Source organism: Amaranthus tricolor, chromosome 7, assembly GCF_026212465.1.
Source record: "Amaranthus tricolor cultivar Red isolate AtriRed21 chromosome 7, ASM2621246v1, whole genome shotgun sequence".
Lineage (NCBI taxonomy): Eukaryota > Viridiplantae > Streptophyta > Magnoliopsida > Caryophyllales > Amaranthaceae > Amaranthus > Amaranthus tricolor.
The window spans coordinates 11,422,563-11,494,651 of NC_080053.1; the positions used below are offsets into that span (position 1 = coordinate 11,422,563).

At 35.7% G+C, this 72,089-nt stretch overlaps 3 protein-coding genes and 1 long non-coding RNA gene across 5 annotated transcripts; 3 read left to right on the forward strand and 1 right to left on the reverse strand.

Moving 5' to 3' along the window:
- Positions 1–19,561: 19,561 nt before the first annotated feature.
- Positions 19,562–22,875, reverse strand: LOC130818726 (peroxidase 57-like). The gene is made up of 2 exons (XM_057684910.1): positions 22,568–22,875; positions 19,562–20,868 (listed from the first exon to the last, which is right to left on the reverse strand). Exons 1-2 carry the CDS (start codon positions 22,787–22,789, stop codon positions 20,125–20,127), a joined length of 966 nt encoding a protein of 321 aa, XP_057540893.1. The 5' UTR covers positions 22,790–22,875; the 3' UTR covers positions 19,562–20,124.
- Positions 22,876–32,748: 9,873 nt separating this feature from the next.
- On the forward strand, positions 32,749–33,628 carry LOC130818488 (uncharacterized). The gene is made up of 3 exons (XM_057684659.1): positions 32,749–32,793; positions 32,876–33,118; positions 33,239–33,628. Exons 1-3 carry the CDS (start codon positions 32,749–32,751, stop codon positions 33,626–33,628), a joined length of 678 nt encoding a protein of 225 aa, XP_057540642.1.
- Positions 33,629–43,416: 9,788 nt separating this feature from the next.
- Positions 43,417–47,072, forward strand: LOC130818489 (uncharacterized). Its single transcript, XM_057684660.1, has 3 exons — positions 43,417–43,423; positions 43,511–43,571; positions 46,520–47,072. The coding sequence occupies exons 1-3, from the start codon at positions 43,417–43,419 to the stop codon at positions 47,070–47,072; spliced, it is 621 nt and encodes a 206-aa protein (XP_057540643.1).
- Positions 47,073–61,624: 14,552 nt separating this feature from the next.
- LOC130818727 (uncharacterized) lies at positions 61,625–64,321 on the forward strand. 2 transcript variants are annotated; one of them, XR_009043975.1, is made up of 5 exons: positions 61,625–61,876; positions 62,722–62,790; positions 62,883–62,982; positions 63,108–63,853; positions 64,183–64,321. It is a non-coding gene; the product is annotated as an uncharacterized LOC130818727 (long non-coding RNA). The 2 variants fall into 2 exon arrangements; XR_009043973.1 differs by having other exon boundaries at positions 62,722–62,982.
- Positions 64,322–72,089: the final 7,768 nt, after the last annotated feature.

Here is a 72,089-nt window from a genome sequence, read left to right on the forward strand (position 1 = left end):
TTTATGTGGAAATGCTGAATTTTTTAGATGCTTTTTCATGTGAATAGTGCTTAATATTTTAAACGCTTTTATACGTCTAAATAAAAATAAACCCTTTAAAGCCCTTGATATCTAGATACATGCTTTAGACATTTACATGCGTTGAAAATGTATTTATTTTCCATAGTATATTAAATTCATCAAACATACATAATTACTAACGAATATCATACCAAATCAACCATATCTACAAAAGTATTAGCATTTGATATTCATATATGCACATACATTCGTTGATGTAGCTTTGACCTTAAGTTTTTGTAGCTTGGTCAAAAAAGTCCAAGCAACATAGGTGCCTAATTTGATCAATATTCACATACACGTATATATTCATCGATGTTTAGGAGAGCAAAATTTAAAAGTTAAAAGTTTGTCAAAAGTTGAAGGCCTGCTGAATTGTTTTCATTATGTTGCAATTTCCACTCTAGTGCCAAGAACTTCGCAAAAGATGATTTGTTGGTCATAATATGAACATCAGCTGCAAAAATCTACAACAAATCAAACAATATGCACAAACTTTAGCCAAAATACGTACCCCCCGTTTGTGATTCAAGGCCAACAATTATTTTCAAATATAGGATTACCTTAATTACCAAACTCCCCATGAATATAACAAACTTTATCTACTTCATCCAATTGCAAGCAAAATTGCACATAACATAAAAAAAACTAGAAACTACACTTCTACCATAAGCACTAAAAAGTAATATGAAAAAGATTCGATGGATGATAAAAATAATAATGATTCTTACTTGTCCTTTGATTTTATTGTAATTGATATATGACTAATGCTAGCTGAGTGAGAATTTTTTGATTTTGAGCCCTTAGTTCTTCGACTTCTTCATTTTTTTTCAAAAGTTGGGAAGTAGCCTCATTATTTCTTTTTTGTAATTGGGAAATAATCTCATCATTTTTTCTCATAACTTCATCATTTTTTCCCATAACCTCATCACTTTTTCTCTCAACAGACAATAGGTAGGATTTAAGCCCCATAACATCACTTGAAGTACCACCACCATCACCTATCTTGTTGTTTCGTAATTGAGCTTTAATACCAAACACGTGAGATCTACTAACCCCATAACCATAACCAACAACACGCTGATTAGGGGCAAACTTCCAAGTTTCAACTTCTAAACTTTTACTTGATTTTTATATTTCGCCGAATCTTTCCTTGTTCACAAATTCTTGTATGAGACGGTCTCACCGTGAGACGTGTCCCATACTTGGTTTAAATAGTCCAATAATAGAAACTTTTAGCATTATGCGCCTTTTGTATGGATTCGTCTCACGGTAAGACAGTTTCAAACAATAAAGTTTGTTCCTTATTTCCTTTATCTTAATATTCTAGACATTTCAACTGAAAATATCTAAAACATTCATCCAATAAATTTTTATATTTTTAATAGAAAAATTAATCACCCATGGTGTGTTTAGGATTTTGAGGAGACTAATCCATCATTGATGAACAGATTTCTTCTTTCATGCCCATGAAAGTTCTCAAATGCATCTCAATTTCATGCAATTTACAACTTAACCAATGCATCAAGGGAAAAATTGGCTAATGAAGTTTCTCTAAAAATTTGTATCTTCAAAATCCCACAACTCCATAAGATTAAAAAGAAACATTGGTCAATATATTACAAGGGCACTTCAATTAGCTTAAAAACCAATCATCATCATACTCGGTATATATATATACCGCTCATAGAAAAACTATGATTTACAAGTACTAAATAATCCTTATTGGGCATTCAAATTTAGTGACTTCTAAGCATTTGAAGTAAACATGAAACAATTTTCAAGAAAAAATCATTAAAACAACATAAATAGCAAAAAAGAAAACATTAGTTTGAGAACATCAACCAAATTAAAGTACTCAACAAGGAAAACCAAATAAGCCAAACTAAAAAAGACAATTTTTTCTTTGGAATTTAGAAAAATGAAAGTGGGTTAAAGGAGCAAAAACTTACAATATGATCAAGATGAGCATGAGTAATAAAGACAAAATTTTGATGAACAGCACGCAAAGGGCACCTCCCAATATCAAAAACACAGTTCAATTCAGGAACAATAACACAAGTTCCCTCTGATTGCATCACCATTAGCATTTGCATATTGATCATGAGTCCGGGCCTGCACCATATGAGGTCGGATGGTACCAAAAACCTGATTCAAATTAAACAAAAGATTGAGACTTTTGATATACCCATAAGCCAAAAGATCAAATTTTTTTATATTGAGCTAATTATTAAACAAAAGATCAAACAACAAAACCATACAAGTCCCCCCCCTTCTAATTGATTGATCATATTCACTAAAATGAACAATGATACACAATTTGTATCAAATATGCATATGAGCAACCCAAACAAATGACAGTAGCAAACAGTAATCATAACAGTAATCATATGAGCAACCCATGGGCATACCCCACACACTCAGCTCTAAACATTACTTGATTGCATCAACATTCAACAAGTGCGTTGTAGATTACCTTGAATTAAATCTAGGAGAAGAAGCAGGAAGAGCCGTAGAGCTAAAAGCTTGACCACCAACACGATTAGAAGATTTGGTAACTGAAGCATTACCAACTGAACCCAGAGTCAATACTCCAGCAACTAAATGTCACCATTGCTAGCTTTGCCAGCTTCTTCTCAAGACAAATCCAACTCCATGACACTCACAATTCCAAGTGTTTATAAAAAAAACACAAATGAAACACACACATATGGCCCATTTTTTTATAGAAAGTTCTTTATAGGTTGGCCCATTTTAATTTTTACAAAACGGAAAAAGTAGAGAAATAAAAAAATATGCCTTTACTCATATGGCCCTAATACTTTCTCCTTATTCATTACAAACCCATTCATCTTCCTAAATCTTCCTCGCAAGCTTTCTCATTGTTCTTCATTCTAACATTATTGTTCTCCAATTTTCTTCTACTTCATGATCACAGGTAATATACATTACCCCTTATTAACTTTTTATTTATTTTGTTTCGGTAATGAAACGAGGAAGTGGGATACACTTGAAATACCTGGAGATAAGTAGAAGTGTGATCAAGAGAAGCGACTCATGAGAGGAAGCGACCTGAATTCCTGCAACACAACACGTTAGCCTTGTCCGGGGGGTGATCTCCCGGAAAACCCCTCCGACGCTCAAGTTAGAATGTGGATATGAGAATATGGAGTAAGTGATTATAGAATGAATATAAAAAGATGCAGTGGGTGATATTATTGGAGTGTTGGTATGCTAATGAAGTGGAGTATAAGCAAGGATGCTTAAGAGGGTTATTTTTCAGATCCCCTCTCCTCTCTGATGGTTGTCCCTATTTATAATGTTGAAGGAGGAAGTTACTTCAGAGAGGAAAGGTGGAAGATCATGGGAGTAGTGGGAGTAATGGGAGGTGGACTGGTCATGGGAAGAATGGACAGTTATTCACCTTGAAACAAGGAGAGCCAAGCATGATTAAAGAGTGGAAGGTGGTGGGCAGTTATTCTCCTTAAAAGGAGGATGGCCAAAGAAGATAGATGACAGGGAAGTCAAGTATTCTGAAGGTAAAAAGCCCATGGGCCCTCCAAGGAAGACAGGAAGTCCAGCAGAAAGCCCATCGACCAAAAGTCAAAGTCAATCCGGAAAAGTCAAAGGGTATCTTAGTAACATGATGCTAATTAATTAATAAATAAAATAATTGAGTAAACAATACCATGACATTTAGCCCCACGCATGAAGGATGATGTGAAAAGAGAGCCACAACGACTGGAAACATCCTCCTTTATGCGGAAAAACAGGTGCCCGTCGGAGCTTGATTTAATGATCGTAGAGAACATTCGAAAGCCCCATGAGGTAAAACATATACCCAACCTGGCGAATCTCCTCATGGATTATGAAAATTGAGCTTGCAAGCTTCGAATCGACAGTTCATGTGCTGAATTCCGAGTTGTAATGAAAAAGATATGACCTTTTTGTCTGGTAAGAACGTACTGAATCCGGGTCAAACAGGCATATGAAGCCGCGGCTTGAAGTATGTCGCGGAGTAGCCCCAGACGTGTTATAACACAACAGCGAAGTAGTGAATGTGGGATCTTGATTCCGCGACATCATGTCTCGGCCCTTGCTTCACTGATATCGCAGAAATCCCCACACTTAAAATGTTTTCACAAAACACCAAAGGAGGGTCCGACTTATCTACTGTGCGGATTAGATCAACTGTCTGTTCTGAACTGATGCCGCGTAACGCCAAGGGTATTTACGAATCGAATCCCTAGTAAGGACGCGGCATAGCATTCTCCTCAAGATATTTCTACACCTATTGTTGAACTATGCCGCGAACTAATAGTTTGCGTCTTCACTCGCAAGTTCAGCACGAGAATCCCTCTTCAACACTTAGAATATTTTGAGAAAGGGAAGGACCACCTGGGGGTCCGACTTATCGACCACACGGATATCCTTGATATTTATGGAAAAATAAAAATGTTCAGTACTCCGTCACAGCAGCCCCCTTTATTCTAGCATGATACGGAATGAGCCCCATAACTCGCATCTTCGATCTCACGGACACACATGAGAGATTCTATACTTAGAATTTTTTCACCTGGACTAGGGTCATCTGGGGGTCCGACCTATCGACCACACGAATGAATATGGGAATCAGCCACTTTACTTTTCACTCCTCATCTTTTATGACGGGGAACCAGCTCGCAGACCCGTGTCTTCAATCATACAGAAATATGGGACTTCTCTCATACTTAGAATTTCTACATCATGACTGAGTGCACCAAGGAGTCCGACTTATTGACCACACGGATTTCCTTCGCCCTTGAGATATTTTCATATTTCCTTCCATCACATTTCATCCGCCGTGTCCATAAGTCGGATGGTTGAATGGGTAATCTCTATACTTGAAATGATTTTCCTTTCTGGAGGTTCAGTTTAGGGTCCGACTTATCGACTCTCCGGACATATTCGAGTGCTAAAGGACTTGAATAATTATCTGCTCCACCCCTCCCTGGGGGTCTGACTTGTCGACCCACCGGTTGGATGGCTTTGACACTCAAACAAATTTATGACGTTCCTCTCTAATTGGGGGTCCGACTTTTCGACCTTCCGGTTATATTCAAGAATTAACACTTAGAAAAATTTCGCAACATTACCCTTTCAGCTAGGGTCCGACTAATAGACTTCACGGTCATTACTAAACACTTAAGAAAAATCTGTCTTCCCCTTATTGGGAGTCCGACTTATCGACTTCCCAGCTTTCCTCCGGAATTCCACCCTTTCGTTCGAGTGCTCAAGCCCCAAGTGAAGCATTTATTGCTGCAATAAATAGGGTAGTTGGAATAGTTCCATTTCACCTAATCTTCATTAACTCCCTCAAATCTTCAAATTGCAAGAAAGAGAAAGTAGAGAGAAACGCTCGGACAATCTTCATCCCTCCTTCAAACTTCTGACAAATCCTTCGAAGATCTTCAAGGTTTCTGACAGATCTTCATCAAGTTTCTGACAAATCTTCAAATTTCTTTTTAAGGTATTCAAACTTTTCCCAGATTTTTCGAATTTCTTCAAGTTATTCTTCAAACTGTTCTTGAATGTTAGCCTAGAACTTTGAATTTGTTTATGAATTTAGTCTCTATTCTTTACAAGTTTCGACTACTACTTTATTATTAACATGGATGTCGCGACTACTCAAGAGACTATAGCTAACTCAGACACCAACCCTACTAACTTGCCGGAAACTCCTTTGATAGTACGTAGGCGTCTTAATAAAAAGGGGTTACCAATGAATGACTCGGATGAAAGTAGTTCGGTGAGAATTACCCCCCATTATGAACCGATAAAAGCTGGGGATGAGTCGTCTGTATCCCCTATATACCCTCCGGAGATTATGAAAACTGCTCCTTGGGAAGTGAGCATTGCTTTCTTTCCAAATTACTTGCCGCGAATAAATCCTGACCTAGAAGGGTTATTGTATGTAGATATGGAAAACCTTGAAGGATCAGCCGAGTCTTCTGGAAGGGAGAGTGCAGCGCCAGTTCCTCCTCCGTTCTACATTCCAAACGGCGGGCCCCTAAACTACTTCATTGATTTACAGACCAAAAGAGATCTAGACAACCGTCGGGAGGCCATCTCTCAAAAATGGGGTTTGAAGGACAATATAAACATTATTACCCCGGGGAATTATGACACTGTTAGGTTTCCTCCCCCACATTGTATAGCTGTATACTTTCCTTCTTTTGAATTAGGGCTTAGATTTCCTCTTCACCCGTTTTTTAGGGAGGTGTTAGAGTTTTTGAACATTTCAGTGCCCGAGTTATACCCAAACGCCTGGGGTTGTATGGTGGCCTTTTTGATCTTATGCAAAGTTTTGGCCGTGCCACCAACACTCACAGCTTTTAGATATATATTCAGAGCCCGCCTATGTAATTCGCAATCATACGGCTGTGGCTGGATTACTTTTACACACCGTCGAGGACTGAAGATAGTCCAAGACCTCCCCGATAACCAGAAGGGGTATAGGACGAAATTTGCATTTTTATATAACTCAGAGGGATGGAATATCAAGACCTCTTTTGACATTAAACCCAACCTCACGGGTTTTAATAATGGGATCCCGCAGTGTTCTTTTAGTGACGCGGTGATCATTGAATATGCAAAGATGGATGTTCAATTGGGAAGGAAACCAATGAACGTCCAACTTAATTGGATACCCGGTCGTCCTGAGTTGGAGAACGAGAACCTCCTCTCATCATTCGGCATCAGCTTGGCTATCGATCGGAGTAAGAGTTGCCGGGTTTCTTCCTTCTCTTTTCTATGACATGTTTAACTGTTTCTAACTCGCGGTTTTACAGGGATAGCCAAGGAGAATCTTCGAGCGAAGAATTCGGAGCTGATGAAGAAATTCAGCGTTCTGAGACTTGCTCAAGGGGCCATCCAGCGACCCGAGGATAAGCCTCTTCCCCTTCCTCCGAAGGTATAACTTCACAAAGTTCTTCGTTATGAAAGACTTCTGTTGATTCTTCCTAACTTTTTCTTTTGTAGGACTCGGCGACTGTAGAGAAGGGTCTGGAGGACGTGCCCTCAGAGCAAGAGGCTCTCCGACTTCTCGAGGAGAGAAAACAAATTCACATCCCCGATGAATCTGAGAGGGTGATTCCTCCACAGACGAGGGGGGTGAAAAAGAGTGGGAAGAAGAAGAGGAAGCGGGATTCTTCTTCCCACAAGGAGAGCTCGGCCAAGAGGCCCTCTGTGGGTACGATCCCTACGGCCGTACCTCTCCGCATAAGGTCGGTTGATGAGGAGGCGTCGCCCCCTTTGGACTCTCCACGGCCAGCTTCAAACAAGGGGAAGGAGAAGGTGGGGGAGTCTTCCGCGGCTCCCTCATCGCAGTTTGCTGAGGTTTATCGTCGTCGGGAAGTTTCCCCTTTTCGACACGAGACACCCTTTCCGGAGACGTCCAACTTAATCAGCAAGGTGGACGTCGACCTACTAGAGTCCATGCCTCCCCGTGATAGGGTGCGTCAGGCACAAGCTTCGGCGGCAGAGGTAATGACTTTTTATGCTTAGTGGTGTGATTACTTGGTTTCCGGATTTCTTTAGTAGCCGTTCTTTTGCAGGCGTTCATACGGTTGGCTTTTGAGCTCGACGCAAACCGTCAAAGTGCCGCAGACCATGAAACCATGGCCGCCCTTACCTCCCGCTGTGAGGAGCTGAATGACGAATTATCAAAATTGCCGGAGGACCTGCCAGGCCTAAAAGAGAAACTGGCCAAGTGTTCTGAGCTGAAAGAACGCTTGGTCAGGACCGAACAATGGCGGGAAAGGGCAAGGAAGCAGCTGGACCAGACCGTCGAGAACTTAGATGCTGCTTCCACCAGGTCTGCGAGCCTCGGCCATGAAGTCGGCTTGCTGATGGATACCCATGCCAAGCTCGTTCATCAGAACCAGCAACTTATGCAGCAAGTATCGACTGATTCTGCCCACTTCAAGATGATCCTATCCGCGGCTAAGGTGTATAAACTGTGCTTAACCAGGAAGGCCGGGATAGCTCGAGATTGGCTTCTTTCGGATGAGCCGGAAGCGTCGAAGTTTCTTGGAGATCTGACGGCGGAGATGGTGAAAGCCGGAACCCTGATCAGTGACGAAAAGTATCGTTTGGCTGCCGCAGAGTTGGGCATGGATTTTACCTCCCTTCAGCAAACTGCTGATCATAAGGGGAGTGAAGCCTTGTCCAACCTTGTTCCTGTCTTGGACGGGGAGTCGGCGGTACTGGTCGATGCTGTCTGGGATGCGGAAGAAAAGAGAGCCTGGTCCGAAAGGATGGATGCTGAGGCTGAGAGGGAGGCTTTATGTCTCGACTTGGATCAGCTGGCTCTCTCTTCTCCTCCGGCGTCAGATGTCCCGGAAAACTTGACGCTCTCCAACCTGGAGGTTTTGTGCCTTGATCTATCGAATCTTATTATTGACGAAGGTAGGAACCTCCAGGGCTTGTCCCGAGAGCTGTCCGAGATCGGGGTGGAGCCGTTTAACGTTGAAGATTATGTAAGCTTCACCCCCAGTCTTGAAGAGGGAAGGATCGGGTCTCCTCTGCCGCCGGATCAAGACGTCGAGGCTTTTTTGGAGAATGTATAGATTTACAATTTTGTAATTTGATTTTTGCAAACATTCAACTCTGTATTTTGAATATTTTGATGTATATATATTCCTGATTATGGAGTTTATTCGTGGTATCCATGCTTTTGTCCGTGGCTTCTCTCGTCTGAGGCCGCGGAATATTGCTTAATCGTATTAGCAGAGGGCGTGATTTGTCGATGTCACGCGCAGGCGACATCAAGGAGATTTTGTACTTAGAATATTTTCAGCCCTTAGACCCCAGTAAGGGGGTCCGACTTGTCGATGTCCCGGTTGGGGGGTATCTTAGTGGGAGATTTGGGATTTTTTGAACTCAGGGACCCCAAACTGAGGGTCTGACTTATCGATGTCCAGGTTGGGAAACATCATTGCGAGAAACTTAGAATATTTTGAACTCAGGGACCCCAAACTGGGGGTCCGACTTATCGATGTCCCGGTTGGAAAACATCATTGTGAAAAACTTAGAATATTTTTGGACTCTAGGGACCCCAAACTGGGGGTCTGACTTATCGATGTCCCGGTTGGGAAACATCATTGCGAGAAACTTAGAATATTTTGAACTCAGGGACCGCAAACTGGGGGTCCGACTTATAGGTATCACAAGTTCGTTAGTGACAGAATAATTTGATAATGGGACCCCTCTCAGGGGGTCCGACTTATGGATATTACTAAATTATAAAGATTTGCAAAAGAATTTTACTAAATATTTGCGAACATAAGAGCCGGATGATCTGAAAATAAAAACCTGTTTATTAATAATTGATAAGGATACAAGCGATGATTGAAGTAATTTTGAATTACAACGCAACTATGTTGCGGAATGACTGTAGTCGCGGATTGGTACTGATGAGTCTGTCACTGATGAGGCTGTTTATGCTGGTGCTTACCGATTGCCCCTTGCAAATTTTATTAAATGAAGAATTTTTTCAAATGGTCTCCATTCCATGGTCGGGGTAGTTTCTTTCCTTTCATGTCTTCTAGTTCGAAAGTTCCTGGTTTGATGACGTGGGTGACTTTGAAAGGTCCGTCCCAGTTGGCCCCTAACTTTCCTTTCTCCACAATCTTTCCCGTAGCTTCTATTTTTCGGAGGACCAAATCACCAATTTGAATGCGTCTGGTTTTGACGTGGCGATTGAAGCTACGGATCATCTTTTGTTTTTGTGCTATTGATCTCAGCATTGCGTTTCCTCTTGTCTCTGGCAGCAGATCTAAGTTTGCTCTTTTTCCTTCCTCATTTTCGTCGTGCGAGTAGTAGGTGACCCTTGTAGAGGGTACGCCTATTTCAACTGGGAGCACGGCTTCAGATCCGTATACTAAAGAGAAAGGTGTATGCCCCGTTGCGTCTTTGATGGTTGTTCGACTTGCCCATAAGATGCCTGGTAGTTCTTCATCCCAATTACCTTTGACCCCTCTATCTTCTTCTTAATGCCATTCAGGATCTCTTTGTTCGCGGACTCTACTTGACCATTAGTTTGCGGCCTGGACACTGAACTGAATCTGATTTGGATTTTAAACTTGTCGCAGTACTCGATGGTGTTCTTGCTGACGAACTGCCTTCCATTATCTGTTATGATCACCCGGGGGATGCCGTACCTTGTGATGATATTCCGCCATATAAACTGACAGACTTGTTTGTCCGTGATTGAGCTAAGGGCTTCCGCCTCTACATATTTTGTGAAATAATCAATGGCCACAATGATGAATTTGCGTTGCCCTTTTGCCGGAGGGAAGGGGCCAAGGAGGTCCATGCCCCACTTGTCGAAAGGCAGGACGACGTGCATGGCGGTCAAGTAATTAGATGGCTTCCTTCCTATCTTTGAGTGGTACTGACATTCAGGACATCTTTTGATCAAATACTCCGCGTCTTCTCGGAGTGAGGGCCAATAATATCCACTTCTAAGGACTTTCCCAATGACAGTTCGTACTCCTTGGTGTATACCGCATCCACCTTCGTGTATTTCGCGGAGGATATAGTTTCCTTCTTCAGGGGATACGCATTTCAGGAGGGGGTGTGTATATGACTTCTTGTAGAGCGTTCCTTCGTGGAGTTCGAACCATCTGGCTTTCTTCCGGAGCATTTTGGCTTGACATTCATCTTGGGGAAGCGTCTAATTCCGCAAATATTCGATGTATGGCTCCATCCATGTTTCTGATATGTCGATGGTATCGACCATGAAGTTGATGCTGGGGTTAGGAAGCACTTCCCAGATTATGTCTCAAGCCGCGGATGTTTCTGCTGAGCTGGCAAGCTTTGCTAGGGAATCAGCCTGGGCATTCTGGGATCTTGGAATGTGCTCCAACGTGAACTTGTCGAATTTTTGAACAAATTCCTTTACTTGCTGCAGGTACATTTTCATGCTGTCATCTTTAGCTTCGAATTCCCCGTTCACTTGTCCAACAATCAATTGGGAGTCAGAGAAGGCGGACAATTTTTTGGCTCCCGTTTCGTAGCAAATTCTCAGTCCCATCAATAATGCTTCATATTCGGCCTCGTTGTTGGATGCTGCGAACTCGAACCTGACCGCCCTTTTCATACGGACCCCGGCGGAAGACACAATGAGGAGTCCAGCCCCACTTGCTGATTGGGTAGAGGACCCATCTACATACAACTTCCATTCCTGATTGGGTTCAGGATGATAGGGGAGAGTGCTTTCAGCAATGAAGTCAGCCAGAGCTTGGGCTTTGATTGCTGTTCGAGGCTCATATTCGATGCCGAAATCCGCCAGCTGGTTTGCCCAATCTGTGACGCGGCTTGACTTGTTTTTCCCTTCCAGAATCTTTTTCAAAGGTTGATCAGTCCGGACGATGATCTGGTGGGATTGAAAGTAGGGCTTCAATTTCCTGCTTGCCATGACGATTGCGAATATGACTTTTTCGACTTCACCGTAGTTTCCCTCCGAGCCACGGAATGCATGACTTACATAGTATATAGGAAGCTGTTTCTTTTCCCTTTCCGCAACCAGTACTCCGGATAACGAGTATTCGGAGACAGAGACATATAGGACTAGCTTCTCCCCTTTGATGGGCGAAACTATTTTTGGCAAGGTGGACAGGTGCTCTTTAAGTTGGCGGAAGGACTCTTCTGCTTCTGCTGTCCACTCGAACTTCTGTTGTTTTATTGTTTTAAAGAAGGGTGAACATTTATCCGCGGACTTGGAAAGGAATCTTCCAAGAGCAGCCACGCACCCCGTGAGCTTTTGTACTTCTTTTACTGAGGTGGGGGATCTCATGTTCTGTATAGCCCGGATCTTATCAGGATTTGCTTCAATGCCTCGCTCGTCTACCAGGAAGCCGAGGCACTTCCCTCCGGTAACTCCAAACACACACTTGTCAGGATTGAGTTTCATTTGGTGCTTTCGAAGGGTAAGGAACGTCTCTCGTAAGTCTGCGGCGTGCTGGCTTGCTTGTTTGCTTTTTGTGATCATGTCATCTACATATACTTCTAAATTCCGTCCAATCTGAGATTGGAAGACCTTGTTGACCATCCTTTGATAAGTTGCCCCCGCGTTTTTTAATCCGAAGGGCATAACCTTGTAGCAATAGACTCCCATGCTGGTAATGAAGGCCGTGTGAGGTTGGTCTTCAATTGCCAACGGAATCTGATGATAGCCGGCATTGGCATCCATGAAGCTTAATAATGCATGGCCTGCTGTAGAATCCACCAGATGATCTATCTTTGGAAGTGGGTAATCGTCTTTAGGGCACGCCTTATTCAGGTCCGTGAAGTCGACGCACATCCTCCACTTGCCATTCGGTTTTTTCACCAAGACAACGTTGGATAGCCACTCAGAGTATTTGCATTCTTTAATAAATCTGGCTCTCAACAACTTCTCGACTTCCTCCTTGGCGGCCTCAGTCCGGTCTCTTCCTTGATGTCGTAGCTTTTGTTTTATGGGTTTATAGCCTGGTTTGATGTCAAGTTTATGACACGCGACACTGGTAGGGATGCCAGGCATTTCTTCCGTGCAAAAAGCAAAGACGTCGCGGAACTCAGCAATGGTGGCCACTATGTCCTGTTTGACCGTGCTAGGAAGATCTTTCCCTACCTTGATTTGTTTCCCCTCGAACATGTCTACTTCCTCGTATCGTTCTATGGGGCGAGGCCTTTCATGCGTGCTGGGATTTTCCTTGTACACGCTCATGACAGCTGGGACATTGTCTTCCCTTTTTCTTTTTGCAGGTGTCTCGGAAGACCCGCGCTTCAGGGTGTTGACGAGGCATTGGCGAGCCGTCACTTGGTCTCCCTTGAGAATGCCAACTTGTCCATTATCTGTCTCGAATTGCAGCAAGAGTTGATGGGGAAAGATTGCTGCCTTGATCTTATTAATGAGTGGGAGCCCCATGATAGCATTGTAGGGGAAGTTGAGATCTACCACTGTGAACCGTATGGGCATGGTCCGGCTTTCACTTCTCTCCCCTACCCGTACGGGGAGAATGATCGTGCCCAACGGAATGACCTGACTCCCTCCAAACCCAATCAGTGGTTTGTCTAGGGGTTGTAAGTTCTTTTCCTCGAACTTCATCTTTCTCAAGCACTCCATTGTAATAAGATCAGCCGTGCTTCTCGTATCTACCAGCACCCGTCTGACTTTCATTTGCCCGATTTTAAGAGTGACCACCAGAGGGTCGGTATGGGGTTGTTGCAGCGGTTGGGAGGTCGTGGCATCGAACTTCATGACCGGTCCCTTAGATGCGGCCATGGGAGGTCCTTTCAGCAAAGTGTGGACGCTGTTTTTTGCAGCGCGGATAGTGGGATATTCCTCAGTGTATCCCCCAAAAATCATGTTGATAGTTCCTTGAGTGTCGGAACTTTCGCGTCTGGCTTCGTTCCTCTTGGGGGATCGGCGTTTCTGTTGCCATGGCCTCCTTTCCCCTTCTCTTCCAGCATCATAATCCCTCCTGTTGAGGAACCTGGACAGTTTTCCCTCGTCAGCCAACTGATGCAAGATACGCTTTAGTTCGCGGCATTGTGCCAGAGTATGGCCGTGCTCTTTGTGGTAATCACACCACAGATTATAGTTGCGCCTATCAGAGGGGGTGGTAACTGGAGGTGGAGCTGGCAATTGATCTCGAACAGCGAAGAAAATGTCCCTCCTGTTTCGATTGAATATGGGGTCGTTTCCTCCATCTCCCAGATTCCGCGTCCTAGTTTCTCCTTCTGTAACATACACGTGTCGGGTTCGTGGAGGTCCCATATCAGATGGCGGTGTAGGACGACGCGGCATGTAATTCTTCTCTCTCCTCGAAGAATGCTCCTCCCTGTTTCGTGAGGATTGATGGGGGGGCCCGACATCTTTTTTCTCAAATTTTCGCCTTTTCGGATCATGTGCTTGACATATCTCTGAGGCCGTGACATAACTTTGGCATTGTTTCATGGCCTCTGCGTACGTCTTTACTTGACATTCAACCAACTGGAACTTCAGCCGTTGGGCCTTCATTCCATTGATTAGGGCGTTTAGGGCAACCGACTCCTCCAAATTAGTCACTTCCAGCACTGCCTCATGGAACTTCTTAAGATATGAGGATATGGACTCTCCTTCCAATTGAGTGACACTAAGCAGGTGGAAGTTTGATTTCTCCTGCCTTCTTGAGGCTATAAAGTGGCCCAAGAACTTGCCCTCTAGTTGGGCAAAGTTGTGGATGCTTCCTCCGGGAAGGGAGGTGTACCACGTCAAAGCTACTCCTGTAAGAGTAGTTGGAAAGAACTTACACCATAACGATGAGTTGGTGGTGTACAACAACATAAGATTCTTATACGCCGTCAGGTGCTCCTGCGGGCATGACGTGCCATCGAAAGCAGCCATGTTCGGTACCTTTATTTTCCCGGGATTGGGAGTATTCAGTATCTCCATGGCCAGGGGAGAGACTAATGATATGGGCTCTTCAGGAAGGACACTCTTGTCGGCCTCATTCCGCGGTATGGAGGTGGGAGTGAGGGGACGGCTAGACCCCGCGAGTTGCGCCTTCTTCCTTTCCTCCCTTCTTTTATCTACCAGGGATTGGACGCTCTCAGACGTCTTTCGCTTTTTGCTCTCTAGGAAGGTTCGGGCATCTGGAGTGGCGGTTTTGGATTCGCCATCTCGTGTATCTGTCTTGCTATGGTGTGGGTAAGTTCTGGACCTTTCCCGCCTATTTTTATTGCGTCTACTGGAATGGGAAGTCCTCGAGTTCCCATCTTGAGATTCATGAGATTTTGGTATCTCTTGACGGGGCTCGATTCGTTCCTCTAAGTTCTTTATTTGGTTCGCCATGTCTTCCAGTACTCGTTGTTGAGTAGGGGTATTGTTTATGACGGCGCGGAGTTGTTCAGAGAACGCGGCCGTGAGATTTCGCGCTAGCATGTCCAGATCACGGCGAGTCACGGCTTGATTATTAGCGTGACCCGCTGAAGTGTCTGTATCTGTGCTATGCACGGTGGCGGTTTGAGTCGGGTTCTTCTTGGGAGCCATGACTTCTTGTACTATCCCCACAGACGGCGCCAAACTGTTTTGGTAATGAAACGAGGAAGTGGGATACACTTGAAATACCTGGAGATAAGTAGAAGTGTGATCAAGAGAAGCGACTTATGAGAGGAAGCGACCTGAATTCCTGCAACACAACACGTTAGCCTTGTCCGGGGGGTGATCTCCCGGAAAACCCCTCCGACGCTCAAGTTAGAACGTGGATATGAGAATATGGAGTAAGTGATTATAGAATGAATATAAAAAGATGCAGTGGGTGATATTATTGGAGTGTTGGTATGCTAATGAAGTGGAGTATGAGCAAGGATGCTTAAGAGGGTTATTTTTCAGATCCCCTCTCCTCTCTGATGGTTGTCCCTATTTATAATGTTGAAGGAGGAAGTTACTTCAGAGAGGAAAGGTGGAAGATCATGGGAGTAGTGGGAGTAATGGGAGGTGGACTGGTCATGGGAAGAATGGACAGTTATTCACCTTGAAACAAGGAGAGCCAAGCATGATTAAAGAGTGGAAGGTGGTGGGCAGTTATTCTCCTTAAAAGGAGGATGGCCAAAGAAGATAGATGACAGGGAAGTCAAGTATTCTGAAGGTAAAAAGCCCATGGGCCCTCCAAGGAAGACAGGAAGTCCAGCAGAAAGCCCATCGACCAAAAGTCAAAGTCAATCCGGAAAAGTCAAAGGGTATCTTAGTAACATGATGCTAATTAATTAATAAATAAAATAATTGAGTAAACAATACCATGACATATTTAATTTTCTATTTAAAAATTTTAGGGATTTTTGTTCGTCATTTTTTCTTGAATTTTGTTATTTTAAGGTTTGGTGTTCAATAATTTTGTATTATTTATAGTCATGGTGTAACATCCGTCTCTTTTTTTTTTAAAAAAAATAATAATAATAAATAAATAAATAAATAAATTTCAGAAATTTAAAAAAAAATATATAGAACTCCCCATTAACAAATAACTTCCCACTTTTCTCTTTAAATCTTATAACTAACCTCATTTACCTATTATAAATTAAACTAATTACCCTTAATTCATTCACATTATTACTCACACTTTCTTTTTCTCCTATAAACTACTTTCTCCATCCTCCAATTGCTTAAAATTTAATCAAGAAAAGACAAGATTTTGATATTAAAGGTATGTAATTTCATCTGTTTATAATATTGTTCTACCAATTTCAATCCAAATTACACATTTTGTATTTGATAAAAAAAAAGTCTTTTAATTTATTGATTTCGATGGGTTGATCGGGGTATTAAATTGAAATATATTATTTTCTCGTGTAAAAAAGCGGATTCGTAGACAGAGATTATTAAGAGCGTACGTTGTCTAGGATCGCGTGACAAGGTGATTCTCAATGAACATCTAATTAGAACTATCCTGTTAGTATTATTTGCTAAGTGATAATTAATGAGTTTAATAGGATGCATGCTTTTATATGACATTATTTTATATGATGTTATGTTTTATATATTCTCAAATTATATTTACTATTATATTTATCAAACTTGAATTTATAATTACTATTTTAATGAAATTTATATTATTATTTTGATAACGAAATTTGATACAATTTAGTTGAAAGAGAAATATTTATAATATTATTTTGATGAGAGTTATATTATTATTTTAATAATGATTTTAAATGCGATTGAATTTGGGAGAAATATATTATGATATTAATATTGCAATTGAATATTCTTGAGATATATTTTTCTTGGGAAAACTTATGATCATAAAATAAAATGTATAATGTATGTTTGATTATATGTTTGTGTGCTCGCGAATAATTATTAAAATATATTAAATCACGTAAAGTGTAACACGAGCGAAATGAAGCTCTTATATTTGTTGTGATCCAAGTATGAGGGTGATAAACAGGTTGTCCTGTTTGGTTAGTATAGCTGCCGACAGGTATTATTATTTCTGATACTTGATACAATGTTTGGTCTTCCTTCTATTTGTTGTGATCCAAGTAGAAGGGGTGTGCACACTAGGGTTACCTGAAACTACACTGCTGGCCTTGAATTATTTCCTGTTGATGAAGTAGGTATAGGGGTAAAGCCTCTGCCTACTAGCGTTCTCATTCTCTCAAATTAAAAATTGATTATGTGTTTTTCATTATTAAATATCAAATTAATAAATTGGTTTATGTGATATTATATATATTATTTTCTAAAATTATTTTCAATTTAATTATATATTATTTTCTTAAACTATTTTCAAACTTAATCGTTTTACGGGATGTAGTTGGAATTACTCAATTTTCTGATTTTGGAAGTTTTTCTTTTGTGTTTCTTGCATTCTTATGTTGCAGGTTATTGATTGCGTGGGAATCGTAGAGTGAGGATCACCTAGAAACATAGCTTTTATTAGAGTCGTATTTCAGTTTGAATTTTACCTTAAGTTGTTTAAATTTTATATGGACATAGATTGCGTTCAGTCTTTTCTTATATTGCTGTTGGATTTAAAGTTATTAAGTTATTTCTTAATCGTTAAGCCTTACATTTATTTTATTAGAAATAGATGTAGCGGTAACACTCCCATGAGTAGGTTTTGGCTCATGTTTTCCATTAACGGTGTTTTCAAAAGTTCGACCTATTATGAGGGGGTTACACATGGATTCTTCTTAGAAGAAGAGTTTAATAGGTGATGATGAACCTCTGTCATTGGTATTATTTATGGTTTATTTATTGTGTGCTTTCAAAGTTGGATTTAGGGTTTCTCAAGAAGACACTTAGGATACATCAAATAGGTATTTAGAATACCTCAAGTTGGAGTTTCACAGATTCTCAAGCAGGGTTTTTCAGCATATCCAATAGGGTTTTACACCATGTTAAGTTGGCGTTTAGAGTATAATAAGTTTTTTAGGTGATATCAAGTAGGGTTTTTAACTCAAGTAGGGGTTTAATTAACTCAAATAGGGGTTTAGGGAGTGTTAGTTAGGGGTTTAGAGTACCTCAAGTAAGGATTTTCCGTAGCTCAAGTAGTGATTAAATGTATATAAAGTATGGATTAAGAGTATATCAAGGTGCCTAGTAGGGATTTACAATATGCTAAGTTGGAGTTTAGATTATACGAAGATGGTGTTTAGGGAACCTTAAGTAAGGGTTAAGGTCCCAACGTATATTTCACTATTGCATTTGTAAATTATTAATCATGTTATAGAATTTCTTTACTTCGTATTCTAAAGTCTATTAGCTGCATTGGCGAAGCATTATGCAATTGCGTATAGGATGTAGATTTGACTCCTACATAGACTATTATTGGCAGGTCATGAGTTTGAATAATTACATTTTTAGTGACAAGATTATCCTTCCCCTACTTAAGGTATCTTAAATCTCTACTTAACGTATCCTAAATGTCTACTTGAGTTATCCTAAACATCTAATATCCTAAAACCCTATTTGAGATATCTTAAATGTTTACTGGAGGTTTGCTAAATTCCTACTTGAGGTATCTTAAACTCTTACTTGAGGTATCCTAAATGCCTACTTGAGATTTATTAAATATCTTCTTGACATACTATAAACACATACTTGATTTATCCTATATGTCTACTTAAGGTATCCTAAAACACTACTTGAATAAGCATGCAATTACACAAATTGATTATCATATTTTTTAATTAAGCTTTAACGGGATGGACCTCCAAAGCAATGTTATTAGGATTGAGATTCTACTTAGGATCGAGATTCTACTTAGGATCATAGAGAGGGTAGGATCAAAATCGGTAGAAACGAATCGTAGGATCGTGTAATCCTACAAAATATGCATTAATGTGCTGTAGGATTACTAATTATCAATTATATTTGTTCTCTTTTTAAGTTCGTACATATAGAAAATTAAATGGACAACTAAACGTTCATTGCACAAGGTAATATATACGGGCAACAATGTAATTCGTTGCACTAGATAGTTCTATGAGCATCGACTATTTTCGTTGCACTAAATGCCTTTTTAATGAGCAACGCTCAAGTTTTTTGCCCTTGGTAATTTCCTTAGACAACAACAAGTTTTGTTGCTCTACAGCATTTCAATGGGCAACAATCAAATTTGTTGCTCAAGACATTCTTTAGATGTTGCTCAAAAGTAACGACAAATAATTCACAACTTGTTGCCCATAATCTTGTGCAACGACCCTTAAGCAACGACTTCACAATGAATATTTTTTCGTTGCACAATACTTCGAGTAACGAAAAAATAATTTTGCGCAACAAATTTTTTTGTCGCCCAAAAGCTTTTTTCTTGTAGTGGATTGGTAGCAGTGGGGGAGGGGGTTGGTGTCAGTAGAGAAGCAGAGTGGCAGTCATAATAAGGAAGGGGAAGAATGGTGGTGTTGGGTTGGTGGTAATAGGATATTAAGGAGGCTGCTTTGTTTTCTTTTTGTTTTTTTATATTTTTTTCAAATTACCTCCAATGGTAGGTTAATTTACCTGTTTAGATGTTAAGAAAAATATCTTTCTTAATTCGTGTAATTCATAATTGATTAAAAAGTTAGGGGAACTGTATGACAATCAGAAAAAATTAGATTATTCTCAGTAATTTATCGGAAATAACACACCATTAAAAAAAACAACTTGTAATACACTATAATCTTGCTGTCTTCCGACAAAAATAACGCACAAGTTTAGATAAGAATAAACCAAACAATCTCGTGATTACAATACAGTACGTATCTTCTTAATTACAATTACAGATAATGAAATAATTAATTACGTACAAGAATTATTTCAAACAAAGATGGTAATACAAAACTTGAATACACAATTCGGATAGGGACAATTAACAAACATGGGCAATAATTAACAATAATAAACAATGAAAACAAAGGCATACCAAATTTTTTATTCCAATGATTGACCCTCTCCTTATCTTCTTTTAATAAGGATATGACCTTCCATCTTTCAACTCTCTTTCGAATCTTGATCTTAAGTCATAACTTCTATGAACGGGACATATTAAATATGAGTATTAATTTTTAAATTAATTAATTTTTTCTCCTACAATTAATCCTAATTTCTCCACTTGTAGCTTGAATATTCCCCATTTTAATCATAGCATTAGCAAAACTTTGTCTAAAAAGATTATTATTTGCAGCAAGGTTTGCAACAGTGGAAGAACTCAAGGAATCAACTGCAAGTTCTTGATCAATTTGCAAAATCCCTCTATTTTTTCTTATTTGATTGTAAAACTCATTATCAAACACAAATGAAGTATTTTGATCCAAGAAAGTACTTGGATTATTTTGGTTGGACCCGCATAATGTTCTTAGGGTACTCGCTAGAGACGGGCTCATTGTCGGGTCTGGGGACCCGGTTCCTTGGAAATTGGTTACCCTATCTTGAAAGAAATTGCAATGGGCAACTCCAATTGTATGAGCACCCAATAGAACCACCATATCATTTAGGTTTAAACCACGGTTACTAAATGCTTGTCGGGCCTGAGCAACAGTGAATGTTGGGCCGGGTAGGTTAACTTCACTCGACCGAGATATAAGTCCATCAACCCTGCCCGTTGGGATATTATACCTAGTTCCACCTGATAGGGCGACTGCATCTCTAGTAGCAAGTGCTATAATGTCCGCACAAGAGACTGTTTGTGGACATGCTCGTTCAAGAGCAGTTTTGATTTGGTCGATTAGCTCATACTCTCTAACAGTTCCGTTTGCTCCTGCATCTTTTTCTGCTTGATTGTTGCTCGTTGTATCTATTAATATTGATGCGTCACAACCCTAAAGAAAAACACATTTAATTTTGATTATTAGTATATCAAATTTTTTTTTTATCCTGTATCATCTTTAAAATCTTTACTATTTATATACAATGTTTTAATTCGCCTCAAGTACACATGTTAGTATGTTTCTCCCTCATTAATTTTTCTATTTAAATTTTTATAGGTAAAATAGATATTTGTATATACTAATATAATAATATTTTATTTCAATGAAAAATCGACATCAAATATTTATTTCCGTTTGTATTAATTAAAATACGTTTTTCATAATAAATATAAATATGTTTTCAATCATAATTATATGTTCAAATATAATATTCAAAGATACATATATTTTAATTTTTGAAAATATATTCAAAGATATAAATACAGAACATTAATTAAATCAATTTAATTTTATTATAACAAGCGAAAATAATAATAATAATAATAATAATAATAATAATAATAATAATAATAATAATAATAATAATAATAATAATATACACTTGCATGCAAAGTTAAGCTAATTACTCAACTCAGTCGTTAAAGTGCCACTTAACTACTTATCAGCTTTATTTGCTACACGAAAAGACAAATTAAGCATTAGAAAATTTGTAATGGAAATCAAAAGAAATCGTCGTACGTCTAATTATGCTACCAACTAAGTTCCATCAATATTATCTAAACAATTTCTTACAATAAACAGTTTCGGTCTAAAAATTTTCCACACCAAGTCGGATCAGACCATTCTTTAATTTATTCCACTAAAATAGTTTAAACATATTTGAATAATAATAATAATAATAATAATAATAATAATAATAATAATAATAGTAATAATAATAATAATTTACTGTGTTTATTCTTGTCCATTTACTACAACCAATACAACTTTTAACGGCAACGTACTAAGGTAAGGACTAACGACCTAAATGTTGTTCAAACATACTGAAAATGTTAGATTAATTAGAACATATTATATGTGGATATCATTTGTATATAATAGACAAAAGTTAAATGATATACACATAATATACAAATTATGGTTATCAAATACTCATTAAACTAATATTTTAATCCCTATTCTTAATAAATTGCAATAGTTATATATTTCACAAAGATTAAAAAATTATGGACAAATTTCTATGAATAATATTAATAGATATTCTTAGCTATATTAATTAATTATAAGATCATAAAATAAAACCGTACATTTGTAACAACTAAAGTAAAAGAGAGGAAAAAAAATCCTCAAATTTAAAGGTCATATGCTTTGCATGTTTACGTTTTTGTTATTCATAAATCATAATAATAATTATTGAAAATTTAGACGATCCAATAATAAATTATTTTATAAAATTCATGATATTAACATTTAGATTATAGATGTACATTTACTATGACATAAGTATCACCCAGGTAATAAAAAGTTTATATATATATATATATATATAAAAAAAAAAAAATAACACTATTACTAAGAGTATTTTAAGTCCGAGTCATCCTAAGTGATGACTCAAATCTTAATTAAATATAATGATTATTAAATTAGTTCATTTAAGTGAATGAGCTTTTACACACACTTTATTGAATTCGCTTAAAAATGGGTTTGACACGAATAACATAAATAAAGAAAGCTACTATGTGTTTGAATGCATGGCATATTATATACAGATTAGAATAAGAACAGAGTTAATTTAAAAGTAAAGACATACTCTAACAAAACAATCATGAAAATGCATACGGAGCAACGCCGCAGCGACAGACTTATCAGCTGCGAACCGCTGTTGAACGATCTGTCTAACAATAGTTTCAGCGTTCGGACATGTTTTACTGTAAAAATTAATTTGAAGGGCTAGAGTTTGAGGAACATATACGTGTAATATTAATAACATAAATAATATTATTTTGAAATAATATTTTCCAAAACCCTCCATTCTAGTTTATTAGTTGTGTATTATATCACAAGTATTGATATATGGAGTATTAATAATTACAAAAATTATAGTAATTATTATGGGATGATTTTTCGAAGACGTAAAAAGATTAGTATTTATAGAATGAGAAGGTGAGCTGGATAATAGTTGAAAAGTCAACACTGATGACGACGCGTAATTTTTTAAAAGTTTAGTAACACGTTATATTCAGTGTTCGGTGATAGAATAACAGAGTGCTGGCAATATCCAAACGTTAAATAATTCACAAATTCTATTTTTGTTGTAATTGTTTATTTTTTGATAGAGATGTTTCAGGTTGATTCAAAATTATTGAGTCTTGTTTTCATATTTATTTTTACATAGTTGTAAATACATTTTTAAGTCTGGTTAAATCAAGTTTAGTTACAAAGTCGTGTAAATATTGGATTATTTGCTCAATTTTATACACATCTACATATTATGTTAAAGTTATCACTCATAATTTTAAAGTAATCACTTATAAATTTAAGTTGATCGCTTTTTATAGTTTTAAAATTATTACTTATACCGTTAAAATAATTAATAAAAAATAAAGTAATAATTATATTAATTATTAATTAATCTAAGAACACCGTTTCCTAAATCCTACAAGACATGCAGTAAATTATTTTTAAAAGATGCATGGCGGCTGTAATTTGGGCGTTTCTATAGACGTTGACGAATGACGATAATATTCCCATGCATTATCACCTTTTTGGGTTTTTTTTTATAATGGTAATAAACAAAATGACAGGGCCACTAATAATAATAATTGAATGGCATCTCCTCTCCACCTTCATTTTAATCGTCTTCATATGGATAATATATATATATATATATATATATATATATATATATATATATATATATATATATATATATATATATATATATATATATATATATATATATATATATATATATTTTTTTTTTTTTTTTTTTCATAAACCAATTTTAACATTGTCAAGTTGCAATAAAATTAATTTATTTTTATAAGTTACAAGTAGCAAGGTGCAACTCTAAATAATCACTTATTTTTATAATTTTAACACTGTATTTTTGCAAAAAAATCACTAAAAAAAGGCATAATTTCAACTAAAAGTTTCCGACTAACCGAAACAGTTGGAAATTTTCGACTGATAGGCGTTAGTAAGAATTTCTGACTAAATTATTACTGAATTACTTTTTAGTCGTAATTTTAAATTAAAAAAAAAATTTATCATTATTTTTTTTTCCGACTAATTTCTGACTATATCTTAGTCAATAAATTACCGACTAAATTTCGGTGGGAATTTAGTCGGTAAAAAAATGCGATACTGAACGCTGCATTATTTTGAGTTGAACAATGAACATCACATGTTGATAGTTTTAATTCTACCAAATAAAACGCAGCCATGAATATGAGAAATTGCTATACACTGTTGAAAGTAAAAGCATAATTTTATACGTATACAATTTTTTTGAAATAAAATCTTTTTGTTCATTCACGGTAAAGAGAATTTATAATACGTATTTAGAGATATAGAGACTTAATATTTACGTATAAAACACATGCAAAAAGTAAAGCGAACAAATAAAAAGAAATATAAAGAGTATTTATTATGGGAATAATGGTATAGAAATGCACAAGATAGCACAGCATTTTCCTTGGTTCTTCGAATTGGAAATAATAATAATAATAATAATAATAATAATAATAATAATAATAATAATAATAATAATAATAAATAAAAATAATAATAATAATAACAATAATAATAATAATAATAATAATAATAATAATAATAATAATAATAATAATAATAATAATAATAATATATTATTATTATTATTAACAATATATTAATATGACTACTTATATACTAATAAACTAATAATAGACTAATACTAATATCACTAATAAAATACTAATACAACTAATTACGTACTAATAATATATTAGTACTACACTAATACGACTAATAATGCACTAATACGACTAAAAAACTAATAAATTACTAACAATGCACTAATACGAGTAGTAATATACTTATACAACTAATAATAATATAATAATAAACAAATACAACTAATACAAGTAATAATATATTATACCAACTAATAATATATTAGTACAACTAATAATAGTACTAATACTACTCTACTACGACTAATAGTACACTAATACAACTAATAATAAATTAATACTAATACGACTAATATTATGCTTATACAACTAATATTATACTAATGATACGCTAAAACAGGTTATACGAATGATATAGTAATACAACTAATATTAAACTAATAATGCACCAATACGTAATAATAATAATAATAATAATAATAATAATAATAATACTAATAATAATAATAATAATAATAATAATAATAATAATAATAATAATAATAATACACTAAGTAGTAGGAGCGTTATGTTATAAGTTCAATAACATAGCTTAGAGTATTACTAATCAACAGTTGACCTATTAGTTAGAGCATGGATGTAATATCAATGAGGTTTTGGGTTCGAAATTTCTCCAAGGCATTTGCGTATAAAGCAGGTAGTCGAAATCTGGTCGGAAATTTTTAAAAAACTTTTTTCTTGTCATTTTGGAATAAATTCTGAAATAGTGTTTTCCAACTAATTTCCGACTAACTTGGTAGTCGGAATTTTCGACTAATTTTTCGACTAACCATGGTTAGTCGGAAATTCCGACTGTTTTCCTACTAAAATGAATTTCCAACCATTCTAATCCGACTACCCAAAACAGTCGGTATGGAGCGACTAATTTTCGACTGTTTTGGGTTGTCGAAAATTTGTCTTTTTTTATAGTGAATAAATCACAGAAAAGGTGAAGTGTATAAATAAATATGATAAAAAAATAATATAACATGTTTGATTGTAACACCTCGAGATTTTAATGACATAATTATTTAATATTTTAATAGTTTTTAAAGATTTTACAATTATTTAATTATTTCTGAATTAGTTTTAATAAATTTCTTGCATACATTAATAATATATATATATATATATATATATATATATATATATATATATTAAAAATATAGTTACGATTTCTTAAATAAAGAGGTTCGAATGAAAATGATTATTTTATGAAAATACGTGAGCCCACGAAGGTCTGTCTCTTAGTTGGGTCTCGCAAGAAAATGAATCGAGATAAAAATAAATAAATAAATAAACCTAATAATAAATGAACATAATAATAATAATAATAATAATAATAATAATAATAATAATAATAATAATAATAATAATAATAATAATAATAATGATAATAGTAATAACAAGTATAAAAACCCATAAAAACCCTAAATGCTCAAGCAAGCCGTCACTCCCATCCCCTCTCTTCTCTTCTCTCTTTCTCTCACTCCCTCCTCCCTCACTGTGAGCAGCCGGCAGCCTCCATGAGCAGCACTAGCAGGCGTGCCTCCCCTCCACGAGTAGCTGCCGGCAGCACCGACCCATTTCCCCTCCCACGAGCAGCAGCCTTGACCTTCTCCTACCCCTACACGCCAGCAGCACCACCACAAGGGCTGTGCCGCCTCTGTGCACACCCTAGCTGTGCAAACCACCACCACAAGTCCCTTGCTTTCGCTCCCCTTCTCTAACTCTATAATTGTGAGCCACTTGTTCTTTGATTTCTAAGTATTTCTTCGTTAAATTGATGTTTACTTGATTATTGAGTTACTACTTTGAATAGTTGAAATGGGTATTGGTTAAAAATGTCATCTTTATCATGTCTAGGGCTCGAGTTGGAGATGAAATTACTTATGGTGTGTGTGTATGCTACTTTGGTAGTGAGATGGTTGATTGAAAAACTTTATAAATTGTTTTAAGGCTTAGTTTGGTTATCTATTGTTGTGATAAGTGATAGTTGGTAACGGTATGCTTGTAGTTGACTATGGAAGTGGTCCTGGTTCGTAATTGGGAGTAATAGTTGTTAATTAGTAGTAATAGTTGTTAATTAGTGTTGTTTGATTGTTGTTAATCACAAGTACTTTTGTTAGGTTGTTATTATAGCTACTTCATGAGTATAGTGTCAACTTATCATTGAAGGTTGCTAAAATTACTTGTTACGTTGTTTGATTATAGTTCTTTCTAACCTTGGAGAATGTAATAAATGATATTGCGATGTGATAAATTTAAGATTTGTCATTATCATCATATTAGCACTATATTAACATCGTAAGATTCAAGTTTGATTTTTTTATTTTTTTTGGTAACGTGAATCAATATAATTCAAATATGGTTGATGTAAAGGAACGATTTACATAATCGTTTTATTCTTAAATTGATGGAAAGACTTATGTTATTGTTGAGTCAATGATTATGATTGGTGTTGAATGAGATATGTGTGTTTGAGCAATTGGAAACTTATCTCAAGCGGATGATGGTGTTTACTTGGGCATTTAGTTGGTATGACAAAGTAGTTAAGAGAACTTATAAGTTCTATTCCTAACTTGTATAGGTTCCCAGTTTATATAAGGAAAGTAGACCCTTAGTTGGGTGATTTTTGTAACTTGTGGTCGTGCAGTGACACTTGCAGGTACGTAAACGCAGTAATTAAATATTATATTCATCGTTTCAAAGTATTATCAATATTACATGATTATATGCATTGTATTAGAATTATAGAATGCCAGAAAGTAAGCCATGCTAGTGAATAGTCATAATAGTGATATAGGCAAGTAGAATGAAAGCATTAGGAGATTGTGAGAACAGATTTCTAAATAGTAGAGAACGTACCATGGTTGTGTGTGGTATCGAAGTGAATTCCTACTTATTGAGCCTTGATTTATGATTAGTTGGCGTGACTCAACTGGATTATGTCTGGTTGATTTAGTAGTCCCCTAGGTGAGGTACGACGGGACCACCGTAAGGGGGGTATGAGCATGCTTAGGTCACTGTGCGCCGGATTGTCGATACCGCCCCTTGACCGAGGTGTTACCATGCGGGCCTTGCAAACCCCAATATGGCGGCCTCTTTACTGGAGGGGGCATGAGCTCATACTTTGCCATGGGCGCCGAATGACCGATAACGCCCTTGTCCGTGTCACTATGCCATGAATAGAGAAAAGATCCACCACCTTTAAATACACTTTGAGAGATTAGTAGTTTGAAAGAGAAATTATGAGTAAATAGAGGTGTTAGACAGATGAGTAGACTCGTTATTGCCATACTATATTGTTGTCTATAGTTTTGTTCAATGACTCTTATTGTTATAAGTTCATTAATTACTGACGTGTATGTGTTTGTTGTTGTTTGTTCATGACTCTCTATGATGTTCCTGCTATGACACATCTGACTATGGTCATTATGTTGAGCAGGAGGAGGATCATAGCTTGATATGACAGGTATAGGAGCTTCTTTTGTTTTGCATTGGGGGAAAGAGCGAAGTACGATCGTAACAATTGTGTACAAATTGCCTAATGCTTGTAGCTTCTATATATTACTTGTAAAGTTTTCTTTTGGGAATGTATAATTTCTTTCGTATGAAGCCATTTGACTCCTTGTATGATCCATAGATCCGTTGCGTAGTTTTTGGATGTATAGTAGTGAGAATACTCCTTTAGTATGTGTCAAATCGATGCGTTAACACTGGAACCACGATCCTCGTTAGAGTTGATGATCTGAGAAGCCGATGATGATTCATTCCGTCGTGACGTATTTTTGAAAGGCATTAAAAGCCTTAGTTTATTTTAGTCATGTTAATCATTTATATATATTCTTGTCACATCTTTAGTTTTAACCGAGATGCTGCTAAAATTTCCACTCACTCACTCACTTTTTTTAATTAATCTTTAGCGTTTATTTTAATATTTTCCTTTTTTTTATGTAACACCCTAATTTCCTCCCTTTCTTCACGATTTCTGGTTTCGTTTAAGAGGTTGGAAATGTAGGGGTGTTATAGGTGGTTACCAGAGCCAGTGGTTCCTACTTTGACGCTCGTATTCTAAAGTCTTTAAGGAATTGTTTAAAGTTAACGTTACGCGTGGAGCTGGGTAGATTTGGGATAGATATACGACTTATGTTTTGCGTTGTGGTGACTATTGCATGTGCATAAGTAGAATAAGTTAAGTAATTTAATATTAGATTCATAAGTGTAAGTTGCTCATACTTATGACTTCCTTATGAACATAGGTTTGTTTAACAGATGCTAGTTACGTTCTCTGCAACATTGAGTATTATTTAGTGTTAGTGAAGCTTTTGGTACAATCTACTAAATTTGTATAATAATGCTTAAATGTGATATTAATTTGAACCTTATTGGTATGAGAAGGTTAATGCGTTACGTGATTGGGTGCTTGAGAATCTGTATATGACAATATCCATTTCCTATATGTGAATTTCGTTTTCTACTGTTCATTTATGAAATTCTTTGAACCAAGCTTATATAGTACGTGGTTGCAATTGAAAAAAAAGATAAGCGTAGTATTGTTTAAGGTTGATTATCATAGAGGTAGGAGTACACATGTAGATAAGTTAGATCGTGAGTTAAATCTTTGACCCCACACTTTCTCGTCTTTTTTGTATAGATGGAGAAATAAACTTATATTCGTGTTGGATATGATGCTAACAGGAAATGCCTCCTCTATCTAGAAAACTTTTGAGACAACGCTCTTCTAACAAGGCACTACGTGAGCTGGTTATGGAACTGGCTAAGGAAAGGTGGTCAAAGTCCAAGCCGACTGCAGAGACAGCTTCCTTTATGAGCAAGAGAATCTCTCAGAATAAACCTCTTACGTACTCAGGGACTGGGGAACCTGCAGCTTTAGAAAGTTGGTTATGAGAATTTGACAAACTGTTCAACGTGGTGCAATGCCCGGAGCACTTGAGGGTAGACCAGGCTGCATTCTACCTTCAAGAAGAGGCTAACCCGAGCTTTAACCGATTTTTCTAATCGACACATAACCGTTAACCGAGATTACCTGAACCTAATAATGACCGATCCAAGTCATATCCGACCCGAATCATGCTCGAGACCGAACTCGACCTAGCTAAAACTGACTTAACCCAAACGAAGTTTAGATCGAACTAATGTAAACCTGAACCAATTTTTTACATAGAAGTATGATCAACTCATATTCAATCATCTTATTAGTTATTTCAATAACGTGATAAATATTTTAATAAAATAAATTTTATAAATACATGGTTTCATATATTTAGAGTTAATAATCAATGGTCAATGTTTATTTAACTACTTTTAATCGAATTAGATGAAAATTGATAGAACTTTATAATTTTAATTTCTGGTCAAACAAGTAAAAGTAACTATGTAATAATCACTAATTGATTTGCATTTTCACTATTTTTCTTTAAGTAAAGGAACCTTATCATCAATTAAAAAATGACTAACAACTTAATCTGATACTGACTCGATCAATAGTAATTAGTAATTCGCAATTCGTTGCCGAATTCTACTTGAAAAATATCTAAACACGATCTGTACCCGATAAAACCAAACCAATTATTAACCGACAACAACCCGAGACCGATTGAAACACGACACGAACTTCAACAGACACCGAACTGATGCTAACCCGATAGCTCGAGTAACCGATCTTCAACTGAAACGTGACTTACCAACCCGACCCGAGTGTGACCCGTCGCAACACGCATTCAAAATATAACTGATCTGAAATACAATCGAATCGAATGACACCCGTCCAACATCGACCCGATCACCCGAATGAACACCTCTACTCATATTTTTGATGGAATTTGAAATGGTCTAGACAAATTTGTAATCCTGTACTTTGTTGCCTAGTGGAGAATGTATAATTTTGTTTTCCGACATTAGCGTTTTATCAAACTCCATTGCTACTAGGACTGAACAAAGTTTGGTCTAAACCGCAAACTAAATCGGACCAAACTATAGTTTTAGTATTTTGTCTGCTCTACGGTACAGTCTAAATGGTCTGGTCTGATTTTTTTAAAAATAAATACGGTTTGCGGTTTGGTCTTTAATTTTCAGCCCAGACCAGACTGCAACCCGTACTCTATTTGAAAACCATAGTTTTTTCTTTTAAAAATACAGCTCCTACCTTGATATTTCTACATGAAGTTGCTTTTATAATAATATACATACTTGAATGATGTTGATGCAATAAACTAATTACAAATTATTATATTTGGTGATTATAGGTTCGAAATATAATAATTTTTGTTGATTTTGATTGTTTGCATTTTGATCTTATATTATAATTTTTGTTTGTGTTGATCGTTAAAGTAATTTGGTTTTTTCCTAGCGAATTCTCAATCTAAGCGGAGTGTGATTATTTCTACCTATACCTTTATTTGTAGTTAGTTATCTTTTTGGTGTGTGTCTCTGTTCTAACATTTGTGGGGTCTTGTCTTGTTTGTGTTTGAGTTAACGGCGTCACCGTCCTTTAATATCTGTTTGGTCCAAGGGTAGTCGAGTATAGAGTTAAGGCAGACTAATGGTAACCTAAGGTCAGGTCCAAGAAGGGGGAGTAAAGGGGGCAACGTGAGCAAGATGTTGAACTAAGAGTGAGGACTTGGACATAGGCACGCTACAAGCCAAGTCGTTGGAGTTGGCGACTAAACTTTCTAAATACAAGATTCAAGTGGCTTGCGTTCAGGAAACTAGGTAGAAGGGGCAAACAACAAGCGTTTTAAAGGGTTATAAGCTATGGTATGCAGGTTTGGATGGAAAGCGAAGTGGAGTCGGTATTCTTGTAGCTAATGGTATCTTAAAGCAAGTGGTAGAAGTTAGAAGGTGCAATGATAGGATTATGCTAGTTAGAATAGTAGTGGCAGAAGAGGTCATATCGATCATTAGTGCGTATGGGCCGCAAGATGGGCTAGATGAGGAAGTCAAACGTGAGTTTTGGGATAACCTGGGTGACATTATGGATACCATCCCTACCGATGAAAAAGTTATTATAGGTGGAGACTTCAATGGACACATGGTAAGGAGGCAGTTAACTATAACTCAGTTCATGGCGGGTTTGGTTATGGTGTAAGGAACGAGAGTGGAGAGATCTTGCTTGAGTTTGCGTTAGCAAAGGAGTTGGTTATATCAAACTCGATCTTTAGAAAGAAGGATGAGCACTTGATTACGTACAAGAGTAGTGCGCATGCAACCCATATTGACTATTGTTTAGTACGAAAGGTTGATCGGAGCTCGTGTTGGACTGTAAGGTCGTGTTGGGTACAGAGATGCCCACCCAACATAGGTTATTAGTACTAGTGTTTCGTATGAGGAGAAAGATTTTCGGGAAGAAGATAAAGGTTAGGCAAACGATCATGTGGGGTAGACTTAAAGGGGATATGGTTGCAACCGTGTCAAACAAGATCATGACGCCGGGCTACCCAAGTATATCAGACGATGCAAATCAAATGTGGGCGACTATGGCGAAAACCAATCGAAAGGTGGCAAAGGAGACATTAGGGGTGTCGACGGGGAAACTAAAGGTGTACAAAGAGTCGTGGTGGTGGAACGAAGATGTGCAAAAGAATATAAAGGACAAAAACAGGAGATTCAAGGAGCTTATGGCTTGCACGGAGGAGGAGGAGGAGGAGGAGGACAAGACACATAAGAAGGAGAGGTATAAAGAAGCAAAACAGGCGGCAAAGAAAGCAGTAGCGGAGGCAAAAAATCGCGCGTTTGATGCCTTTTATCAAAAGCTTGATACTAAAGAGGGGAAGATTTTTAAGTTGGAAAAAGCAAGAACTAGGCAGAAGAAGGATTTAGGGATAGTGAAGTTCATAAAGGATGAAGGTAGACGAGTACTCCTTAGACAAGAGGACATCAAGATGAGATAACATTAATATTTTTTCCAACTTCTCAATGAGACTAGGGGTCTGAAGGAGGAAATTCAACAAAATTCAGACTTCCAAAGAACACATGATCATGGGCCGATTATTTATATTACCACGACGGAAGTAGGAGAAGCTCTCAAAAAAAAATGGGGGGATCAAAGGCAGTTGGACCTAATAAGATTCCGATTAAGGTGTGGAGGGGTTTAGGAGAGGAGGGAATTCATTAGCTTACTAACCTCTTTAATGTCATCTTGAGGTCTTGTAAGATGCCAGAAGAATCAAGGGTTAGCACACTTATCCCATTGTTTAAAAACAAGGATGATGTACAAGTATGCGAGAACTATAGAGCATAGTATGAAACTGTGGGAAAGAGCAATCGAGAAAAGAACTAGACGAAAGACGGTAATTAGAGAGAACCAATTCGGATTCATGCCACGAAGGTCAACCACCAAGGCAATCCATCTTTTGAGGAGACTGATGGAAAAGTATAGGGAGCAAAAGAAGGATTTGCATTTGGTGTTCATTGACCTGGAGAAAGCGTACGATAGCATACCACAAAGCATCGTTTAGGATAGCCTTAAGAATAAAGGTATTTCATGAAGGTACATTGAGATAATACATGACATGTATAACAAGGTGGCGACTAACATACATACACTGGTGGGTATGACAGAGTCTTTCCCCATAAAAGTGGGACTAAATCAGGGATCAACATTAAGTCCTTTCATTTTTACGGTCATTATGGAGATAATCTCTAAATCCATCTGGAAAACAGTACCATGGTGCATGCTTTTCGCCGACAATATAGTTTCAGTCGCAGAAACCAAGGAGGAAGCTAATAGTAAATTGGAAGAGTGGAGGGAAGCCTTGAAGGGTAAGGGGTTGCGCATAAGTCGTACGAAGACAAAATACTTGCGAAGCAATTTCAGTGGGATAGAATCGATAAGGGAGCCAGAGGTGACCATAGGGGGAGAAGTTGTTGCTTGTACGTCCAAGTTCAAATATTTGGAATCGGATTCAGAGTAATGGGGAGATTGATGGAGACGTTACTAATCGTATACAAGTGGTTTGGCTTAAGTGGTGAGCAACAACGATGTGCTTTGTAATAAAAAGTTCCCGAGGAGATTAAAACTTAAATTTTACCGCGTTGCAATTAGGCCGGCGTTGTTATATGGGACAGAATGTTGGCCCATAAAAAGGTTTTCGAACAGAGGATGGAAGTAACAGAGATGCGTATGCTGAGGTGGATGTGTGGTAATACTATGATGGATAGGATATGAAACCAGGAGTTCAGGGAGAAGTTAGGGGTTGCACCTTTCTCCGTAAAGATGCGGGAGAACAGGTTGAGATGGTTTGGGCATGTGCAAAGAAAGACACATGATGCCCTAGTAAGAAGGATCGAATGCATCATAGTGGAGGGCAAGAGAAGTCAAGGAAGACCTAGGAGAACATGGGAGGAACAAATTAAAAGTGACATGCATGAAGTTCACCTCTCCAAGGAACTGACCAGGGATAGGGGCAGATGGCAGCACCTTATCCACGTCTTAGATTACTAAACCCGTTCCTTTTACCCATCGTTTGTTATTGTTCATTGCCTTTAATTATCGCTCTTTAGCTTCTTCTTTACTTTTATCTTTATTTTTAGTTATTTGTACGTATTCTATTTATTCTATTTGTAAGTTGTAGGTTTCTCTCTCTTTGAAAACCTTTCTCGAGCCGAGGCACTCTTTGACCGCACTCTCCTCTATGGGTATGAGCTGTCGTCGTTCTTCCCTCCCCAGACCCTGATCATAGTTTTCTATGAGTGGAATACACTTGGTATGATGATGATGATGAGGTTCGAAATATTTGCATAAACGTACATATATATTAAATTGGTAAAAAATATAAAAATTAAAAACCGTTGACCAAACAAGACTAGGTCTGGTCCGGTCTGGTGATTTAACAGTTCGATCTAGTCTGGAAAAATTTTAGACCTAAATTTTTAGTTTTGTCTGATTTTAGTGTCAGATCAGACCAAACTGGACCGTGTGCACCTTAATTACTACTCTGTAAAGTTCTCTTTAATTTACTACTAAATTCGATTATACACCTTGATTTTGTTAAACCAACTTTCTACTGCACGAGAGTTATTTTACCACTGAATTAAAATTGAAAATTAATTTTACCAAACAAAACTTACAATTAAATTAAACTTTAATTTATTTTGCTAAACTGACGTTTTTGATATTGGTTTGATATATGTTAGTTTTTATTTTCTATAATACTACTCCTTTCATTCTTTAATGTTTGTTTTCATTTGCCATTTTGGCTTGTTTCCGTAAAAAATCATTCTATTTATATCACAAATTTTGGACAGAATTAACCTTATTCATACTCATTTTCAAGGTTGCAAAGGCTAGATCCTGAAAGAAGCAAGACGTTGAGATAGTTAGGTGCATTAAATAAGGAGGATGGATAAGTTTTGTTGGGCAAGACTAAATCAAAATAAGGTGGTACCAATACTTCTCTCAACTGCTGAATGAAACTAGGGGACAAGAGGAGGTGAGAGGACAGACTCCCAACGTCCAAAACCAACACGAATAGGGGCTAAAGAGGGACATAACCAAAAATGAAGTTAGAAAAGCTCTCAAAGATTTGGGCAAAGCCAAGGTAGTTGGTCCTGACAACATCCCGATTTAGGTATGGAGGTGTTTAGGAGAAGAAGGTATTAGATGGTTAACTAACCTTTTTAATGTTGGAGGACACATAGAATGCCCAAATAATGAAGGAGTAGTACACTTATGCCATTGTATAAAAACAAAGCTGATGCACAAGTTTGTGGGAATTATAGAGGTATTAAACTTCTCAGCCGCTAAATGAAACTTTGGGAAAAAGTGATAGAGAAGATAATCAAACAAGAGGCGGTGATTAGAGAACACCAATTTGGTTTCATACCAGGTAGATCAACCACTAAGGCTAACATGTGTTAAGAAGACTAATGGAAAAATATCGGCAAAGGAAAAGGTTTTATATATATTATATTTATAGATTTGGTTAAGGCTTATGATAGCATACCGTGATATATCATCTGGGAGAGCCTAGAGGCTAAAGGGGTCTCACGGAGCCATATTGAAGCAATACGAGACATGTACGATGGAGCATCAACTAAAATATAGACACTCGTTGGGATTACAAATTATTTCCCTGTTAAAGTACGTGTACATCAGGATCGACACTAAGCCCTTTCCTTTTTGTAGTCATCAAGGATGAGCTTTCCAAATCTATATGAAAAACTGCTCTGTGGTGCATGCTATTCTCTGACAATCGAAAACTAACATTTTGAACTTGCTCATACTCTAAAACATGCTTTAGTTTATATAAATAAAGAATTACTCAGCCCTAGAGCTAAAAATGATCAAAAATCGAATAACGTGCTTAAAATCCAATGATAGATTGGAATTACACTTCTCACACAAGTCCAAATATGCATCCAGCAACTAGTGACATTTCTATTTATGGAAAATTTTGCATATATGATGTTTTCTTACTGTTATTTCTTTTTTCCCTTCTTTTTTTTTGCTCTTCTCTTTTGAAAGATTATAAAATCTACTTATAAAGCACTCAATATTTGAGTGGATCTTATTTGATTCCTAGTTACTAACAAAATTATTTGGTGTAGGTAAGCATTTCTCCATTGGAAATATTTTACACTCAATCACAAGTTGGTGATAGCTATAAGCATTTCGGACGCGCGATGTTTTGTGTTATGAATGTTATGAGTAGCTAGTTATGTGCACTTGTAAATTTTTGGACTTTTTAAAGAACCTTTCACTTGTAAATTTTTGCATAAAAAACTTGTATACGGTACAAGTAAGAATTATTTTGGAAAATTGCGTAGTCCATTACATGTATACGAAACACATTTTGGACGCATGATGTTTGGGACGTGCGATGTTTTGGGATACGAATTAATATAATGATAATTGGTATTAGTTTAGATAATTTATGTAGTTGGTTATATATTATATATTAATTTCATTGTCTATTTATACTAAAATTGTAGTTTGCTTTTAAAGGTAAATAAGTTGTTGCGAAAAATGTTCCATATTTTTTGCAACGATATAGTCGTTGAAAAATATAGTAACAACAAATATCACTTAATTTTTTTCCCTACAATAGGATCATTGCTATTGCAACAACTTATGTTGTTGTGAAAAATAGATATGTAACTATAGGAAATAATAAGGCAACAGAATATTTAGAATATTTTGATTCTAATGTGATTTTATTCTATAATATTATTTTAAGTTTTTAGGAAGTTAACATATTTATACTATTTAGTTTTCATATTGTAAGTTCTACCTTTTGTATCAATAGGGGGCATTTGCCTCTTTGATTAATGAGAATGAAAACCAAGTGATTTAAGTTTTAACCTAAACCAAAATTGTTATTAATTTCTTCGTAAATTGTTATTTATTTCTTCGTGGTATCAGAGCGGTAAAGTGTATTCCGGGACTGGTGACACCTTTTTTCGGTTCTCATTATCTACCTTAAACCTTTTAACCCTTTATCAATAATGGCAGAAAAAGAATACCAAAATAACCAGCAAATGATTTCAGTTACTCAAATGGAACAAATTTTCCAACAAATTTTCAAACAGATCAATACAAATACCCATACCAAAACCACACATACTAAAACCGCAGAGTTGAGAGTGGCCGAAAAATTAACATATCACAATTACACCACATGGTGTAAACACATCTCCATAGCATTTGAATCTCAAGGAAGACTTAGTCACATTACAGCCGCCCCTCCGAGTCCAACAGATCTGTCATATACACAACGAAAACAAATGGATTCTCTTGTCTTTACATGGCTTATTTCTAACATTAGTTCAGAACTAGTAAATCAATTTCTTGATTATACTACATCTTGGGACTTATGGAAAGACATTGAAACACTTTTGAACAGTGGAAGAGATGAACTTCAGATCTTCGATCTAACTTCTAAAGCAGCATCTCTCAAAAAAAAATCAAGGACCCATAGAAGTTTACTACATAAAAATCAATACTTTGTGGAAGGAAATTGACCGACGAATGCCGAATCCGATGAAACATGACGATGATATTACCATTTTTAATAGTTTTATTCAAAGGCAGCGACTATACCAATTTTTAGCTGGAATAAACGACACACGTCGGGATCTTCTCAACCAAGACCCATTACCCACAGTTGAGAAGGCCTACGCTGCTATTCGCCGGGAAATTAACCGACGTGGTATAATAACCGATGCTTCATCATTGGGAACTAGTCCCTCAGAAATTGGGAGTGGGCTAATGGTCAAAAACCGGTCAGATTATTCTTCATTCTGGCGAGACAAGGTAGATAAGTCTCATCTAAGATGTGACCACTGTGGAATTTCTCGGCACACCAAGGAAGGGTGCTTCAAACGCATTGGCTATCCAAATCGGTGGGAGAATTTGAAGCAACGAAAGGTCGCCGTTAATGCACTGGTTACCCAGGTCGGTGGCAAGGCACAACTCGTCACTACCGTCCCACCTCTAGCAGCAACACCACAACCAGAGGAAACACATGAAGAAACAGGTCAAGGTACGTTGTCTTGGGCATGTATGGGAGTGGTCCAACAAAGTCTATCACCACCACAAACATCACCAATGAACCACCCCCATCAAGATCCACAAAACAGACAGAGAAGGGGAAGGGGGAGGAGCAAGAACCGACACAAGGGAAGGAGAAGGGGAGGAGAAAGAACCGACAGAGAAGGGGAAGGAGGAGGAGAGAAAACCGACACAATAGAAGGGGAAGGGGGGGCACAAACTTACACTTTCCGAAAATAAACCTTTATATAGAGAGCCACTCAATAACCTAGCCCAGCAAACCCCCCATCAATCCACGTGTTGGAATTCGGACGACCTGAAGACCCGCGCCTCTTTTCACCCATCCTCATATGCTAAAAATTCTTTTAGTCCAGATTTCATGTTTCAAGTCATTTGTCTTAATACAAAATTTTCAAAACCTTGGATTTTTGATTGCGGGGCAACCCAGACTATGACTTGTGACAACCCATACTATGACTTGTGACTCCTAGGATTTTTTAGCTCGTGAACCCACTACCCAAACTCAAATTAAACTTGCAAATGGTGATTATGTTCATGTGGATGGTAAAAGTCCGATTGCTATTTCCCCGTCTCTTCAATTAAAAAATGGTTTTTTGATTCCTAATTTTTCATATAAGTTATTATCTATCAATCAACTCACCAAGGAACTAAATTATACTGTTTTCATGACTGCTCATGGTTGTGATGTACAGGATACCCAGACCTAGAAGATCATTTGTCATGGTACTGAATGCGGTTGATTATACTACTTGGATAATACTGGATTGATTCTCAGGGGAGTTCGATCTTTTGAAGCATAGTAACGACAGTTTCCTATTTTTGGGCAAGTTTGGTTTCGGTTATCCCGAGATCAAACTTGAGGGGCAGTGTAGGAAATAATAAGGCAGCAGAATATTTAGAATATTTTGATTAGAGTGGGATTTCATTCTAGAATATTATTTTAAGTTTTTAGGAAGTTAAGATATTTATATTATTTAGTTTCCATATTGTAAGTTCTACCTTTTGTATAAATAGGGAGCATTTGCCTCTATTTGATTAATGAGAATGAAAACCAAATGATTTAAGCTTTAACCTAAACCAAAATTGTTACTTCTTCATAAACTGTTATTTATTTCTTCAATAACAACGATTAAAGTTGTTGCCAAAAATGCAAAATGTTTGATAACCACTTTTTTCGTTGCAATAAGGGCTATAGGAATTGCAATGACATTTATTTTGCTACAATAAAAGTCGTTATGAAAAACACCATACTTTTGCAACTGCCTAAGTCGTTGCTAAAACCTTTAGCTATGGCCGTACACGAAACAACTAAAGTCGTTCCAAAAAAAAGCATGTTTAGCAACGAAAAGTTGTTTTTAGCAATGACTTTTTTGTTGCTAAAAATGATTTTTCTTGTAGTGATAATCCGAATTTTATCCGGAACAAAGTTAAAGAGTGAATAATTCGAGTCAAGTCCGACTCATTATCATCTCTACCTACAAGTTGGCTTATACTAGTATTAATATTTAATCACTTAGACTCTGACCGTACCAACTTTGAATTATTTAGATTAATTTTTTCCTCTTTTTCAAACTCCTACGCTGTATTCCCATATTACGCAGATATTCTTGACAAGCAACACATCATCCAAAATTTTCTGACTATTAACTGAATATGCCTACCTTGCTACTTATTGTATCTTTGACCTCTGGGCTAGAAAAACCTACATTATTATTATTAGTTTGCACCCTAAGACTTAAGAAGTTATCACATATTTGATTTTCAAGTTGTAAATATGAAGAGAGGAAGAGAATATCATTTAATTAATTAGGATTTATCTTATTATTTGTAGTTCATATTTAACTTTAGTTGTAAATGATGCTTATGAACAATTAATAATTAGAAATAGGCCGGTCAAAGTAATCAGCTAGATCAGTTACAATTCGAATCATTTGAGATAGAGTCGGCCTTTTTAAATCTTGTTATTTTCAATTCGTTTGACCAATTTTAGACGATCCAACAAGCCGAGGGTTAAAAACATTAAGGAAAATATTTTTAACCCTTTGGCTTGTTGGATCGTCTAAAATTGGTCAAACGAATTGAAAATAACAAGATTTGAAAAGGCCGACTCTACCTCAAATGATTCGAATTGTAGCTGGTGTAGCTGATTACTTTGACTGAAAAAGTTTATAGAAAAAATACTAACATAAATGAAATTTAATTTATAAAATCAATTGCTCTTAGTAAAAAATATACAACTTATAAGGATTAATGAAGAAATATTAATTTAAAACCAAAAGAAACTCTATATTTTAAGTGGGATTTTGACTGAAAAATATATAACGATAAATTTTAACAAGTTTGATTATGGTCATAATTGAGCCACTTTTTTTATTTAGTCGGATCAAAAACTAAAAGTCTAACTGATTTGATTTTTTTTTTTTCGTCAGACAAGATAGTCTTGTGATATTAGCATGAAATTAAATTTTTAGTGTTAGAGGGGAATGATAACATAAGAATTGCCTCGTCATTGATTCCTTTATTATTGCATATTTTATTTGTACGTCCATAAGGAGTCACATGAAAGATAGATAAACAAGTTCTAATCAATGAATACAAATATAAATTCACTTTATCAGATCAGCTCTGAATGGGTGTTATTCGGTTAGATTGTATTTTAGATCGGTTATTATTTTGATACGTGTCATGGCGATTCACTCTCGGGTTAGGTCAGGTAATACATAATTCGGTTTCGCCGAGTACAAATCGGGTATGAGCATTATTTTTGAGTAGAATTCGGCTAAGGGTTACTATCAATAATCGAGTCAATATCAAATTAAGTTGTTTGTCGTTTTTTAATTGATGATAAGATATTTTTTACTTAAGGGAAAATAGTTAAAGTACAAATCAATTAGTGAATATTACTTCTTTATTTTTACTTATTTGACCGTAAATAAAAATTGAAGTTCTATTAACTTTATCTGATCTAATTTGATTAAAAGTAGTTTAATAAACATTGACCATTGATTGTTAACTGTAAATATTTGAAACTGTGTATTTATAAAATTTATGAAAGTATCTATTACTTTAATAGATTAACTAATAAGTTGATAGAATATGAGTTGATCATACTTTTATAATCAATAATCGAAGTTCTATAATCAATATCCCTTGTCACTTTTTAAACGTCTACTGTAGGTACTTACCGTCAAATAGGAGTAGGGGTAGACCAACGAAAAAGCATAAGGAGGAAGAACAAAATAATGTAACGACTAGTAGATACCTATAATTGTCGGTTAAAATGTGGCAATGGGTGTTGTCAATAAAAAACATACAAAGGTTGAATTATTTAGAAAAAATCAATAATAGAGATTATTCACAACAAATGAGCAATATGTGGGATTATTTAGGACAATTTTTTCTTAATTTTAATCATCTCGGCCTCCATTTTTATTTTATCTAATGAAAAGTGATCAAGAGTATTTGGAAAAAACTAAACTACTTATTTCCATTTCTTCAATTCATAAAATTACACAATTAAAATCTAAGTACATAAGATTTACAGAAATTAAAAGTAAGTACATCTCTTCAAACATAAATTAAAATTACAATAATAATAAAAAAAATTAAAATTTCACTTCTTTCTTGATTTCTTCAAAATCTTTTTGACAATAACTGACAACAAAGAACTTTATCGCGCCAAGTGAATACGGATACCAAATCTTTCATTGACTTCAGGTAATAAAACAAAGACAATATGCATTTACTCTACAAATTAGCTACCAAAAGTTGTAAAAAATTTTGTTAATTCACCAAAAAAATTGAAAAACAAGCCATAATAAAATGTTTAACTTTCTAAAAAATTTGCCAAAAAAAAAACAAAAGGAAAAAAAATATCAAAATTAAAGGTAAAAATAAAAGGAAAGAAAAAAGTCCCAAAAATTAGAAATGGCACCAGTTGATCCAAATGAACTAAAATTGCCAAATTTTCTAAAAATTTTGAAGTTGAGCCATAAAACATAATTTCATAATTGTATCAGCCAATAAAACATCCCTTTATAAGTGAACATTTCATTGCATTTATTCAACAACCAACCAACTTCATTTATTATTTCAAACATTGTGGTGATAACAAAATAATTAGACAATTACATTACTTATTATTAACAAAAAAAGGCAAGTCAAACCATGGTGTAATGATTAAGTTAAGAAACAACAAGGGGCTTCTATCAATGTAAATAGCAACAGGATTGGCAAAAAATCTTGAATAGAAATTTCTTTGTGACAATTACATTTGCATTGAGATCCTCCAAAAATGTATCAACATCCTCCTCCTCCGATGTTATCACAATCATTCACTCTACATGTTTTAGTAGCATCCCTTTTTTGTGACAACGCATGTCTTTAGATATCTTTCTACACATATAGAACCTTTGTAGTCTAGGCTTCAATGCAAAATATCGTAGGACTTTTCTAGACAGCTTTACCCCCTTAGAGCCTTTCTTTTCTTGTTTTCACCTTGATAAACCATAAGTGGGACACTTAATCAATTTTTCATGCTCATCAATCTCAAAATAATCAAGGTTCATGTCTTTAATTAGTTTCTTAGCCTTGTATAAGAAGTTGGAAGGTTAGCTCTATAGCCTTGATGTTGTAATTGGAGCAAAATATCAAAAGATTTATTACTAATTATTCAAAACCTTTGAATGTAATTATTTAACAATATATGACAATTTAGACATTTGCATTGTTAATGGTTCTTGGTACTCCTCTAAACGTTTGAAAAACTTTTTTTACATTTGCATTAGATTCCTCAGGCTCACATTATTTAAAATTTCTTCAGCACTCCTAAATTAATAGCACCTACTCCACAGGCATCTTACAACATCCTCAATCACTATCAATGTCACTCAACTCATTAACATCATCCTCCTTATTACTTGATTCAACTAATTCTTCCCCGTGAAGTTCCCAAAATGTGCACTTCTCATACATTTCTTTCATAAGTAAGTCTAATTTTACATCACATTTCTTTTAAGAAATATAATGCGACAACTATTTTAAGGATACTTAATAGTAGTACTCTTTCTATCCTCTTCTCTTGCTTTGAATAAAAACATAAAATTTATTAAATTAGAAGAACAGTTAATTAAAAGATTGAAATTTGAAATTTAAAAAAATACTTAATAGAAAATAATATCAATTGAAGAGATGACTTGTGAATTCTAAGACCAATACAAAATCCCTTCATAATTTTTTGCAATTCAAATTGTTGGCAGCAATAATTGGTGGTGAAACTGATCAGTGGTGGCTGCACCAATAAATTTGGGACGTAGGTTGGTAGTCGCGTGGGCTGGTGCATTTGGGTGAGAAGGAGCCGTGGAACAACATTTTTGAGAGGTAGATCAATTTTTTTTAATAAATAAGTAACATTTTATTAGGGTGACGATTTTTACAACGACTTTGTTGTATAATATATTTCATAATTTTTTGCAACGACTTATGCTGTTACGAATTATTAATTTAGTTTTGACAGCTAAATTAGTTATTGCCAAAAATGTTGTCTAAACCATGAAAATTTTTCGGTGAGAAGTTAATTTTTATTTATTACAATAATTATTGAGCAACAACAATGGATTTTGCAACAACTTTTATTTTTCATAACAAGAAAAATATAGTCGTTGCTAAAACTTATTACTGCAAATAATATTTCTTGTAGTGATCGTAAGTGATCAACTTTAACATTATAAAAAACCTATCACTTTAAGTTTATAAGTGATACAATTTTAAAATGATTACTTTAAGACAATAAATATGCATTGAACCAACCCAATAAAGAGATCTCACCGTAAGACCATTTAAGAGAACTTGTGTAAGAGATTATGTTATCAAATCTAAGTACGAGTGTTTTTGTAGTTATGTTGGGTTCACAATTAGATATTGTAAAAAAAAACGTTAACTATAAATATAAATGTGATAAACTAGCCAAATAAGAAAATTAAAAATTAAAAAAATCAGAAAAAATACAAATTATAAAGATATAAATTTTTTATTATAAAGTTGTGTCATTAAAATATCAAGACTGCCAAAAATAGGTGAGATTTCATTTCGCAACGAAGCACTTCTCCGCGAGTCCAATTAAAGTAGTAGTAACTCTTGTATGAGACGACTGACATACTAATTTTTAAGATTTAAATGAACAATTTTAAGATTTAAAAATACAATTTAAAGATTTAAAAGCTCAATTTCAATGTTTTTAATATCAACTTTAATGTTTGAGTCATCCTATTTTAAAATTGAAATTAGAATTTAATGTCCTACAATTAGTCTTTTAAGTCCTAAAATTGGTTTTTTAAGTATTAGAATTGACCTTTGAATCTTAAAACTGTCAAATTTCATGACTTAAAATGTCAATTTTAAATTCTTAAAATTATTTGAAATTGAACTTAATTCTTAAAATTGACATTTGACCTTGTAAAATTGGTAAAAAAAAATTATATATAATTGAGCCGGTGCAATAAGACGCGTCTCAAGTAACTCTCTCACCCAAGTTTGTGTTAAAGTAGGGAGGCCCATGAGGAGTGTATGTTCTAGACACTTCTATGTGAAAATTTGAAAAAAATAAGATTATTTAACAACTTTATTCCAAAAATAAGTTTCGTTCAAACTTTATTCCCAAAATAAGCGTTCTTGGCTCCAAAGCTAGGCCTAGTGTAAACTCGCTCTTACTAACAGCGAATTAAAACAAATAGTCAAAGAAACCCAAAATCTCATTATGCCATCTTCCTCTTCTCCTTTTAATGAACAATCAACTTCAAATTCAAGTCTCAAATGATGATACTTTTAACTCAGAAGATACAAATGAGCCTTGGGGTGATATTAATAGTGAGAGTAATGAATTCGTCGAAGCTCCTTCTGAGGACGATGTGGGTGTTGACGAGGAGGCTATAGCTAATGACATGAGGTTAGGCAACATTCCAACAATCATTGCTCCTACACCTTATGCACTAGTTCCCCCTCTAGATGAACACGTTGAGCACAACTCTTGGAGGTCTTGGGCTTGTGATACAACCTACACCAATGAAGGAGAGTTTCAAAAGGGTATGATGTTTGATAACAAGGATGCGTTGTTGGATGCTGTTAGATTGTATCATATTCGTAGGAACGTTGAGTACCGAACTGAGACTTCAAATCAAACCGTGCTCACCTTGAAGTGTAAAAGAGGGTGTGCTTGGAGGCTTAGGGCTAGGAAGAGCTCCTATTCACCTTCATGGGAGATTGTTACATATAAAGGGAAGCATGGGGGTTGTGTATTAAGTACTGAAAATGTGTCAGCCGGACACATTCATTTGACATCTTTCGTGATTAACAATCTTATTAGAAATTGTGTTGCTAAAGACCCATCAATTAAGGTCTTTGTGGTGCGACAAATGGTAAAAGACCAATTTGGTGTCAAAGTGATCTATAAGCGGGCATGGTGTGCTAAACAGCAAGCCCTTCTCTCCATCTATCGGACATGGGAGGATTCTTATCCTCTTCTTCCACGCTTCTTGAAAACAATGCAAGTTTCTAACCCCGGGACTGTAGTTGAGTGGTTCTTTAAGGAAGATAATGATGTTGGTGTGTACGTCCGTCCTAGTATTAGAACTTTCCAACGTGTGTTCTGGGCTTTTAAACCTAGTATTGAGGGGTTCAAGTATCGCAAACCCCTTATTGCCATTGACGGAACACATTTGTATGGTAAGTATCGCCATACGTTGTTAACTGCGATTGCTCAAGATGGGAACAAGGGAATCTTCTCGCATGCCTTTGCTTTGTTAGAGAAAGAATGCATAACCGCATGGTCTTGGTTTATGGCATCTGTTCGTAAGCATGTGATGCATAGTCCAGGTTTATGTGTTATTTCCGATAGACATGCGGGTATTCTAGCAACCATGGAGAAGCCGGAATGGCAACCTCCGAATGCCCATCATAGGTTTTGCTTGCAGCATTTGTTAAGTAACTTCAACTGTCAAATGGGTAATGTGAAGCTAAAGAAGATGTATGGAAGGACTGCAGAGCAAAGACAACCACATAAGGTCATCGAGGGATTAAAAGCTATTGGTGTTGCTAATCGAGAAGCTCTTTTTTGGATTGATCAAGTTGGTGATATGTGTAAATGGTCAATATGTCATGATGGAGGGTATAGGTATGGTGTTACTAATACCAACTTAGCCGAAGTATTCAATAACGTGATGAAGGGTGTATCTTTCTTGCCTATAACTACTCTTGTGGAGTTCACCTTCTACCGTGTTAATGATTATTTTGTTAAAAGACGCGAGAATGCAAATGCATGGCTAATTAGAGGAAATAAGTACACTTCACACGCCACAAGAATTATCACCCCTAACACTGAGAAGGTAAACTTCCATGAGATCGTCGCATTTGACTGCAGACGAGGCCTTTTTCAAGTTAAGACTGGACGTGGTAATAGAGGATCCCCAAAGGGTGGTAAAATACAAAGTGTGGATTTGAGAGAAATGAAATGGACTTGTAACAAACCCTTCATATATCACTTACCTTGTTCTCATGTTCTTGCCGTTTGTATTAAAAGACACTTATCGTATGAGCGTTTTGTGGACTCTTGCTACACTATCCAGAGCTATGTAAATACATATGAATCCATATTCATGCCGTTGATTGATAAGAGGTCATGGCCTCAATACATCGGCGTTGAGGTGATACAAGATCCAGATCACATTCGTGGAATAGTAAGACCTAAGTCAAGGAGGATCACCAACGAGATGGACAAAGGATCAAGGAGACGCAACGCTTGTCGACGGTGTGGTTGTGAAGGTCACAACACTAGAACTTGCACGTTAAGGTAAACAGTATCTATATTGGAGTATATAAACATAAAGACTACGAAACAAATAAATAACATAAGTAAAAAATTTGAGTATTTCTTAAGTCTTTTTACGTATAATCATAACTACAACTTAGTTATTGTTGAATTGCAGTAGAGATGGATCCAGCAGCTCCAGGCCCTCGAGACCCTAGTGTACAGACGATGCAGGCGGATCACAGAAGCAGTGTACTATGGGATGTCCAGGTTAGTGAACTTAGTATTTTGAATATACATGCCTTTATAATTTAACTTTATGCTAATATAATCTTTGCGTTTAGGAGTCCGACATGGAGACCATATATACCAGGCATCCCGACTCTACTCGGTGGGCCATTGACGCACAGATCATCCCCTACCTTCAGCGAGCGAGGTTGTACGACTTCCACCTCATCGCTAGTCACGGCTTTAGTCGAGCGGTGGCGCCAAGAGACACATACCTTCCACCTACCTCTAGGTGAGGGTACTGTCACTTTACTTGACGTATCTGCGCTTACACAGCTTCCCATCAAGGGACATGCCGTTTGCACCGCTGGACGCCAACCCAAAAGTTGGCAAGATAAAGTCCATAGATTATTAGGAGTCCGACCTCCAGCAGAGGTAGCCAAAGGGAGTGCGTTGCGCGTAACATGGCTTGCGCAGAACTTCTCGCTCCTCTCTGAAGGTGTTGATGAGGCTACCGTTGAGAGATATGCTAAGGCATGTCTCTTATATCTGATTGGTGCTGTCTTGTTCTCCGAAAAGAATGACAACAGGGTACAACTTTTGTACTTGACGTTGCTTGATGCGCCATAGGAGGTCATCTCCGTTTACAGCTGGGGTTCCGCAGCCCTAACTTATTTTTACAGAAGACTGTGTGAAGCTTCACGGAAGAACGTGAAGGAGATCGCTGGGCCCCTGGTTATTCTCCAGGTAATACTAACTTTACATGTTAACGCTTTATTTCTTAATTTGTTTTTGTGTTTCGTGTACTTACTTATATCTGTAATTCATAGCTTTGGGCGTGGGAGCACATTCTCCTTGGGCAACCGATGAGGAGTGTGAGTGTGGGACGTGGTTCATTTACGCCACCAATTCTTCCACCCCCACATGTGACGTATGGATCGCGGTGGTCCTTTGAAAGACGTACAAGGACCCACACAGGATCGAGCATGGGGTTCTACCGCTATCAACTCGATCTACGTCGAGCTGACCAAACAAAACTTCATTACAACTTGCCTTGTAACTATCATATTGCGTAATTTATTAATTACATTTTCACGTGTGGTTTCAATGGGACCCTTACCCCGCTGAGGCATACGCTGCATTGCCTCAGCACTTAGGGATCTTGTCAAAGGCGTGGAGAGCCTCTGTACCTTTGATATGCTTCGACATAGTAGAAGTGCATCTCCCTGAGCGCGTACTGCGCCAATTTGGGATTGTCCAGGGCATCCCGCTACCATGTGACACAGTGGCGGATCTCCATCACAGCTCACGCAAGGGTCGTGAGCTCAAGAACTGATTGGAGATCAACTAGCGTCATATAGCTCGTTGGGATCATAGGCTGGAGCTGCTGGCCCAAGGTGCGCCGATCGAGGCTGTAGGCGCACCTACTTCAGCGGATTAAATGCCTTGGTTCCTTTCCATCACTCGTCGATGGATGACACCACGAGGTATCATCGCGGCAGCCCAGTATGCTCCCGCAGCACCGACGATGACACACTTTGTAAGTATTCTTCAACGTTGAGTATTATCTATAGAACTTACATGTTATACATTTTCTTAATACTTCAGTCTTAATGCAGGCACAGGGCATTGCGTCTGTCATCAGCTCCACCCAAGAGGAGCCAGTACGGGAGATTGCCCAAGGCATACTCCTAGAGACATAGTTTCAGTACTTCATTCCAGAAATCGTTGTGTCCGACACCACTATGGACGAGCAGGGGTCATCTCCTCATCATGCCGAAGTTCATCTTGAGGAGGTAGACTTAACGTGCCCCGACTATGGTGCCAGGTCCTTACAGGGTGCTGGAACATCACAGTATCAATCACCTCCCCTACCCGAGCGTCATGCGACGGCCTCTTACTATCGTAGGAGGCGTCGTAAATCGTCACAGTTAGACAGGGTACAGGAGGAGGATTAGTATTAGTATACTGTTTGTATATATTGACATTAGTGACATTTTGTATATATTGAACATTTGCACATATTCAATATTTGTAATATTTGGACTTTTGTGTATAATTTGTAATATATATATATATATATATATATATATATATATATATATATATATATATATATATATATATATATATATATATATATATATATATATATATTTTTATCATATTATCACACGTTTATTATGAATGAAATGATGTTAAGTACTCAGAGTTTTCGGCGATGAATCATTCCGCCAAGTATGCATGTAGCAGGAGCGACACTCTCGATACATAATTAACATTAATAATTATACTTAAGATAAATAATGCAGAAGTGTAAAACGCCGAACTGCTAAAAACCATTTGAACTAAAAATCGTTCAAAACATAAGTAAAAAAAAAATCTTACAACTGAGAAAATATAAAATAAGGTTTACTTAAATACGATAAAAAAAAACATAAGTACAATATAGTCATCAAGTAAAATCATTGAAGCTAAGTCCTCGATAGAATAATTAAAGTTGCGGCCTGGATCGAAACCTGAGCTAATTTTTTTTCCTGCAAAATACTGTCATCCATAATACGGATGACAGCCGATTAAATCGGTCAACGATAAAGCCGAGTACAATTTTCTCAATAAGCTTATGATGCGATAGTTAAATCATGCTTACAAAATAATCATCAAGCACAATATAGAAGGTTATTACTCATTATTGACCTTTACTAAGCCATTAAGTTACATTCTCAATACTTGCAGAAGTTCATTACTGCTACTAAATACTTGGTAACCTTAATGCTTATTTAATCAAGTTCAATTAAGCCTCATAGCTTTACCATCATAGCACATCACAAGATCACAACAATAATGACAACTGATATATGTAAGGGTCTGGTTAGGTGAGGACCGTAGTCCTAAACCCTAACTGTGGTGGGAGTCGTCACTCCTCTCAATACTATTATGCTCGAGACTTCACAGGATGGGTTTTTCTCGGACCCCCTGTCTGACACCGCATTTTACGTGCCGGCTAACACGGACGCCGGGATTTTACATGCCGGTCCATGGTTCGACGTTACCTTACTATCAGAGTCATACAATCAATATCATGCAATATCAAACAAGACTCTAAACCGAAATAGTTTACCTTCTTATAAGTCAAACTTCCACTAGTCAAAAATTTGACAATTCTACCCTTTTAATAGAAACAAATTACTAGAATCTAATAAATTAATATTAATTAAATAACAAATTTTTGTAGCTATACTAAAAATCCTGAGGCTAAACTAGGTCATTATTGTGTCATAAATAATCATAACAGTCAAGGGTAATATTTCTAAGTACTTAATAACATATTTTATCAAATAACCAGTAAAATAGTAAAACAGATCTATCATCACTATAAAAATAACATAATCCGACAAGTTATTAAGGGTCCAAAATCTATATGAAATGAGTTTTCAAGAAAAACAATGCTAAGCATTTTAACAAATTTGTTTGACTATTTTACCAATAAACCGATTAAAAATTTATCAAAACACCAAGATGATATGGAATCATTTTAAACACATAAGTTTATTTAACTAATAAAATTCATATATATATATATATATATATATATATATATATATATATATATATATATATATATATATATATATATATATATATATATATATATATATATATTATCATATTAATCAAAAATTTTCATATATATGACTTTTTTTTCGAGTGTCCTAAAAGTATTATTGTTTTGACGAAAATATCACTAAATTGGATATGACTTTAATATTACCATATAAAGTTTAAATGACTAAAATAAAATCATGTTGATCATGCTTTTATATTATCGAGTAACCATAAATAAATATCACATAACGAGAGAGTTAAGAAAATGTGTACCATTTTCCTCCGAAGGTGGTGCTAAACCAAGTAAGAGAATAATAATAGGAAAATAAGAACTTAAGGAAATAAGCTCCAAAAGAGAAAGTCTTCAAGGTTCCAAGCTTCAAAGAAGTAGATCTTCAATTACTCAAAAGAAAATGATATCCAAGCTCCAAAAGATAATACTTGACTTTTTAAAAGTTGATGATTATTGGCTTAAGAAGTGATAAGATCAAGCTCCATCTTCATTTGATTCTTCAACAAATAAAAAGGGTATAAAGTTAGTAAGATGTTAATGAAGTGAAGATATAAGAAAGAATGGTAGAAAGATTTGATGATGGGGGTGCAAGTGATCTCATGGCTAAGGAGGGGTATTTATAATGGGTTTTAGGCAACTTTTTAGTTCATAAGATTGTATGAAAAAGAAGGTTAACTTGTGTAAGTGATTTAGAGTGTGTAAGCGAATGTGTAAGAGTTGGAGTGTGTAAGTGGATGTGTAAGAGTTGGAGTGTGTAAGTGGATGTGTAAGAGTTTGGAGTGTAGAAGAAGGTTAACTTGTGTAAGGAATGGTGATAGCTTGTGTAAGTGATGAACATTATGGATTGATGTAAAAAGGATTTTGGTTCATCAAATTTTTGTTCTAGTTTATACTAGTGAAATGTTTTAGATTAATGGGAAAGTATGATTAAGGTTTGATTATGATAGTTTACTTAGAAAATTTTAGTTAAAACTAACTTAAAGTTAATAAGAAAAATATAGTTAATTTTTAGGTATAAAATAATTAAATTAAAGTTGTAAAGTTAAAATGATAAGTAGTAAAGTTAGTTTAAGAAAACGAAATTTAAACGTAACGTTTTAATAAAACCGTAAATATTATATTAAAATTTTACTTTTTGTAGTATAAAATAATAAAATATTATTTTAGTGCTTATAAAGAAATTTAAGAATATATATATATTTTTAAGTTTAATATTTGGAAGAAATTACAAAAATCGGAATAAGGTTTAGGAATTAAAGGTGATTTGAATTAGATAACCAAAGGATTAGGAATTCGAAAAGAAATTTTGGAATAATTAATCGGAAGATTAAGATTAAGAAATTTGAGCCTGTTACAACTCTTTTCCCCTTTAGATAGTTTCGTCCCGAAACTAGGACTTACCAAAAAGGTTAGGATAACGCTCTCTCATGTCGACCTCTTTTTCCCAAGTTGCCTCTTCAACCCCGTGGTTTGACCACAAAACCTTGACCAATGGAATCCTCGAATTTCTCAACTCATTTACTCGGGTATCTAAGATCCTGATTGGTCGTTCCTCATACACCAAAGACTCCTCAATCAAAAGCGGCTTGTGAGCTAGAACATGAGACGGATCATTTACATACTTCCTCAACTGTGAAACATGGAACACATTATGAACTTTTGCTAAACTTGGAGGTAAAGCCAACTCATAAGAAACTTCCCCGACTCTCCTTAGGATCTCAAAAGGTCCAATAAATTTTGGACTCTACTTTCCTCGAACTCCAAAACGCTGGACACCCCTTGTAGGTGAAACCTTTAGGAAAACCTTGTCACCAACCTCAAATTGCAACATCTTTCGACGATTATCAGCATAACTCTTTTGTCGGCTCTGTGCTGCTCTCATGTTCTGTTGAACAATCTTCAAAGCATCAATGGATTCCTGAATCACATCTGGACCTTCGGGAATAGTCCTATCCATCAAATCCCAACACAAAGGTACTCGACACTTCCTTCCATAAAGAGCTTCATACGGTGCCATCCTAATACTAGATTGGAAACTATTGTTGTAGGCGAACTCCACCATCGGTAATTTATCTTCCCAAGAACCCTCAAAGTCCAACACACAACATCTCAAAAGATCCTCTAAAGTCTGAATAGTTCTCTCAGTCTGACCATCAGTCGCAGGATGAAAAGTAGTACTCAAGCACAACTTACTCCCAAAATCTTCCTGCAACTTTTCCCAAAACCTCGATAAAAACTTCGGATCCCTATCCGAAACAATAGTCCTCGGAACACCATGAAGTCTGACAATCTCTCGGACATAGGCATCTGCTATTTGCTTGGCCCCCCCAAGTATTCTTCATTAGCACAAATCTAGCGACCTTGGTCAATCTATCAACAATGACCCAAATAACATCATTCCCTCGCTGGGTCCTTGGCAGCCCTACCACAAAGTCCATAGAAATCGAGTCCCACTTCCAATCTGGGACAGGCAACGGTTGAAGCAACCCTGAACTCTTTTGTCTCTCAAACTTTACCCTCTGGCAGACTAGGCACTTAGACACAAAATCAGAGACATCTTTCCTTAGACCTTTCCACCAAAATATCTCTCTTATCTCCTCAATCATCTTATCTTGACCTGGATGCAAATGAAATAAAATTTGATGACCTTCCTTCAGAATCTCATTCTTCAATTCAAATTGATTTGGAACACACAATCTACCGTTCATCCTCAACTCTCCTCTTTCTCCTAACTCAAAAGCATCAGTCTCATTTTTCTCAACTCTATGGATCAACTCAACAATCTCTGGATCCTCAAGTTGTGCCTCAATTATACGATCAAACAAAGTGGGTTGTATAGTCATTGCTCCCAAATACTGACCAACCTCGTGTCGACTACAAATCTCTAATCCCAAACTCTGCATCTCACGATACAACTCCCATGGTACAGACATAATGGCATTCACAGACACTCTCCGTCTCCTACTCAAGGCATCAGCTACCTTATTCGCTTTTCCAGGGTGGTACACAATTTCAAGATCATAATCCTTAATAACCTCAAGCCACCGTCTTTGGCGCATGTTCAATTCTTTTTGGTTGAAGACATACCTCAAATTTTGATGATCAGTGTAGATCTTACACGGTAACCCATACAAATAATGTCTCCACAACTTCAAAACAAAGATCACTGCAGCAAGTTCAATGTCATGCACGGGGTAATTCACCTCATGTGGCCTTAACTGCCTCGATGCATAAGCTATGACCTTTCCTTCTTGCATAAGTACACAACCTAAACCTTCGAATGAAGCATCACAATAGACCTCGAATGGCTTGCTACAATCAGGCATTGCTAAAACAGGGGCGGTAGTAAGTCTTTTCTTTAATTCCTCGAAAGGAATTGTGTGCCTCTCATTCCACTGAAATCGTATCCCTTTCTTCAACAGCTTAAACATGGGACGAGCAACCTTAGAAAAGTTTTCAACGTATTTCCTATAGTACCCAGCTAATCCCAAAAAGCTCCGAACTTCAGTCACATTTCTAGGAATCGGCCAGTCCGTTATTGCTTTAATCTTCTCAGGATCTACAGAAATTCCACCCTTAGACACCATATGACCTAGAAAAGAAATTTCCTCAAGCCAAAACTCACACTTACTAAACTTCCCATACAATTTCTCTTTTCTCAAAAGCTCTAGAATCATTCTCAAGTGTTCTTCATGTTCTTCCTTACTCCTTGAATATACTAAAATATCATCGATAAAAACAACCACGAATTTATCTAAGGACGAAGATACCTCTGCATCAAATCCATAAATGCTGCAGGTGCATTTGTTAACCCAAATGGCATCACCAAAAACTCATAATGTCCATATCGGGTCCGAAATGCTGTTTTAGAAACATCCTCCTTGGCTATCCTCAATTGATGATATCCAAACCTTAAATCAATCTTCGAGAACACCTGAGCGCCTCTTAGCTGATCAAACAAATCATCTATCCTGGGTAAAGGGTAACGGTTCTTAATGGTGATCTTATTAATCTCCCTATAATCAATACACAATCTCATCGTTCCATCCTTCTTCTTCACAAACAAAACAGGGGCTCCCCAGGGTGACACACTAGGTCGGATAAAACCTTTCTCCAATAACTCATCTAATTGCTTTTTCAATTCGGCTAACTCAGCTGGAGCAAAACGGTACGAAGTCCTAGAGATAGGGGTAGCATCAGGAATTAGATCTATATGAAAGTCAACCTCTCTCCTTGGAGGTAAACCAGGTAGATCCTCAGGGAAAACATCAGGGTAATCACAAACAATTGGGGTTTCCTCAAGACTTAACTTGATTTTCTCCTCACTACTAGCAATAAAACAAAAATATCCCTTATCTCCATGTTTAATCATCTCAATGGCTTGAACTGCAGAAATGGTCTGAATGGGAAACACAGAATTCTTCCTAATCAAACATTCTCCACCTGGAGCCTTAACCCGAACGATCTTCTCTTTACACAAAATCTCCGCATGATGACGTCCCAACCAGTCCATCCCCAAAATAATATCATATGTACCCAACTCAAACACTATTAAATCGACAGGTAGATGGTTGTCCGAAATCTTAAGAGGGAAATTAGGAAAGATACGGTCACATAGGAATGGTGAACCGTCAGGTAATAGAATTTGGAGATTAAATTTTTGAGGTTCAAGAGAGATAGAGGATTTATGAAGGAAAGAAGAAGAGATAAAAGATCGATCAGCTCCTGAATCAAAAAGAATATGAGCGAAAGAGTCTCCTACGACAAAGTGACCAGAAATGACCTTACCCTCAAACGCCTGATGAAGATTGTCTACATGGTTGCTAATAGCGTGCAAACCGGCAGTCCTCCTAGCTGCAATACTTTGAACATTTCCCGAAGAACTAGGAGCTCCATAATTACCAGTACTACTAGCTCCCAACTAGATCCCTTCTCGGCAGTTAGTGGAAACATGACCCTCCTTTTTGCATTTGAAGCAGATGATCTTCCCAGTGCATGAACGACCTCGGTGATCCTTACCACATAAGCGACACTTCCAAACTGTGACTCTTGTTGAAGTTGTTGGTTGGAACGGCTTGTGATCCCAATTGGTTGGCCTCTTGTTCCTGTAGTTGTTGCCTCCACCAAATTTTCTTTTGTTGGTGTTGTCCTCCTTGTCAAGGATCCTCTCATACTCAAGCGCTCGGTCGTAGAGATCTCGGAAGTCAGAATACTTCCCAATCCCCTTTTGGATCTTAAGATTAAGACCCTCGAAGAAGCGGGATGCACGAACACTTTCTTTGCTTACAATGTCAGAAGCAAATCGAGACAGCTCATTGAACTTACAACTGTATTCAATCACGGTCATAAGACCCTAACGAAGATGTAAGAACTCATTCTCCTTTTTCCGTTGGAGTGATGGAGGATAGAATTGTTGACGAAGAGTTATAAGGAAATCATCCCAAAACGTATCAGTCATAGTGGCCTTGATAGAACGCCACCATAACTCTACTGGACCAGATAGGTAGAAGGAAGCCAGCTTTACTTTTAGGTGCGCTGGACAATTAATGACCTCTAAAAGTTTCTCCATCTCTGCGAGCCAATTCTCGAAGCGAACCGGATCAGCTTCTCCGTCGTATTGCGGTGGACAATGATATGCCATATTCTTAAAGTATTTCCCGTCGTCATTGGCCTCTTGAGCCTGATTCTCCATGAGGGTGATCAGTTGCTCATTTGTCCTTTCCATCCGAGCTAGTTGTGCTTCTAGCTCTCGAACTCTATCTTCGTGATCGGATGAAGTTACGCCATTTCTTACCTAAAAAATTTTTAAACATGTGACTAACTTTCACATTAACTTAACTAATCTGGCACGTAATTTTACACATAATCACATAAGCACATAGAAAACAAATAGAAATTTTAGGAAGACTTGTTTTGAAAATAAATTCATTTGAATTTTTTTTTTTCATTTTTTTTAGTCGGCTATCGAGCCTTTCACATGGAACTAAAATTCCAAGATTCGAGTAACTTTAGCTCTGATACCACGTGTAGCAGGAGCGGCACTCTCGATACATAATTAACATTAATAATTATACTTAAGATAAATAATGCAGAAGTGTAAAACGCCGAACTGCTAAAAACCATTTGAACTAAAAATCGTTCAAAACATAAGTAAAAAAAAAATCTTACAACTGAGAAAATATAAAATAAGGTTTACTTAAATACGATAAAAAAAAACATAAGTACAATATAGTCATCAAGTAAAATCATTGAAGTTAAGTCCTCGATAGAATAATTAAAGTTGCGGCCTGGATCGAAACCTGAGCTAATTTTTTTTCCTGCAAAATACTGTCATCCATAATACGGATGACAGCCGATTAAATCGGTCAACGATAAAGCCGAGTACAATTTTCTCAATAAGCTTATGATGCGATAGTTAAATCATGCTTACAAAATAATCATCAAGCACAATATAGAAGGTTATTACTCATCATTGACCTTTACTAAGCCATTAAGTTACATTCTCAATACTTGCAGAAGTTCATTACTGCTACTAAATACTTGGTAACCTTAATGCTTATTTAATCAAGTTCAATTAAGCCTCATAGCTTTACCATCATAGCACATCACAAGATCACAACAATAATGACAACTGATATATGTAAGGGTCTGGTTAGGTGAGGACCGTAGTCCTAAACCCTAACTGTGGTGGGAGTCGTCACTCCTCTCAATACTATTATGCTCGAGACTTCACAGGATGGGTTTTTCTCGGACCCCCTGTCTGACACCGCATTTTACGTGCCGGCTAACACGGACGCCGGGATTTTACATGCCGGTCCATGGTTCGACGTTACCTTACTATCAGAGTCATACAATCAATATCATGCAATATCAAACAAGACTCTAAACCGAAATAGTTTACCTTCTTATAAGTCAAACTTCCACTAGTCAAAAATTTGACAATTCTACCCTTTTAATAGAAACAAATTACTAGAATCTAATAAATTAATATTAATTAAATAACAAATTTTTGTAGCTATACTAAAAATCCTGAGGCTAAACTAGGTCATTATTGTGTCATAAATAATCATAACAGTCAAGGGTAATATTTCTAAGTACTTAATAACATATTTTATCAAATAACCAGTAAAATAGTAAAACAGATCTATCATCACTATAAAAATAACATAATCCGACAAGTTATTAAGGGTCCAAAATCTATATGAAATGAGTTTTCAAGAAAAACAATGCTAAGCATTTTAACGAATTTGTTTGACTATTTTACCAATAAACCGATTAAAAATTTATCAAAACACCAAGATGATATGGAATCATTTTAAACACATAAGTTTATTTAACTAATAAAATTCATATATATATATATATATATATATATATATATATATATATATATATATATATATATATTATCATATTAATCAAAAATTTTCATATATATGACTTTTTTTTGAGTGTCCTAAAAGTATTATTGTTTTGACGAAAATATCACTAAATTGGATATGACTTTAATATTACCATATAAAGTTTAAATGACTAAAATAAAATCATGTTGATCATGCTTTTATATTATCGAGTAACCATAAATAAATATCACATAACGAGAGAGTTAAGAAAATGTGTACCATTTTCCTCCGAAGGTGGTGCTAAACCAAGTAAGAGAATAATAATAGGAAAATAAGAACTTAAGGAAATAAGCTCCAAAAGAGAAAGTCTTCAAGGTTCCAAGCTTCAAAGAAGTAGATCTTCAATTACTCAAAAGAAAATGATATCCAAGCTCCAAAAGATAATACTTGACTTTTTAAAAGTTGATGATTATTGGCTTAAGAAGTGATAAGATCAAGCTCCATCTTCATTTGATTCTTCAACAAATAAAAAGGGTATAAAGTTAGTAAGATGTTAATGAAGTGAAGATATAAGAAAGAATGGTAGAAAGATTTGATGATGGGGGTGCAAGTGATCTCATGGCTAAGGAGGGGTATTTATAATGGGTTTTAGGCAACTTTTTAGTTCATAAGATTGTATGAAAAAGAAGGTTAACTTGTGTAAGTGATTTAGAGTGTGTAAGCGAATGTGTAAGAGTTGGAGTGTGTAAGTGGATGTGTAAGAGTTGGAGTGTGTAAGTGGATGTGTAAGAGTTTGGAGTGTAGAAGAAGGTTAACTTGTGTAAGGAATGGTGATAGCTTGTGTAAGTGATGAACATTATGGATTGATGTAAAAAGGATTTTGGTTCATCAAATTTTTGTTCTAGTTTATACTAGTGAAATGTTTTAGATTAATGGGAAAGTATGATTAAGGTTTGATTATGATAGTTTACTTAGAAAATTTTAGTTAAAACTAACTTAAAGTTAATAAGAAAAATATAGTTAATTTTTAGGTATAAAATAATTAAATTAAAGTTGTAAAGTTAAAATGATAAGTAGTAAAGTTAGTTTAAGAAAACGAAATTTAAACGTAACGTTTTAATAAAACCGTAAATATTATATTAAAATTTTACTTTTTGTAGTATAAAATAATAAAATATTATTTTAGTGCTTATAAAGAAATTTAAGAATATATATATATTTTTAAGTTTAATATTTGGAAGAAATTACAAAAATCGGAATAAGGTTTAGGAATTAAAGGTGATTTGAATTAGATAACCAAAGGATTAGGAATTCGAAAAGAAATTTTGGAATAATTAATCAGAAGATTAAGATTAAGAAATTTGAGCCTGTTACAATGCAGTATAAATTTAATCAAAAACAAATAGACAATCATATTCAAATGGGAAAATGCTCTCGAAAATTCAACACAATTTCATTCATGTTCAACGAATCCATATCAAATTACATAGTTCATTCGTTAAGTTAAACCACCGCCGTTAACTATATTGCTTCTTCAACTTTCTCATAATTCTTTCAATCTGTTTTTTCCTATGTTCCATATCATCTATTTGTCTCTTGAGATTCAATACCTCATCTTTAAGCTCTTGTTTTTATTTTTCAAGCGATTTGGTAGCCTTCGGAGCAACCCACCTAAAGTACGTGCATCCGAATCCTTCATCCAAATAGAAAGGACAAGCAACAATATCACGGCCAGGATCGACAGCGCTCCAATCTGTATTAATCTCAACTTCATAACTACAATCACAAAGCTCTTCAATAGAATGCTCCTGTGACATCTACGGAACACATATGATATAGTAACATAAGTAAACATTCAAAAATAATATTAACATTTATAAATTGAGAATAATACTAACATAATACTTTATGTTACCTTCAAAATCGATTAACTAGAATAAGAATGATAGAGTTTGGATACAATGAAGTAGGGTGATGATGGAGTTATTTATAGAACATAATAACAACGGCTATTTTCAACTTCATAACGGCTATTTTTCAATTTTACAACAGTTAGTTTAAATCATACAAAAATATAAAAAAAGTCAAACCTGGTCAAAGTTTATTTCGCTGTTACTAACAGCGACATTATGTTTGACCAGTCAAACAATAGGTCGTTGTTAGTAATACTGAAATAAACTTTGACTAAAATTTTGACCATTTCATTATACTTGCTGTTAGTAAGTGCGAGTATACACCAAGCCTAGCTTCGGAGGCAAGGATGCTTATTTTAAGAATAAAGTTTGAAGGAAGTTTTTTTTGAATAAAGTTGTTAGATAATCTTATTTTTTTCAAATTTTCCTTCTATGTTTGCACTTTCCCTCCCAAATGTACAGCTTTGTTTCTCCAACGACCCAGTTCACTGCTTTCAGACTACTCTAGTCTCTTCTATTGTTTCTACTTGTATGTTTGATTTCCATCCCTATCAAATCTATACCACCTTCGGTTCAAATTTCACCTTTTCCCAAATTAGAATTTCGTATTCAAATTTCGCATTCACATTTCGCGATTTCTTCAATTGTTACCGCATCGCTCTAAGATCAAGCTTCCTGATATTTTTTATCGATTGATAGAGGTATTTGTGGTTTTTGTTAGTTTTTTCTCAAGGCGTTCATAATTTTTACATTACTTTGAATCGGCGTATTTATCTAATTTGTTTGAAAACACAATAAAATAATAAACGCTTAATTTTTGTTCTAAAATTGATGTAATAGTACTAATTAAGTCGAGGATATTGATTTATTTTTTTTTTTTACCAGTGATCATTGATATGTTGCTAATGTAAAGATAAATTGCTATGTTTTTTGAGGATCAAACACTTGTTCTACTTCGTGCAAGTTCTCTAGTGATGCCGAGTAATAAAGAGGTATGCCGAGTAAATGTAATGTGTGATCTTTTAGAAATAGTTACTTTCATTGTACCCAATTAAATTGTTCCAACAATAATATAATTTCTCTTTCACGTAAATATTAACCCCTAAAGTGCTCTAATTATTGTTTCCATGTCTACTTATCATTAGTAATTGCCAGAAATTTCTTTGGGATATAATTTCTTCATATCCAATAACTTTATCTCCCCATTAGCACTTGGGGGAAGGTCCATCTTAGATAGTTCGTCTTCTCCCATATTGGGTTGTATATCTTAACCATTAGGGCTTGGGATATAATTTCTTCATATCTAATGTTTGGTTTGTATGGATGTTCTGTTTTTGATAATTGAATTATCCAACCATTAGCATTAGATGTTTTTTTTTTTTTTTTTTTTTTTTGATAATTGAATTTATCCAACCATTACCATCATAGTCACTTTTTGGTAGGAATGAAGCGTAAGTTAGTCATTATAATGAGTAATATGAAATAGTTGCCATTATCATGCTTGTAATATCTGATGGGAAGGAATTTCATTAAACTCACTCTTACCTTTTAATTTGTTAGATTGGTGGAGGTTTGGGTGATTATGAGGATCACTTAGAAGATGAATATGTAGATGAGGAGGAGGATGGATATGAGGATGAACAAGATGAAATAGAAGAAGCAGCATTATCTGAAGAAGCTTTGAAAGTGCTGAGCTATCGGCAAAAACTGAAAGAACAACTCAGATCCAAGCTGAGGCAGGAAAATGGTATTAGTAATTGTGTCTCGCCTGATAAGAGCTTGAAACCCATTTTAAAATAGTATGTTTAATGTTCTGTTACTTACTGCTGTGAGATTAAAAGGAAGAAGAAAATCTGCTACTGCTATACCGATGGTTGGCTATGCACTGCTTTGTGTCTTAGCAGTTTTGAAACATTTTCTGGTCCGTCTATGCCAGTAATTTCTGACAGAGCTATTCAGGATACCAAAATATTGTTAGAGACTCCGCGTTTAGCTTCAAAATCATCTACTTCTGAAAATGATGTGTGTGAATATTGTGTTAAACTGCACCTTCTCCAATTTTTAGGTTGAACTAAAGAACCATGTTTGTTGATATGTCAAATACCATTTATAGCGACATCATGGATGTTATAGCTGTTTTCTGTATGTTTATGACAGAGACATCTAAAATGATTGTTTATGAAATAGTACTATTTTCTTATTAAGCAGCCTAAGAATACAACATTGATTTACGATCTTAATTTGTAAAGTATCTAGCTTTATTAAAGCTTGATCCAACCCATTTTATTATTGAAACTGCTTCATCTTGGGGATAAGTTTTTTTGAGCCTTGTCCCGAAAGATGTGACAGTAGATGAAACCGAAACATTGCATAATTTGTTGGTTGTTGTGTAATTGTTTTGTTTTTTTTTTTGATTGTTCATACAAGCAAGATGCAAGTGCCTGATTCTTCAGTGAAGACTTTCCATTTAAGTTGTATCATTTAATTCGTCAATTTAAGTGTTGGACTTAATCTGATAGAGTAGACATAGAAGGGTTTGCTTCTTTGCTTCAATATGTTCGTGTAGTTTCACGTTGTTTCTCGCTTTTGCAGCCAAAAAAGGTCATGGTTTCTTCTGATGGACAAATTGATGGAATGAGTGACCCTCATTCCTAGACCCGGGTTAGACCTTAAAGCTTGAATGTATGCTTTCTTTTGGTTCTTGTATAAGCTGGCTGGAAGATGTGTATCTTAGTAAACTGTGATGGTAGCAGGCTGAAACGAAAGCACAGATACTGAAGAACATTAGAGATTACTCTTTTTTATTGTCAGCTGACGCAGAGATTCCAAAACCCGCCATAGGTACTAAAACAGGTTTGTTTCCTATTCACGGCAATCATTTTTTTGTTAACCAAGTCTCGTAAATGCAATGCTTTTTCTTATTATCATACAAAGTACAGTTACTAGTCTTCTAGATGAAAGATCTTTCCATGTTCCAGAACAGGGAAATAACCCATCCAGCCAGCCAGGCCGAATCGAATACAATTCGGAGAAAACAAGAAGCCGCTCAAGAATAAACGAGTGTCTAATACGTGCACTGCTCCTCAGAAGTTAAAATATGGTGTACGGTGCGAGCCCACTCAACAGCCATCGCTTATGTCTGGCATTGCACCTGTTCGACCTGCTATTTCCAAAAACTTGCCATCTGAAAAGCCATTATCTTTGGCTAATAAAAGGGATCCAGTTTGTTTGATGAAAAAGTTGAGTGTTGGTCCTGTGGGAGACAAAGTACCTTCTGCTCCAAAGAATTTTATGTCTAATGGTCAAAGACCTTCATTAAAGCCGCAGGCTTCTTGTAATAGTAATGTTTCAGAGCATAATAGAGACCCCAAAAACAGAAGCGAGGGCAATGTACTGAAGAAAGGAAAAGAGGAGGTTTTTAAACTGCAAGTGATAGCTTTTATAAACGACTGGTTACTTCTTGTTGTAAATATCTTGGTTATTTGAAATTTAAAAATTTGTTCTCACAAGTGCTAATTTATTCTTATCAGGACAACCTTTTCAAACAAAGTTCTGTTCAGGCCAATATACAGAAAAAGCTAATTAAGAAGCAAGAGTCTGATAAAAGTATTCATTTGTCTTCTAATAGTGCTAACAAAAACCACCATAAGAAAGTACAAAAGGCTGGAGAAGCACTTTCAGATGATGAGTGTGATTATAGATCCAATATTCGGAACATGTTTGGGTAATTTTGCTCCCCTTTTTATCTGTTGTGTTGATCTTTGTTGAGTTTTTATCAAAATATTTCATCAGTTGTTTAATTGTACTATCATTTTTCACTATGCTCTATGTGTGAACTCTAATTTTACGAAGGATTTTATAAGAAGTTTAGTGGCTTAGGCTCGAAGAGCTTACCATTCTCGATAGAGCCAAAGATTTAAAATTCTTTAATTTCAAATTATATTTAACTATACTAAATGGCCCATAAAATCATTACGCTTCTTATTTATGTGAAGTTGCCAATGATATTTGCAACTAATGTTGAATCTGAAACAATCTCTTTGTTATTATCAGGGTAAAGTTGCGTACATTACACCCCACGTAGGGTGGAGTGGCTTCTGATTAGAGTACTGGCGTGCTGTTGGCTTAGGTATAGCAGTTTGATTGTATTTTTCGTATCACGGAAAACGTATTTTCTAGTTTCTCAATAAATTGTATTTTTCGTTACAATTATGAGATCAAAGAAAACTAGTTCCACCATTGTGGTCTGGCTTCAAGTAAGTTTTTGTGGCATATTTTATTTACTATAGTTTAGCTTGCTGTGTTTGTATGGTCTGTTGCCATCTGGAACTTACAAGCAACATTCTTGACCTTGTGCTTTTATTCAAAAATGAGTAGTTGCTTGCATCTCAGTTATAAGTCCAAACAAATATAAGTTTTGTTAATCCGTTGCTTATTTCATCCTTATATTTCTGCTCTAATTTAATGTGATTTGTTGTAAAGCAGTGCCAAAATAGCTAAACGAGAGGACGAGGAAGAACTTGCCAAGTGAAAACGAAGATATATTAGAGTTTGAACAATGTGTTTCCAAACTCCAATATTACCAAGATCGAGTGTATGAGGTTTTGTGACAAACAAATTACGCAATCAATAATATCGATGTTTATAGGAGAAAATAAAGCAATAAAACGACACAAAGATTTAACGAGGTTCACCAAACTATGGCTACGTCCTCCGGTGTGTAATATCTCTTATATTATCAAAAGAAGTTCAAAGAACTTTCAAATATGGAGAATTACAATAGAGAAGAGATATAGGCTAGTGTTTGGCTTGGGGTGTATTTTGTGGATTATTGTAATGTGAATAAGAGCTCTCTATTTATAGGAGAGATCTCACTAAATAACATTAAGTACATTAAACCTATGAATAAATGATAATGAAACATCTCCAAGTACATGAAGAGTCAAAAACAGCATTCTAGGAGTATCAAGAGTTAAACCTTTGCACTTCTTCATTAAGTCCCATAACTCCCATGAATAACTCATACTTCATTACCTCATTAATCCATACTTTTAATCACCATTATAAACCACAATCATCAAGACTCAACTTAATACACCCATTCATGACATACTTATGAAATTCCATCCCAAGAGTCACACATGAATGCACCTCATCAAATGTGCACTCAAGTCACACCAATCACAACACCAAGATTTTGGAAGAAGAAAGACCGGAGAGGCTAAGAAAGAAAGTGAAGATGCATAAAATTCGGCAATGAACTGAACTTCGCCACTGTGTCCTTGAACTTGTCGGTCATAAACGCATATTATATGTGTCCTTCATGCCACTGTGTTCATGATAGTAAATATGACTGACATTATTGTTGATCTCAGAAGGTCGTTTGCAGCACTCAACTCATAAGAATAGGTTTGCCTTATAAAGCAAGTGGAAATGTAAAAAGGACAGGAAACAAGCTCTTATGTCCATGTTTTGCTTTTGCATTTCAAGCATTTGAGGTGATTTAAAATCTGCATATGTAATGGATTTTGAGTTGATATTCATTCTTTTAAGTGTTTACTTTGACCTCACATGATTTAGGTGGTGTAGGATATCCGTTCGAAATACTTGCATCTGAAGTGACATATTGTATGAAAAAATGTCACTCTCAGTTATAAGTTTGATAAGGCCTTACTACAATTGTAAAAGTCCCGTTTTTATGATACAATTTACTTATTTTGATGATTTTAAACTTTGTCAAATATTGATAAAGAGACTAGTTTCTTGATTTGATAAACTTTGATATCTCCAGCTTTTAAAGTCAAGGTATATTTTTGAAATTTTAGATACTGATAGTCTGATAGTAAAAATATACATAATATCTATAAAATGGCACATTATACATTCATGATGATAAAATAGAGTCGAAACTTAAACAATATATATAATATCTCACACATAATACATAATATTATATATACTATAAATTATGGATAGTTTCCTTTCATAGTTGCATGTGCAAATCATCAAGTGTATACGGAGGTAGTAAACTAATATGTGCACTCTAGAATGATTATCAAATAGGTATAGATTTATTATGTATATTATTATTATTATAATAATGTGTACCTTAAAAATAGAACTCAAGATGTTTAATTTGCTACATATACAAGATGTGAAAATTTTAAAACATTTGTTTCGACCTTTAAGAAAATGTTTGTTCTAATTGTCATTATTATGTATGCCTTTAAAAATCATTCTAAAAAACTTTATCATGTGTAATATATTCTAATAGAGTAAAAAATATGTGTATGCCTATTATAACTAATAGTACTTTTTGATTTGAATTGTGTACTTATTTTATTAATACTGACATATATATTTTTTGTTGTTCGTTATGCAGATATTAAAAGTACAGTTTTACAAAGCATATGCTTATATGTGTGGATTTACGGAGGGAATGGGAACATAAAAGAAAACTAAAGAAACAAATTATATTTATTTGAGATATAATTATTGCAATAAACTAGATTTAACAATGATCTAACTAGACGTGGGGAACAGGGCTAAGGTTGCTCTAAGAGCATGCAAGGTGCATTAAAAATTTATATATTTGTAAAATTCTACACATTATTTCTCATTCCAAAAAGTATGTATCAATTGGCAAACACTAGTGACTAGAGCACTTACATCTGCCCATATGAAGTTTATAGTTGATGATTCTAAGGTCAATATAGGAACAACTAGAAGTTACAAGATAATGAAAAGACATGTGGGTAGCTTTAAAATGTTAGAGCACCACTAGTTGACTTTAAAATTTATATATTTTCTGAAAATTTCAACATTTTAGTATATAGATAGAGATCTTGAACTGTAAGAAATGTGGATACCATTATACTTTAGGGAGTTGTTTTTAAGTGGCATATTTAGAAGCACTCAAATATTTGAAATTGAGAATATTTTCTTCACAAATTCACATTTGACTTTGTGGAGATTTATCTAAGATTTGAGTTTTTTGGATGTTTAAAGACTTGAATAAAATAAACAAAAAAGTGATTCAATGAACAACATGCCTACACTGTTATCTCCATATAACTTGGAGAAAAATATATCTTTATTTACCTCCACTAATTTTCTATATATTTTAGAATTAAAATTAGCAAGTTTTGGTTGTAGAGTGAATAGTATGGATTTGAGAGATGAGTGGAACATATCCAAGTAAATGACAATTATAGGGGTAATGTTTATAATATAAGTAGGGAAATTTACAAAGAAACACCTTTTAAAACCCCTTTTTTGTAAAGAAATACCTTTTATAATTTTTTTTGTAAAAAAAACCTTTTAAGAGACTTTTTTTAAAACAAAACACCTTAAATCAGTTTCCGGTGACTTTGTCAACTTTCCGGCGTTGACAATGCCATTTGTCAACTTTCCGGCGTTGACTTTTGAGCTCAAATGGCATAGTCAACGCCGGAAAGTTGACAAAAGTCACCGAAAACTGATTTATGGTGTTTTTTTTAAAAAAGTCTCTTAAAAGGTCTTTTTTTTACAAAAAAAAATTATAAAAGGTGTTTATTTACAAAAAATGGGTTTTAAAAGGTATTTGTTTGCAAATTTCCCATATAAGTATGAGGCTTCAATGGATTATTTATGCTCTTGTAAGATGTTCAAGTCCATGGGAATGTTGTGTCATCGTGTACTTTTTGTAAGAAAGGGATAAATATAAAAGAAATCTCTAAGCAATATTTGTTGAATAGATGAAGCAAAAATGCAATGAAAATTTGATAAATATGGGTAATTTTTGAATGAATTTGCCCATAGACATAAGTAAATTAAGTTATTTGGCCAATTGTGCAGCAATTTTTTCTCCTTTGTTAGTCTCGTTGAAGGTATGATGCATAATGGTGGTGACCCATGCAAATACATGAGCACAAGTAAAGCCAAATTGAATCTTTTGTGGATTCAAATGAAATAGAGGTCTATATACTTAATCCCTCTAACACTTCAAACAAATTAAGTGGTACTTGAAAAAGGAAAGAGAGTATAGAGATTGTAATGCTAATATAATTCGGATTTCGAACTTCTAAAACATATAACAATAAAGTGTAAAATAATGAAAATAAAATAAAATAAGAAAATAATAACATAATATACAATTACTTTGAAAGACATCAAATAAAGACATAAGATCGCTTTATCATTTTAATATGAGCAACAACCTCATCAATTATGTCAAAATCATGATTAATGAGTTGCATTTAAGATAAAATGGGTGATCCATCATTATTTAAAGGACAAACCTAATCATTCATCTTGTACTTTATTCCATTCAAACGATCAAGATGAATGAAGGAAATACACTCCATATCACGCTTATAAACAAAGATTCAAGAGTCCTACATTAAAAAAAAATTTTAAAAAAATATTTACTAAAAAGAATGAAAAAAATAAATTAATAAGAAACGAATCAATGATAATGTCGATAAAGATGATTAATAAAAAAAGAGGGAGAAAATGGACTTGAACCTAGTACCCAAAGGAATACTAAGCTGCCTACGTATCCCGAAGGAATCAAAGCCCACGTAGTTCTTTGTCATACCTTTTATTTATAGTTGTTAAATGTTGATTTATCGTTGTCCGATTGATCCTATTCGTCTTCGTCTTCGTCATCATCATCTGGTTGGTTAGATGCTTCCCCTAACTCTCCTCCTGACGATGATGCAGATGTATCCATCATCATCCATGGATCATCATCCATGGATCATCATCGTCGTCTTGATCATCATCATTCCTTAGTCCTTGTTTTCGAATCTCCGCTTGATCCCAATCTTTCTTGCAAACACATATTTGAATACTATGTGGAGCAAGACGAGATCTCTTTTCGTCTAAAACTCTTCTACCTGTACTAAAAGCAGACTCCGACGCAATTGTTGACGCAGGAATTGTAAGGATATCCTTTGCAATTCTCGATAAAATGGGAAATTTTACAGATTTTTCTTTCCACCACTCTAAAATATTATAGCTACCTTGGTCAATTTCAAAGTGGTGTTTAAGATAACTATCTAATTCTAAATATGAGGTGGAGGGTGAAGAAGAAGATGATCCTACAAAACTATCATCTTGACTCATTATATTAGCTATTACCGAATTATAATAAGAGGAACGTGCCGAAACGCTAGCACACCTAGACGTATCGCGTTTTGGGTTAAATACACTAGCGTAATAATCATAGAGTTCTGCTAAAAGTTTTTTACATGTTCCAACATAATTATGTACATCAGTAGGCGGGCGATCTAACGATTGGTAGTAAAATCCTATTACTTTAGTAAGGATTTCAGTTTTAAAACATGGGTCTAAAATGGTTGCCATTCCATAAATATAAGGAAAATCGGAAAAATATGCCTTCCATTTTTCCATCATATCTGCAAGAATCGGCTTCAAATATGGGTTAGTTACATCAAGCGTATGTTTAAGGAGATGATAAAAAATAGTAATACACTCACTTATTACTAAGTGAACGTTCGGTTCATAAACATATGAAAAAATTTTAATTGTGTGGCCATACGCTTCTAATATTTTATGTACACCTATAGCTAATTCCCAAGTGTCATCAGCTATATAGCTATCTGTACACTCACTATACAGTTGTGTTATAACTGGACGATAAGCAATCGCCTTTCTTAATAAATCGTTGGTTGAGCCCCAACGTGTAGGAGTATCTAATGACCAATACACTTTTTTTAGTTGATATTGGTCACATAATTGTTTATATCGTCTCTTTATCTTTCCAATCCTAAGCCACTTCACTATATCTCTAATTGGATCTAATAAATCGCTTAATTGTTTTATACCTGCTTGGCAAGATAAGTTAACTATATGCACACAACAACGTATGTGTAATAAGCTACCCCCAAGGATAAAACTAAATGCAGGTTCGTTAAACAAAAGTTCTATACATTTAATGTTAGCGGTTGCATTATCAGTAGAACAACAAAATATCTTATCTAATAAGTTCCATTCTCTACATATCTCTACTAATCTATATTTTATGTTTTCACCGGTATGTGTTTCTGGCATTGTCTCAAAAGCGATTATTCTTTTTTGAATAATCCAATTTTGATCTATCCAATGTGCTGTTACACACATATAAGATTCTAAATGTGGGGGAGCAGACCAAATGTCAGTTGTTATGCTAACCCTACCATTAAAAGATTTAAACATTTCAACTAATTCATCGCGCATTGATTCATATAATTTAATTGTGCGTCTTTTAAGAGTGCTCCTAGAGATTGCTCTATATTGTGGTTGTAAAGTTTTTCTAGTGAAACGCTCGTGTGCCCTACTTTCACCATGGTTAAAAGGCAATTCATCACAAATTACATACTTAGAAAATTCATCAATCATATCATTACGATTATATTTAAAAGGCATACCTGTGCTGGAAATGTCCCACTGTCGGCTTCCACTTGTGGTCTCGCTGCCGCTTGCTGCATGAGTTTCTTTTGTGATTCTATGCTTCTTTGCCAAATGTTTGTTAAAAGATCCCGTACCACTACCTAACACGTATTCACAAAACACAATAAATAAATTTTTATAAAATATGAATATATAATGTATGTATAAAAAACTTAAAAAGTATTTACCTCTGGCGAAACTGTATGCAAGTAAGGGCTTTACTCCTTGACTTTCACAAATTTGACAAGTGCATAAGAAAACATCTGGATTGTCGGTTGGTTCTTTTGTAAAATACGACCACACATGTGAAACAGCTCTACCACCAGGAGGTGGCATTGCCGGAAAAGGTTGTCATACTGGTTCATCTTCATCTAAATAAATAATTTAAAATTATAAAACTATAATTAAATAAATAAATAATTTAAAATTTAATTAATTTGAAGAATAAAATTATAAAACTAACCGGTAGTTTGGAAATTGACTCGTTTACCACGAGCTTGTCTTTGTTGTTGTTCTTGTAGTTGTTCTTCATGTGATCTTGTTGATGACTGTCGAGATACATGTATCCCAATAGGGGTCGTTGGTTCCTCTTCTTGTTCTTCTTCTTCATCGATTTGTATTTTTCTTTCCACTTCTTCTGCATAATTATGTAATTCTGAGTCGTACCCTTCTGGATAATTTGGTTCATAATTATAATTATTAATCGAAGGTGTTGTTGATACCGATGGAGTAGAAGTGGCCTTTCTTTTGGAGGAGTTGGAACCTCCTAATGATTTTGCCACTTTAGTAACTTTTTTTGAGGCTTTTTTCAAAAATGAAGACATGATTGATAATATTGTAATAATAATAGAATTAAGAAATAAATAAATAATTAATAGACTAATTATGTAATTAACTAAATTAAGAAATAATTAAAAGACTAATTATGTAATTAAGAGAATAATTGCGTAATTAAAGAATTAAGTAGAGAGAGTAAGTACAGAGAGTAGGAGAAGAGATGAGTTGTGAACGAAAATAATTGAAAGTGGTGGGTATTTATAGAAAAAATTGCAACGGCTAGAAACGGCTAGTTAACGACTAGTTTTTCACGGTTCCGGTTCCATGGAACCGGTGGACCGGTTCACCCGGACCGGTCCCGGTTCCGGTTCCATGGAACTGTTGGACCGGTTCACCCGGACCAGTTCCGGTTCCAAACCGCGGTTCTTAGGTCCGGTTCATGCAGTTTTTTTCCGACGGTTTCACGGTTCCGCGGTTCGGAACCTGGCACAAACGGTTCCGGTTCCAAGCGGTTCGGCACCGGTTCGGTTCCGGGTAACCCGCCCCGTGGCCATCACTACCATCATGTAAATCTAACAAAGAGTTCACATCCCTCACATACTTATACTCATCACTTTTCTCCTTCACACTATTACTTAGAACAACAAAAATCATGCTAATTTCATCATTAACAACCCTCCAAAACATATTTCTTCCACAACCTTTAGGTTTAATGGTTTCGAATTTCTCAATTACCAATGATACAATCT

Excerpts from the sequence above, each read along its gene's own strand:
- LOC130818489 (XM_057684660.1), top strand. Across the intron at positions 43,572-46,519 it reads GCGTGGGCTGGTGCATTTGG|ACGCGAGAATGCAAATGCAT; the intron begins GTGAGAAGGAGC and ends TTTTGTTAAAAG.
- LOC130818726 (XM_057684910.1), bottom strand. The coding sequence starts at position 22,789 with ATGGAGGGTTTTGGAAAATATTATTTCAAAATAATATTATTTATGTTA. Across the intron at positions 20,869-22,567 it reads TTCATGATTGTTTTGTTAGA|GGTTGTGACGCATCAATATT; the intron begins GTATGTCTTTAC and ends GTTTTTCTTTAG.
- LOC130818488 (XM_057684659.1), top strand. The coding sequence starts at position 32,749 with ATGGGGGGATCAAAGGCAGTTGGACCTAATAAGATTCCGATTAAG. Across the intron at positions 32,794-32,875 it reads CTAATAAGATTCCGATTAAG|AAGAATCAAGGGTTAGCACA; the intron begins GTGTGGAGGGGT and ends GTAAGATGCCAG. Across the intron at positions 33,119-33,238 it reads AAAAGAAGGATTTGCATTTG|GTGGCGACTAACATACATAC; the intron begins GTGTTCATTGAC and ends ATGTATAACAAG.